Source organism: Phocoena sinus, chromosome 8 (assembly GCF_008692025.1).
Source record: "Phocoena sinus isolate mPhoSin1 chromosome 8, mPhoSin1.pri, whole genome shotgun sequence".
NCBI classification, from domain to species: Eukaryota; Metazoa; Chordata; class Mammalia; order Artiodactyla; family Phocoenidae; genus Phocoena; species Phocoena sinus.
Window position 1 is genome coordinate 56,144,121 of NC_045770.1, and position 71,863 is coordinate 56,215,983.

At 43.1% G+C, this 71,863-nt stretch overlaps 2 protein-coding genes across 2 annotated transcripts; one reads left to right on the plus strand and one right to left on the minus strand.

The window, feature by feature from the left end:
- Positions 1–2,161: 2,161 nt before the first annotated feature.
- Positions 2,162–16,269, minus strand: GVQW3 (GVQW motif containing 3). Its single transcript, XM_032638775.1, has 2 exons — positions 15,189–16,269; positions 2,162–2,229 (listed from the first exon to the last, which is right to left on the minus strand). Exon 1 carries the CDS (start codon positions 16,267–16,269, stop codon positions 15,640–15,642), a length of 630 nt encoding a protein of 209 aa, XP_032494666.1. The 3' UTR covers positions 2,162–2,229; positions 15,189–15,639.
- A 715-nt stretch (positions 16,270–16,984) lies between these two features.
- On the plus strand, positions 16,985–43,192 carry THAP12 (THAP domain containing 12). Its single transcript, XM_032641673.1, has 5 exons — positions 16,985–17,354; positions 30,485–30,605; positions 34,004–34,111; positions 38,466–38,502; positions 40,011–43,192. The coding sequence occupies exons 1-5, from the start codon at positions 17,266–17,268 to the stop codon at positions 41,942–41,944; spliced, it is 2,289 nt and encodes a 762-aa protein (XP_032497564.1). The 5' UTR covers positions 16,985–17,265; the 3' UTR covers positions 41,945–43,192.
- The last annotated feature ends 28,671 nt before the right edge of the window (positions 43,193–71,863 follow it).

The window sequence follows — 71,863 nt, forward strand, 5'->3', positions numbered from 1 at the left end:
TTCCTCCTCCCTGTAGCTATACACTGAGTAAATTGCCAAGCCTTGTGGATTCTCACTGTGCAGTGGGCTTGTTCCCTGCCAGTACACTCTCATCCTGGAGTTAGTTCTTTGGCTCAGGCTATAGTTGTCTTGCCTGAACCATTGTAATTGGTTCCTAATTGACCACCCTATATTTATGGAGAACTGCCCGAATGACAAGTGGTTCAGTAGTTTTATGTTGACACTATACATTTTATCGTTGGATTAAGCCAGACCAAAGGTACTACAATATTTCAGGCCCAGTGGAGTCACTTTTACTGAACGGAGCTCTGGTGTGAAGCTATCAGCTATTTGGAGGGATGGTAAAGACAAAATCCTGGGAAACTCCCTCTGGCTGGTATATTATTCCAGGCACACACAGTATCCTCTTTATGAGGAAACATTGGGAGGAAACATTCTGAAATCTGTACTTTGTTTATACAAGAGTTCGTATATATTTTATGGACACTAAATCATGTAACCAATATTTCCTCTTTGCTAAGGTCACTAGAGAACTCACAGCCAAATTTGCTGGCTACTTTTAACAAGTGCATAGTCCCCCCTTATCCGCTGTTTTGCTTTCTACAGTTTTAGATACCTGTGGTCAACTATGGTCAGAAAATATTCAATGGAAAAGTCTAGAAATAAACAATTCATAAGTTTTTTTAAAGTAATTTAATATTTTATTTATTTTTGTCTGGGTTGGGTCTTTGTTGCTGCGTGCAGGCTTTCTCTAGTTGCGGCAAGCAGGGGCTACTTTTCGTTGCGGTGCGCAGGCTTCTCATTGCAGCGGCTTCTCTTGTTGTGGAGCTCAGGCTCCAGGCACGCGGGCTTCAGTAGTTGCAGTACGGTGGGCTCAGTAGTTGTGGCTCGTGGGCTCTAGGGCACAGGCTCTGTAGTTGTGGCACATGGATTTAGTTGCTCTGCAGCAAGTGGGATCATCCTGGACCAGGGCTCGAACCCGTGTCCCTGCATTGGCAGGTGGATTCTTAACCACTCCGCCACCAGGGAAGCCCAACAACTCATAAGTTTTAAATTGCACACTATTCTGAGTAGCTTGATGAAATCTTGTGCCGCCTGCTCTAGTTCACCCAGGATCCCCAACCATTAATGTCATCCACTCCTTACATCCAACCATCAACATTGTCATGATCTCAATGATCATCTCAATAATCCAGTATCACCTGGAGCAGATGATCCTCATCAATACATCAGAAGGTCAATAGTAGCCTAACAATGCATCACAATGTCAACTTTATTCACCTCACTTCATCTCATCACATAGAGGTTTCATCATCTCACATCATCGTAAGAAGTGGGGTGAGCACAGTACAACAGGATATTTTGACAGAGACCACAGGTACATAATTTTTATTATAGTATATCATTATAATTGTTCTATTTTGTTATTGGTTATTGTTGTTAATCTCTTACTGTGCCTAATTTATTAAAGTTTATCATAAGTATGTATGTATAGGTAAACAGTACATATAGGGTTTAGTATTATCCATGGTTTCAAGCATCCAGTGGGGGTCTTGGAATGTATGCCCTGTGAGTAAGAGGGGGAGACTATTGTATTCAGAATAGTAATAGCCAATATTTATTGAATGCTTGCTCTGAACCAAGCACTGTTCCAAATGCTTTACATGTTAATCTATTTAACCCTCATCTCATTCCAATGAGATAGGACCATTATGATCCCCATTTAAAGATGAGGAAATTGAGGCCCAGAAAGATTACACAACTGGTCAAGGGTTTATAGCTAGTAAGATGGAAAGCTAGAATTTGAATCCAGGCAGTCTTTTTTCCAGAGTCCATACTCTTAACCACTATATGATATTACCTCTTTAAGTTTTATGATATGCATGCCTGTGTTCTAATCATAACCCCTAGCTCTATTAATTTTCTATGCTTATACTGTTGCTTCTGGCCCAGATGTAGTAATAGGGTTTGGACTTACCTCTGGACAAAATATATGAAACAACAGTTTTTAAGACATTGGATATCAGACAACTAAAGATAGTGATTCCTAAGAGACAGGAAATAAGTGAAGTAAGCCCTATGATTGTCCCTGCTTACCTCCTGGAGAGGATTTCCAGGCCATGGTACCAAGAGAGTAAACCGAGGCAGAGCCCAGTAGTTTCCCTGAGTTCAGGAGATGGAGTTAGGAATCTGGGCAGGTCAAGGTGGTGAGTTCACAGGGAAGAATGCCTAAGGGAAGAGAGGTGCACAAAAAGGAAGCTGTGGCTATCTGCTGAGGGTCCCCCTTGAGTCTTCAGCATGCATGTGAGGAAACTACCTGAAGCCAGAAAAAGAACCATCCAAAAGAATTAGAAGGAACAATTCTTGGAGATCACACAGGTCCAGTTCCTGTTCCCAGCATTCAGAGTGGCAAGGCATATTTCACAAGGCATCAGATCGGCTTTGCCACAATAGTGGGGCAAAATTAGCCCTAGGCTAATTTAGTACTTTAGTTCCAACTAACAAAGCTTAAAAGCTCTTTCCAAAAAGCCAGAGGGCCCATATAGAAGGAACCATGATGACAGTGAAAAAATCAGTCACTTTAAACTGACCAAGATAGGTAGAATGGATAGATAAGGACATTAAAATAGTTATAACTATATTCCACATGATCAAGAAGCTAGAGAAAAGAGTGAGCTTGTTAAATAGAGACGTAGGCAATATAAAAAAGACCCAGGGACTTCCCTGGCAGTCCAGTGGTTAAGACTCCGTGCTTCCACTGTAGGGGGCATGGGTTCTATCCCTGGTTGGGGAACTAAGATCCTGCATGCCACATGGCATGGCCAAAAATTTGAAAAAAAAAGACCCAACTTCCACTAGTAACAAACACAGCCAGTGTCCATGTCCTGGTTTCTAAATACCATTCTCCAATAAAAGTAACCAACATTCTTTAGAGAAATGGTTGATTGCAGATCTGGAACAGGGAAAACGCAAGATGATCCTAGAGCATAATGTAATAGTAGAAAGTAAGGAAGTGTTCAGAAAATGAAAGGATGGAGCATGTCAAAGAGACACAGAAATCAACCTGAAAAGGCATCCAATGGCCAAAGCTGGAACAATTTGACCAATAAAATAAATAACATAGTATTGGATTATAATCCAAAATATTAAATAAATATACGTGAGTCCAAACTGATATTAACAAATAAATTGGGGAGAAAAGACAACTATTCCATATAGGAGAATTCTGAATAATATATGCAGATACTCCCCTTCATAGGAGGTAGAAGTTAATCGCTCCCCTCTCCTTGAGTGTGGCCTGAACTCAGTGATTTGCTTCTAAAGAACAGAGTATGGAAAGGGAAGAATAGTAACTTTACAGTAGGAAAATCTAGCAAAACTACCTTAACCAAGTGTTTAAAGATAACATCACCAATGATGTTGTGTGGATATCATGTGCCCTCTAATTTGATGTAATAAGGACCCTTCACCTCTATGTTATTCTTTCCCCAAACCCATAACCCCAGTCGAATCATGAGGAAAACATCAGACAAACCCAAATTAAGGATATTCTATAAAATACATGACCAGTGCTCTTCAAAACTTTCAAAGTCATTAAAGACAAGAAAAGAGTTAGAAACTGTAATGGGTCAGAAGAGAACGGCGACATAACAACTAAGTGAAATGTGATATCTTTAACTGGTTCCTGGAACAGAAAAAAAGACATTAATGGAAAACTGTTGAAATGTGAATAAAATGTGAAGTTTAGTTACTATTAATGTACCAATGTTGATATCAGTTTTGATAAGTGTACTATGGTAATGTAAGAAAATAACATTAGAAGAAACTGAAACTGGATGAGAGGCATATGGAATACTTTGAAAATTTTCTAGGAATCTAAAATTATTCCAAAATTGAAAAGCTACTTAAGAAAACCCAAATCAAAATTCTAGGGATAGAAACTACAATGTTTGATATAAAAAAATACATAAAATGGGATAAAAATAGATTAGATATTTCAGAAGAAAGGATTAGTAATTTGGAGACACAGCAATAAAAGCTACACAAAAAGACACAACAAGGTGGACTTCCCTGGTGGAGCAGTGGTTAAGAATCTGCCTGCCAATGCAGGGGACACGGGTTTGAGCCCTGGTCCGGGAAGATCCCACATGCCACGGAGCAACTAAGCCCGTGCACCACAACTACTGAGCCTGTGCTCTAGAGCCCGTGAGCCACAACTACTGAGCCCACATGCCACAACTACTGAAGCCGGCGTGCCTAGAGCCTGTGCTCCGCAACAATAGAAGCCACCACAATGAGAAGACTGTGCACTGCATCGAAGAGTAGCCCTGCTCGCTGCAACTAGAGAAAGCCCATACACAGCAACAAAGAACCGACACAGACAAAAATAAATAAAATAAATAAATTTAAAAAGACAAATGACCCAAACATAATGGGCAAAAGACTTGAACTGACATTTCTGCAAAGAAGATACACACAAGGGCCAAAAAATACATGAAAAGATGCTCAGCATCATTAGTTATTAGGGACGTGTGAATCAAAACCACAAGATACCACTTCATACTCATTAGGATGGATATAGTAAGAAATGAAAAGTGTTGGAGAGAATGTGGAAAAGTTGAATCCCTCACCTTGTACATTGTTGGTGGGAATGTAAAATGGTGCAGTTGTGGAAAATAGTCTAGTGGTTCCTCAATAAGTTAAACATATAATGCCATATTACCCAGCAATTCCATTCCTAGATATTACTCAGGAAAATTAAAAACAGATGTTTAGGGACTTCTCTGGTGGCGCAGTGGTTATGAATCCTCCTGCCAATGCAGAGGACACGGGTTCAAGCCCTGGTCCAGGAAGATCCCACATGTTGCGGAGCAACTAAGCCCACGCACCACAACTACTGAGCCTGAGCGCCTAGAGCCCGTGCTCCACAACAAGAGAAGCCATGGCAATGAGAAGCCCGTGCACCACAATGAAGAGTAGCCCCCACTTGTTGCAACTAGAGAAAGCCCGCAGGTAGCAACGAAGACCCAAGGCAGTTAAAAATAAATAAATTTATTAGGAAAAAACCAAAAAAGCAAGTGTTTAAACAAAAACTTGTACACACGTTTATAGCAGCACCATTTATAAGAGTCAAAAGGTGGAAACAACCTAAATATCCATCAGATATTTAAACACCAACAGATAAACAAGAAGTGGTATATCAATACAACAGCCTGTTACTCAGCCTTAAAACGTAATGAAGTTCTGATGCACGCTACAACATGGATGAATCTTGAAAACATTATGCTAAGTGAAAAAAGCCAGACACAGTGGTACATATTGCATGATTCCATTTATTTGAAATGTCCAGAATAGGCCAATCCACAGAGACAGGAAGTTGATTAGTGGTTGCCAGGGGCTAGGGGAAAGGGGGCGAATGGGGAGTGACTGTTCAATGGATACAACGTTTCCTTTTGGAGTGTTCTGGAACTAGATAGCAGTGATGATTGCACAACACTGTGAATGTGCTAAATGCCACTGAAATGTACACTTTTAAATGGCTAAAATGGTGAGTTTAATCAGAAGTTTAAAGAAGCAATTTCCATAAGTCTATTCTTTCATTCATCTATCAGACATTTATTGAACAGCTCCAGGGAAGCTTTATTCTGGATGCAGGCAATACAGAGAAATCAGATGTGGTCTTGGCTTTCAAGTTCATGGGTTGGTAGGGGAGGAAAAGCATTCTGCAGACAATTAAGTTCAATTAAGTGTTAGGGTTTCCTTCACTTAAGAATGGGCATTGTATATAAAGCAGAAACTAACACACCATTGTAAAGCAATTATACCCCAATAAAGATGTTAAAAAAAAAAAAAAGAATGGGCATTGTACACTGTGGGGACTGCTTTGCCAAGAAGTGTGGGGTAGAGAATAGCAATGGTAAGGCTGAGGCTTGAGTGCTGAGTATGAGTTTTCTAGGTGGATGGCAGCAAGGATGGATTTGAGACAGCGGGTGTGACTTGAGCAGGCTCAAAAAGCTGGCATCAAAAAGCCTCCGGTTTTCAGCAAACTCCAAACTAAATAGCACGTGTGCAGCAGCGCAGAGGATGTACTTCAGGACAGTGACGTGAGAGGTGGGTGACCACCCTGTCTGGTTGCAGTAGGTGACGCTAAGACATGTTAGGGGAATGACCGGGACTTGACTGCATGTGAGAGTCAAAGGAAGTATGATGCCAAGATTGGGCTACTTTGTTGGTAGTGGAAACTGCCAGTCCCTAAAGTGGGTCTGCAGGACATTCTGTTCTCAGGGGACGTGAAACTAGAATTTACACTCCCCCCCATCTTATGTATTCTACTATTTTTTAATGTTTTTTTTCTTTTTGTATTTATATTTGACACCTACTTCCTTTTTCTTTGGGCTTCCTCTGTTTTCCTGTTTGAAATATGTTACTCTGGAAATGTCATCGCATAGTATAGTGGCATTTACAAGTGAAGTGTAAAGAATTTTCAGAACATCTAGAAACGCAAGTCTAGGGTTTAGGAATATAAGCCCTAACGATGTGATAGCGTTCATGCCTTCAGACACTGTGTCATAAATATAAACACACCCGGAAATTTGAGACAGCATAGAAGAAATAGTTGAGAACTTTATTAGGATTTATGTGCCCAGATTTTTAAAAATGTATATGAGAAATATTAAAAACATAACACACTACTTGGGAAGAACATCTGGAAAAAATGAATGACAGAATGCCAACATTTACTTGTGAATACACAGTCTGGGAGAAGGACCAGGGGGCCTGGACACTCCAGGAAAACTTGGAAAAACCTTTGCACCACCTTCTCTGTCATAAATATGTTCCCCACAAACTGCATGTAAATCAGTTGTTGGTAGATCATATTTATCAAATGCAAGGGTGACCATTATTTTAAAGTTATCTTAAGAATGTACACTTTAGTAAAGGATATTATTACCAATGGAATAATGGAAAAAAACCTCACTGGACCGAGAGAAATTCAAGGTCCTTCATTATTATCCTGGCTCTGCCACCAACTAGATGTGTGATTAGAGAAAATTCACTCAATCTCCCTGGGCCAATTTCCCTATCTAATCTGGGTTGTAACTCTGAATTTTCACTTATTAGATTCTTAAAGCAAGATACAGGGGTACTGGCCCACAGCCTAATATCTAGTTTCTTCTGAAAGGTGATACTGCAGGACAGAACTGAGGGCCCTTTTACATAAGAGGAGCTGGGGATGGCAAGGCCAGCAGGCCAGTTACCAATGCTTTACCAATGCTTTGTGTGTTTTGCCTCTTTATACTCCACTTTCTCATTCCCACAATCACCCTAACTGTGATGATAACAACTTTTGTTCCAAATTCTTTACAAAAGCTTGTTCCTTAGAGCTGTGCTCTGGGAGAAACTGACAGTCTAAGGTAGGAGCCCATTCCCAGTGGTCTCTCCACCTCTGGCCCTTTCCCTACCCCCACAAGGCCGGTACTGCCTAAGGGCAAGGGCTATACCCTCTGTGCCTAGTACAGGCCCAGGCCTAAAGAAGGAATTCAGTAAATGACTATTCACTGGATGTTTTTGAAGGAGCAAGCTGAGGCAGAGAGATGGGTCTGGTGAAATAACTGAATCCTAGGGGTGAACTTTTGGCTGCTTCTTTAAACATTTCTCAACTTCCCAAATTTTCTACAATGGGCAAAAATATATAGAAACCACAAGTATTAAACCCTCTTTTTCCAGGCTTTTAGTCAATGCCCTGGTTTCCCATAAATAACGTAAATTTTGTCCAGTTCTCCGATGTTTGGAACAGAACAAAGGTCACACATCTTTTAAGAGAAACAGCTAGTACAGTTTCCTAGTTCATTTTGCTTAAACAGCAAAGAAACAATGCATTTGTCTTTGTGGACAAATGCCGTCTAGCTCCAAGCAAGGACCCCTGCCAACTGGCTTCAGAAAAGGCCATTTATCAACAGTGTTTAGGCACCACCTTGATTAATCTGCCATACAGGAAGTACAAAGCACATCTGTAAGCATTCTTTTGTCTTCTTAAGCAAAATAGGTTTAGGCCGTATTAACTTGAAAGAGGTAGAAGGCAATGGGTCAGGCCTTCCGCTGATTACTACCATGCTGTAGACTAATTCAGGAACTGTTCGGAAGACTGAAGAAGCACAGGAAATTACTCTCTGTTGAGTACGTACTACATGCCAGATATTGTGCTGGACACCCCATATACATTATTTTAATGTAAGCCTCACATCTAACAATCACTATCTAACATACTATATTTTCACTCATTTATCTTATTTCTTGTCTGTCTCCCCCACTTAAATGTAAGCTCATAAGAAGAAACATTTTTTTTGTCTTGTTCACTGCTGTATCCTCAGTGTCTACAACAGGGTCAGATACATATAAACAATCAATAAATATCTGTTGAATGAACAAAGTGAACATCTCCATGAGACAGGTTTTATTATTCTCCTTTTATGGATGAGTAACCTGAAGTGCTCCAGTGGTGCAAATGAACTGCCCAAAGTCCCATGGCTTGTTAAGGAGCAGGACAAACCCCAGTCTCACTCCTTTGTTCTTTCTATAGACCAAGAGACTTAGACCTTGAAAAACTTTTCCAGCTTGACAAATCTGTAACCTAGATGCCTATAAAACATGTATTTACTTTGGGTACTCATTTGAAAATCTGAAATTTCACCGAGGAGATATATTTGGCATTTTAACGGTAAACATTTTGCTAAAATAACAATGAAAGACACATTTTCCCAACAGAAAAATTTCATCTATGGATAGACAGGAATTATCTACATCATTTCATACCTGAAAATCCTGTGAATAATTACTCTTCAGATATAAATAAAAGCACAGTAATTCTGGACACCAACAAAAACATTTGCAAACCTTCGAGTTTCCTAAGTTACATCATTAAGATGACTATTGACATTCATGTGGTATTCTCAATGTGGAATATCAAATACTCCCATGTACATCCGTGTTGAGTGTCCCAGCATGGGAAGAGGTAGACTCGGCACATTGAAAGCCATTCCTATCCTAAAGAAATTATATGGGAAGCTCAAGGATTCTTCAGAGAATCAGTTGTAATAAAATCCATCTCAAGAATATTCATTTTGTATGAGAGAATGCAAGAATGAGGTTAATTTTACCCAGGAGAATACTTCAAATCCTTTCCATTTGTCAGAATATACTTGATCCATATGTGCTCCTTTACCTCCCTAGGACCACATAACAGGAACATGCCGTTTGTGGTGTCTTCTCATATCACTTGGGATTTTTGTAGGGATTCTGGTCCCCTTCTCCTTTGGGGAAGGTACCTTTCCCTTCTGTCCCACTCCTGCTACCAATACAATAGTATCATACAGTCTCCATGTGGACCCAGCCAGTTAATTGTTCCTGGACCAAACTAATGGTTTGGCCCCATTCTCTCCATTGCCAACTTTTGGTGCTACTGTTTTATTCTGATAATAAAAGTATTAATATTTTAGAAAAATATTTTTGGATTTATGTATATAATTTTGTATGTCACTCTTTTCACTTATAAGTATTTTGCCATGCTGTTTTAACACTTCACAAACATTAATTATAATGACTGCATAATAGTCTACTGTATCATCATAGTGTAATTTACTTAACCAATTTTCTACTGTTGGACTTCTGGATTGTTAAAGCATAAACTCTGCCCACATTTCAGACTATTTCTTTCTTTTTTTTTTTTTTTTTGCGGTACGCGCGCCTCTCACTGTTGTGGCCTCTTCCGTTGCAGAGCACGGGCTCTGGACGCGCAGGCTCAGCGGCCATGGCTCACGGGCCCAGCCCGTGCTCCGCGGCATGTGGGATCTTCCCAGACCAGGGCATGAACCCATGTCCCCTGCATCGGCAGGCGGACTCTCAACCACTGCGTCACCAGGGAAGCCCCAGACTATTTCTTTAGGACAGATTCCCAGAATTAAAATTAGAGGATCAGAAGTTATAAACATTTTTAAAGCTCCTGATAGATATTGCCAAATTGCTTTTCAGAAAGCTGTTGCCAATTTACACTTCCAACATTGCCAGCGTGTTTTTTTACCAATACAGATTGGTCTAAAGAATAATAAAATTTAAGTGGAACATATAGTCCCTAAATTATTAATGCAGCTGGAGAGGCATCATGACCACAGCAGAGAGGCCTGTGGCAAACGTCATACCTTTTTCCAGGTATGCAATTAACAATGAGTTAGTGTGAGCACATGGAACAGAAGTTTTGCAAGAGTGAACAGCAATATAATTAGATTTCAGACTGTCAAATCTAAGGCTTGTGTCTGCTTTGTCTGTTGCTGTACCCTAGCACATAGGACAGTGCCTGGCACATAGAGCCACTCGATAAAAATTTGCTGAATTAACACAGAATCTCCTTTCAGATGCAGTTTTTCAGCAGCTGTAGGATTTAGCCACTCCTGGATTCAAAGGAAACATGACTGGCTGGATTAAACATCCTTGCAAAGGTCTGTTCAATCCTGAGATTCTATTTCAACTTTGGAAAATCAGTTTAAGTGAAGGTGACACAATATGGCACTCTTTAGGAGAAAAACAAGTAAACATATCTAAAAGAACATAGCTTGGTACCAGTTGCCTATATATATATATATATATATATATATATATATATATATAATTTTTTTACAAGCATGCAAAAAATATAATTCAATGAGTTTTGTCACCTCCATAGTAGTCACTTTCATAGGTGATAACAAACTTATTCAAATGCTGTTCATGGTCAAGGCAATTTTGAAATTACCTTCAGTTCATTCTGTTATCACTGGTTGTAACTTGGCACCATTTTCAGTATTGCCAATTTTTTTTGGAAATATTACAAGGTCAAAATATAGGTAGTAGTTTGTGTACTATAATTTTTAGCCGAGAACAGCACAAAACTTATTTTGTGAATCAGAATATGGTCAAGGTAATACAGTCAATCATTCAGCTCTAGTTCACGCTCCTGGCACCATAAAGACTACCTTCAATATTCCACAATTTCTATAGTAGTAAATTGTCAGACATTGCCAGATCAGTTTGGCATTAACAATGTTACTGATGGATCAATCATCTGTCATTTTTTTTTTCATCTGTCATTTTTATATACACATTTTATATACATTAGACCAGGGGTCAGCAAACTATGGTCCATGGACCAAATCTGGCCCACCATCTGGTTTTCTATGAACTTACCGCAAGCTAAGAATTTTTTTTAATATTCTCAGTGGTTTGAAAAAAATATTTTGTGACATGTGAAAACTATATGAAATTTAAATCCCCGTATCCATAAATGAAGTCTCATTAGGACACAGCCATGCTCATCTGTTTCCATATTAGGTATGTCTGGTTTTGCATTAAAATGTTGAGAAATTACAATAGCCACTGTATGGCCCACACAGCCTAAGACATTTCCTTTACAGAAGAAGTTTGCTGACCTCTTCACTAAATGCAAGTGGGACCTAAGAAGTACTGAAGTTTCCCACTACAGATTTTTTTGTTTCTGGATATTAATACTGGGAGAAGGGTGATGCAACTGGGACAGTATTTGCAAGGATCTGATAAGACAGAGACTAGAGAAGATAAATATGAGTGTTGCCTCAAATAGGATGTCAAAGCCTGGCAGGATCTGAGGGGTCTGATCCAACTAAGGAGTTAGAGAACACAGGGTTACATATACAATCCCAGCAGCAAAGAAGACTCTTATTGAGCCACATAGGACCGTGGTGACCAATCCCAAGGAGCCTAGTGAGACTTGCTGGCAATGAGGTCTGTAAATGGCAGGCTGGCTGATCAGTAGATGTGATACAGCGACAGTTCCCAATAGTACCCCACTCCTGTACTAGATATCCTCAAGTCATTTAGCATCCAGATTTATCCGGGCACCTCCAAAGTCTGAACTCTAAGAAATGGATCTGAAAGGAAGACTCTGGAAAGCAGGCCCCATGTACACATTCTTCCCAAACAATAACATTTCAGTGAGAACTCAGAGCCAGGGGCAGAATTCAGACTGCAGAACTACCCACGTTTTTCGAAATCAAAGATTGGTGAATACTTTATTCTTTCTGTTTTTGATCATTACCAGTGGGACCGGTGGAAGGTGGGATGATGGGTGGAGAATGGACTGGATAAACTCAATGATGAAATGATCTGCCCTGGAAAGTGTTTATTCCTCCCAGACTTCCAGCTGTAGTGTATAACATTCCATGTGGATTTTGAACCAGAATGGGGAAGGGGAAGGTCTGAAACCCAGAGAGATTCCTTGACTGCGTGTTTAGCTTGAGAATTATGGTCAAGGTTTGCAGATGGCCAGCTCTCTTCCTGACATCCTACAGAGAGCCAGGCTTCATCTCTTATGGTTAGATGGAGCTTCTCCTGCCAGGGAAAATACAGTTGCTGGGAGAGTGCGATTTGCATATTATATCTCTGAAAAATTTTCATAACTCCTGAGTACTAGAGGTAACCAAATTGCCTCAAGAAACTGGTAATACTGGTTGCCTCTGGGGAGTGGAACCCCTGGTGGCTAAGGGTGAGAGGGAGCTTTTTTGTTCCTTCCCAGTGTGCCCCTTATATATGAAGGCAATCTGGGGCCAGGGATGGAGCAATTTCTTTACTCAAGACTATAGGGCTGGGAATTCCCTGGCGGTCCAGTGGTTAGGGCTCTGTGCTCTCACTGCTGAAGGCCTGGGTTCAGTTCCTAGTTGGGGAACTAAGATCCCACAAGCTGCGTGGCACTGCCAAAAAAAACCCCCACAAAACAAACAAAACAAAAGACTATAGGGCTGAAGTGGGGAGCTGGAAGAGGGATCTAAAAATCAGAAGAGAGAAAAGTTGCAGTTGAGTGGAAAACCATGACCAAAAGGGGAATTCAAGGTAAGCATACCAAAGTGGCCAAAAGCAGCTATTGGAGGGTGTGGTCCAGAACCAGAAAACAAAGCCCAGGGAAACAAGAGCAAGAGCAAACTGGAGAATAAACTGAGTGATATCTGAGAAAAGTCAAGGACAAGGGCCTAGGGCATGATGGGTGGAACCCTGAGATTATAGGATCAAAAAGCTCAAGAGGCCTAGGCAGCAAGGTGCAGGCCGGGCAAAATTCATGTCAGAAATAAGACAGATTTGGCAGGTGGACAGATAAGGGGTACTGTTACATGAGAACTCTCTTGTCTGAGGACAGTCTTTTGAGATGCTCTAAACTGGTGTGTAGAGATTCTGAGCAGCCATGTGTGAACGGTTTGCCCTGCGTGAATATTTTTACTTCCCTCCAAACTTGAGGCTTCCTAGGGTTTATTATCATCTTATTGAATATTTTCTGAGAAGCCTTGCAAATGGGCAATGGGTTCAGGTAGTGCAGTTCAACCTGACTACCGCCCAGGACATGATCTAAGGTAATAAGGTAAGTCCTTTTCATTACAGCTACTTGTAACAATTTGAATTCACCCTCCTGATTACCTGCTTCTGGTTGCTTTGCGTCCAAACCCTGTCTGGGACAACATGGCTTCCAGTATCCTACTCTCCAACATGGTCTTGGTCCAGCACCTTTGGCAGGGTCACTCCAGCCCTGTTTACAGGACAGGGATAAATCCAGAAATAAGTTCTCTCAGGACCTCTGTGTTATCACAGGTTGGAAATAATGCCTGTAGGTACTGTTGTGGGAACCTGGCCTGGGCATAGGGGCATACAATTCTGCAACAATTACCCCCTGGGCTGAGCAAGGATTAATATTGGTTCAGTCACCAAGTGGCCAGCTGTGGCGGCTTTCTTCCAGAAGTGCAGTGTCCCTGTTGCAAAGGCCTTATGGGGAGCCCAGGGCCTTATCCGATGTAGGAAGATGTAATGGTCCTGAGATGGAATGTCTAGAAATTGCTAAGTAGGCAGACGTCTGTGAGCTGTTGCTTGGTTTGAGAGCTTTCCTGAACAATATCTTTTATTTGTGAGATAAGGTCTAAGTTTCAGAGTGCCTCAAAGCTGACAGGTATTAGTGGGAAACTTGTAATTTTTTGAAGGTGATAGTGAAAAGAACTAAAAACAGCTGTGTTGAATAAATGTTGGGCTTCTACTATCAAGCAATACTGTTTACTAACTTACCAGTTAAATAAGAGGAATGTAAGAATCCTTGGGTTAAAACATAGACATTGGCCAATCCTGTGAAATGCTGTTACTAACCATTCCCCCCACCCAACACACACACACACACACACACACACACACACACTCTCCTCCACCAGGCATTCTGAGATGTTTCCAGTCTATGTGGTATTACTTGGAACCCAATTGGGAAAAGTTCCATTCCATAAATCCTGGCAGAGAGCCAGAAAGAGATAAAGGAGTCTCAATTAGGAAAGACTGCTTTTTTGAAGGTTTGATGAGAAACTTAGATAATCAAATAAGTAGGTTATTATATAAACCTATCCACAGACTCAGGGGAAGCAATTTATAAACTACTAGCATAGAGTTGGGGGCGGAGAGAGGAAGCAAGTCATCCCAAATTATTTATCTTCTGTATAACACCATTATCTTCCTCTTTGGCCTTTGCTATTTCAGCCAATAGTGCCCTCATTGTCCTACTGACGGAGGTTCGGAGCCTCATGCTGTTCTGCCCGCCTGGGAAGCATGCCCTCATTTCCTCGCCTCCTTGTCCCATCCTTCCTTACGGATCCAGTCCAGGAACTACCTCATCCATGGAGTCCACCCAGCCCTTGGTGACCTTATTTCATAATATCACACTGTCAATGCTCAGCAGCGTTCTAACACTGCAGGTGCTCAAAAAAAACACCTGACAAGGTTGATATTAGTTACTAGAAACAGGCTGCTCTGTGGGAATCAGCACGTAGGCAGCAGACTCCCTTAATTCAAGGTCTAGAGTGTCACCTCGTCTTCCTCCTCACATATCACAGCCTGGACCATAGTGCTCTGGTTTCTATTTTCCAGGACCAGATCATCCTCCTCCTCCATCAGAGGGGATACACCCAAATGGGGGGGGGGCGGGGTTCCAAAGCACAAGACTAGAATGAAACAAACCCAGCACTTCTGTGAGGGGTAGGTCTGTGAGAAGGTCAGGATGGGTGGCCAACCCCTGAGTTCTGAGGGGCTCCCACTGAGTCATTTGGGAGGGATCGGCCCTTAGCATTGCTCACTATGTCAGTATGCCACTGCCTCCTGTACCATACCTCAGGCCCTGACTGTGAAGCAGGCTGGAACTGTAGGCCTTCTTTGGGGGTCCTCCCAGCAGAGTATGCCTCCCTGGGCACAGAAAAAGAGACTCCAAGAGGTCCTGCTCCCACTTTTCATTCATATGATCCCCTGAGGCAGAATACTGAGAACAAAGGAAGAGGACAGTCACAACAAGCTAAGGTCTGGACAGTGAAGAAAAAACTTGGTAAGGAAAAAAAAAAAAAGAAAAATCAAGCACAAGCAAGTACCAGAAGCCAACAGCCAGAAGTTCTTCAAAGTTGTGGAGAACAGCAAGGAAGATGGCCCAAGAGTCCAGCAAAGAGTAAGTTGCAGGGCCATGACATGTAGAGAGGAGTCGTAAAGAAGCTGAAAATAGATGAGCGGCAAATGAAGGTGCCTAACCTTGAGGCAGCTTTCTAGTTTGGGTTCAGCTACCCCAGATTCCTTTCACCACGGTGTGAAACAATCCTGAGCCGCCCTGCTGGGAAGGCTTGTTGAAGATGAAGTCTGCAGCAGCTGGCTGGCAGGAGGGATTTGGGGATGGGATACAGGCAGAGGCATTTCCCCACCAGCTTCGCACTGGAGATGACTCCATGGTTCAGAATTTGTTACTTTTTCCCTCACACATGAGCTGTTTTTCCTAGTTTCCTTTAAATGATCAGACCGAAAGTCAAGTTTTCGAGGTTTAGGCTCATCCTTCAAAATACCCGATATAACTTTTGCAGATACCTTCCTCATATTCAAGTTTTCTTTCAGAATGAGCCTAACGGTTTCTTTATCTAAATTTAACTCTTCAGCCATCATCCTCACAGTTAATTGCCTATTCGAACAAAGCAAGTCCTTGACCTTCTGGATATTTTCATCCGTCCGGTGGGTGATTGGACGACCACTTCGGGCATCATCTCGAATGTCTTCCCGCCCTTCTTTAAACCTTTTATGCCAGTCGAAAACTCTGGCCCTTGACATGACTTCATCCCCATAAGCTTCTTTTAAAAGATGGTGGGTTTCACTTGCAGACTTGTTCAATTTCACGCAGAATTTGATACTAATCCTTTGTTCTAGATATCGGTCACTCATTTTGGCACTCAAATAACACAGGAACGTTAAAATGCCACGAGTGTGAGGGGAAGACAGAGGGACCAATCTCTATAGGGCTGCAGGTGGAATCATGTCGCTATTCTTGCTCCTCTGAAGCCTCATCAGGGAAGAGTAATTGCTTTTCTGAGTTTCAGCCCCTCGGCTTCCAATCTAGAAGCTAACGGGGCCAAAGAGTAGCTGCAAAGCTGGGGAAAATGAAAGCTCCTAGAACCCACGTCTGCGTCCAACTCCGCGGCACGGAGATCTGCTGGGGGTGTGAAAACCAGTTACTGAGGCCGTCCCTCTCCGCGGCCCTTAAGAGTCTATGGCGATTTCCGCAATAAAAGCCTATGTGGTGTTAATTTAAGCAAGCAAGAAGCGATGCACCGGTGATGTAACGTGCAAGCTCGCCCCAGACCTGCAGAAACCCGCGCACGCGAAACCTACCGGAGCTGCCCCGGAATCCGAGGCTCTAGAGGCCGGGAGACACGCCCGCACGCGCCATTCCCTCCACTCTCGAGGTAGGCCGTGCGCAGGCGCACTGCGGCAGCCTGGGCCAGGCCCCGCCTCCGCCTCCGCCTCGCCACACCCGAGCAGGCGCGCTTCCTTGCGCGTGCCCGCCTGCGGAGAAGTCGGCGGAAAGGCGGGGGCGGGGGAGGAAGGCTGAGGGAAGAGAGGGCACCCACGGGCGCCAGGGTGCATTGTGGGAAGGAGGCGGCAGCGTCCCGGGCGGGCGGGAGGTGCACCAGCGGCGGCGGCGGCGGTAAATCCTCCCGGCCGCTCACAGCACTGTCGAGCCACATCCCCAGCCCGGCCTCGGACCGCGGCGCCCCTCCTGCCCCTCGCGGCTTCTCTCCCGCCCGCCCCTCCCCCCGGCGCGCCGGCCCTAACGAGCCGGCCGGCCGGCCTGGCTCCCCTCCCCGGCCCCAACGGGCGGGCGGGCTGCCCTGAGGAGGCGGGGAGGGGAGGGCTGGGCCGGCCGGCGGGCAGACAACGATGCCGAACTTCTGCGCGGCCCCCAACTGCACGCGGAAGAGCACGCAGTCGGACCTGGCCTTTTTCAGGTTCCCGCGGGATCCAGCCAGGTGAGCGGTGGGCGCGGAGCTGGCAGCCCGGGCCCTCCTCCGCGATGCGCGCTGCCAACCGCCGACCCCGGGCAGGCTCCGGGGCTAAGAGGGGCTGGGGGGGCACAGTTGTCGACCCCAGTCCGGCTCCGAGGTGGGGAGCGGGCCTCTAGCCGTGGGCGGGGTGGCGCTCTAGGGCCTTGGAGCACGTGCGCCCGCGGGGGCTCGGCGCGTAGGGCTCCACCCGAAATTAGAGGCAACTGGGGCGGCGAGGGCGGAGTAAGGTGGGTTCTCGCCCTGATGAGCTCGTGTGACCTCGGACAAGTCTCTGTCCTCTCTGGGCTTTAGTTTCCCCAGCTGTCAAAAGAGGGACTTGGATTCTATGGTTGTGGTCACCGGGACCCTTCTACCCCCGGGACAGTGTTTCTTTTTGGAGTCCGGCCACCTTTGATCTCAAGTCAGGTCACAACTACTGCCTCCTTCGGACTTGTTCATGGTTCATATTCTGGCTCTGACCGTTACTCATTATCTCACTTGGTTAATGTGGGGATAACGGGGGGTGGGGCGGGGGCGGGGTACGCGAGAGGGCATGGGAGTTGGTATTGAAACCTCTTCTCTGAGGTAACCCACACGCTCTGACTTGTATTTAGAGTGGTAGAGTAGGGACTGTGTTTGAAAGGCTGAGGATTTTTTCCTTGGCATCCCTTGTTGATTCATTCATTTCAGATCAACACCTACTGTGTGCTAGGGCACTAACATTAGGGTTACTGGAAATTCACAGTGAACGAGGTAGCGGTGCTGCCTGCAGAAAGCTTACAGTCCATTAAGGAGGCAGATATGTAAGCAAGCGATTATAATATAGCATGCTGTTTATTAGTTCTACAAATATCTATCGAAGGCCTACTAGGTACTAGGCATTATTCTGAGCACTGGGAGGGTACAGATAAATAAATCGAAGTCCCTGCTGTCATGGAGTTTACGTTCTATTGGGGTGAAATAAGTAAATATACCTTGTGTCAGACGGTGATAAATACTATGGAGAAAAAGCAAGTGTTTGTTGGGGGATAGGGTAGGGGAATAGGAATAGCAGGGGAGGCACGATTGCTATTTTAAATAGGATTATCAGAGAAGGCTTCACTAAGAGGGTGTATTTGAGCAAAGACCAGAAGTAGGTTAGGGGGTCAGCCATGGAGGTATCTAGGGGAAGAGCATTTCAGTCTCTGGAAACAGTAAATGCATAGGCAGGGCATGCTTGTTAGAGGTCAACCAGAAGTCTGGTTGGACTGCTAAAGCTGGTTTAAGGAAGGAGGGAGGGGAGAAGATGAGACCAGAAAAATGTGTGTGTGTATGTGGTAGGGGCAAATTGTGTAGGCCATTGTAGGCGGTGGAAAGCACTATGGCATTTATACTGAGTGAAATAGGAAGTCGTGGAAGGGTTTAGAGGGGAGAGACGTATGCTTTAAACAGGATCACTGGGTACTTGTTAAATACATTGTAGGGAGGCAGAGGTGGGAACAGAAAGGCCAGTTAAAGGCAATTGCGATAATCCAGGTTAATAGAGGAGGAGGTGGTAAGTAGTTGCATTTGAGATATATTTTGGAAGGTGAAACCAACACGATTTGTTAATGGTGTAGATGTAGGTTGTAAGAGAAAAACTGAAGTCAAGAATGACTCTAAGATTTTTAATCTGAGCCTTTATTGAGCTATGGAAGACAGGGAGGAGCGGGTTTGGTGGAGGAATATTAAAAGTTTGGTTTAGGACATGTGAAGTTTGAGAGGCCTGATAGATATTCAAGAATAGATGTCTTCATACTATATACATCAATGAACTCAAAATGGTCCATATTTAGATCAATGATCTAAATATTTAAGAGCTAAAACCATAAAAAGATATACAAGTCAGGAATTTAGAGACTTCCAGACTGGAGATTGTAAATATGGGTGTTCTCAATTTATAGAGGGTATTTAAAACCGTGGAACCAGGTAAATAAAGCAGAGTAGGTATGAGGATTGAGCCCTGGGGTGTTCCTAGTGTTTAAAATTCCGGGAGACGAGGAGGAACTAGCTCAAGAGAGTGAGGAAAAGCTGTTGGGTTCTGTGGGAGCAGAGAAGAGGAGCATCTTAATCTGACTGAGCTTCACTCCATTCAGCATTATCTTCCTTTGAGACAAATTGGGGGTATATTTCACTTGTGTAATGAGGACACCACTAGTCAATTCTGGACCACAGGTTGTTCATGTTCATAGGTAGTGGATACTCTTTTCATTATACTTCTTAGTCAGGGAGTATGTCCTTTAGGGGCTTACAGTCTCAGATTTGGAAGGAGTTTTTAGATCTAGTGCAGTATCCTTTGAAGTGTCAGAATTCCCTCAAGAATAGTGGCTTTTAAACCTTTTTTGGGTCTCTGTCCCCTTTGGGAATCTAATGTAAGGACCGTTGAGAAAAGACATCGACACAATTTCATATCAAATTTTTTATGGACCCTTTAGGGATCCTGCGCATTTCTGACAGGTGAGCCTTTGCTAAAACACCCCCAGTGCCAGTTTCTCTGCTTTGTGAGGGGATACTTGAGGATTCTGGACAGCATTGGCTATTGTTTCTTCCATTTATTGAGTGGAAATGTGCCTCCCTATAATTTATGCTTGGGAGGTCCTAGTTTTGTTCTTAGGGTGACAATGAACAAAGCTGTTCCCTGTTTTATTTTTAAATTTTATTTATTTTTGGCCTTGCCGTGCAGCATGCGGGATCTTAGTTCCCCAACTAGGGATCAAACCCGTGCCCCCTAGAGTGGAAGTGTGGAGTTTTAACCACTGGACCGCCAAGGAGGTCCCCGGTGCCCTTTTTATGTAAGAGCCCCTTGAGTATTTCAAGACCAAATTATGAACTTTTCTTAATTTTTTTAAGAAAACATCTTTATTGGGCTTCCCTGGTGGCACAGTGGTTAAGAATACGCCTGCCAGTGCAGGGGACACGGGTTCGAGCCCTGGTCAGGGAAGATCCCACATGCTGCGGAGCAACTAATCTGGTGCGCCACAACTATTGAGCCTGTGCTGTAGATCCCGTGAGCCACAACTACTGAAGCCCACGCCTAGAGCCTGTGCTCCGCAGCAAGAGAAGCCACCACAATGAGAAGCCCGTGCACCGCAATGAAGAGTAGCCCCCACTCTCTGCAACTAGAGAAAGCCCGCGCCCAGCAATGAAGGCCCAATGCAGCCTAAAATAAATAAATAAAATAAGTAAATTTATTAAAAAAAAAATCTTTATTGGGATATTCACATACCGTACAATTCACTCATTTAAAGTGTGCAATTCAGTGGCTTTTGGTATGTTACATTATTAATTTTTAAATTTTTTGATAAAAATATACTGTTGTCCCTTGGTATCTGCAGGGGACTAATTTCAGGACCCCCCCCCCCACCACCGCGGATACCAAAATCCATGGATGCTCAAGTCCCTTATATAAAATGGCAGTAGTGGGCTTCCCTGGTGGCGCAGTGGTTGAGAGTCCGCTTGCCGACGCAGGGGACACGGGTTCGTGCCCCAGTCTGGGAAGATCCCACATGCCGCGGAGCGGCTGGGCCCGTGGGTCATGGCCGCTGAGCCTGCACGTCCGGAGCCTGTGCCCTGCGGCGGGAGAGGCCACAACAGTGAGAGGCCCGCGTACTGCAAAAAAAAAAAAAAAAAAAAATGGCAGTAGTATAACATAAAATTTGCCATTTTAACCATTTTTTAAAAACTATTTTTGAGTGTATAATTCAGTGGCATTAGTTACATTCACTGTGTTCTGCAATCATCACCACTCTATTTCCACAGCTTTTTCATTACCCTGAGCAAAAACTCTAACCATTAAGCAATAACTCCTCATATCCCAGTCAACTTTTCAGTCTCCATGAATTTGTCTGTTTTAGGTACTTTCTACTCATACTATGAGTGGAATCATACAATAATAGTCCTTTTGTGTCTGGCTTATTTTACTTAACAATGTATTAAAGGTCTTAACTTTTTTCTGAACCAAAGGTCAGTACTATAGGATTTCAAATTCTACTGAATTTGACATTTTTTTTCCACTGTGCCCAGAGTTAATTATAATAAAGGAGTACAGTAGTTTCCAGAGTTGTTTATTGAATTAATAACAGTATTCTTAGGGTTAGTGATTATAACTAGTTTTTTTTTTCTGTAAATGCGTTGTAGGGAGGGTTGATAAAAGGTGACATTGCCACCCTACCTATTATTCAAAAGTTAACTCACATTGTTAACTAACAAAAAAGATAAGTATATTTAATGCTATTAAATAGTACATTTCCCATTCATATTTATAAATGCCTTGCACACTTTTAGAAACAGCTATTTAGAGGTAACTTAAAATTCAAGAGTGTAGGGCTTCCGTGGTGGCGCAGTGGTTGGGAGTCCGCCTGCCGATGCAGGGGACACGGGTTCGTGCCCCGGTCCGAGAGGATTCCCACATGCTGCGGAGGGGCTGGGCCCGTGAGCCATGGCCGCTGAGCCTGCGCATCCGGAGCCTGTGCTCCACAACGGGAGAGGTCACAGCAGTGAGAGGCCCGTGTACCGCAAAAAAAAAAAAAAAAAAAAAAATTCAAGAGTGTAATCAATAAACGGCACTATGTGGAATTTCATACTCTAATATCTCATATTGGTTTAGAAAAAGTGGCATTAATGTACTTTTTAAAAAATATAAAATAACAGAATCAACTCACCTTAGGGCAGTGGCAGGGAGATAGATTACCTAAAGTTAAAGTTTAAAAAAAAAAAAAGCCTAAATCATGATTGCCCCAGGATGGCTTGACTAATGCCCAAGATTGGCAGGAACCTGGGGGCAGGTTACAGTGGAACTCATCCCAGACCAGGTAAAGGTAGAGCTAATGAATTGCTCTTATTATTAGAGAGTTGGGCAGTTGAAGGGCTTTCCTTCCTCCTCAGGCAGCTAGTACTGACTCATCCCTGAGCTAGTGAGGTCTTCCAGGTTTCTTTGGTAATTTAATCAAAGTTAATTGAGAGTTGATGTGCTCTAAGATGTAAAATGTAAAACGGTGGTTTCCCAGGCACTTGTGAGGGTCTCCAAGACCCTTTCAAGGAGTCTACAAGGTAAAAACTACTTCATAATAGCACTGATATTATTTGCTTTTTTCAAGCTCATCCTCTCAGGAGTGTACAGTGGAGTTTTTTAGGGGCTACGTAACATTGTGAAGTCACTGCTCAGATAAATTATATTTTGTGTTCTATAAAATTTTCTAACTGTGATTATTCAGATGCAGGTGTTTGGTAGATATTTTCTTGGAAATGAACAAAAATAAGCCTGCCACTTCAAGGAAAGCAACTGACAGCCAAGCATTCAAGGAAAAATTAGAATTTTGGAAAATTTATATTCATCACTTTGAGCTTGACAGCTCTCTAATATTTAGACTTTTCTGATGCGATCAGTGGTGATATTGATAAATGTGACTTTTAATATATTGTATAGTGAAATGTGTTACCATTCCGATGGTCTACCTAACTCAAACTGATAAATTCATGATTTTACAAAGACATGCATGGATAAAAGTTCTATTCAAAGTGCAAGTTAGACTAATGGATTTTAATGAAACAGTGTGAAAAGGCTCATTGGTCTGGTTTCAGATTCCACATTGCAGCTAATCTTTAAGAAACCACCACTTGTGGACTTCCAGTGTCCTATCAAAGAACATCCACAACTATATGGGAAACAGAGGAATATTGTAATAACCTTTTAAACTACATGTCATTGAGGAGTCATTGTCTTTGGTTGAAGTCAACCAGAATAACATTTGGCAACAGATTAAATACAAAAGCAGATGTGAGAATCTAGGTATCTTCTGTTAAGTTAGACATTAAAGAGATTTGCAAAGATGGTGAACAGTGCCATTCTTTTCACTAAACGTTTTTTGTTTTGGAAAAATAGTTATTTTATTAAAATGTTATCTATGTTAACATGTAATGGGATTGCTATTTTTAATGAATTAATAAATATTTTTTAAAATTCTAAGTTTTAGTTTCTATAATTATGAACATTGTTAGGTAAAATGCACATAAACAAAAGTTCTTTAGATAGTTAATAATTTAAGAGGTAAAGGGGTCCTGAGATTACGAAGTTTGAGAATCACTTCTGTAAGGTACAGTCTTAAAGTACTTTCATATGCTCTCATTTAATCCTCCAGACAATGCTGTGAGTTGTAATAATAACAATCATACTTAGAGAATACTTTATTCTGTGTGCCAGGTACTATTCTATGTGTTTTATGTACACTATTTCAATTAACCCTTGCAATAAATTTTGAGATAGTTTGAAACAGGAGGTGAGGGGGCAGGGCACAACCTTTAAAAGAATGACATAGCCATAGGACATGACAAAAACTGGTTAGAACCAACTAGATCCAAGATGGCGGAAGATTCAACTTCCAGTAGACCTTGAGCCTCATTATATGCTCATTGTAATATATTACAATATATTGTAATTGTAATAAATGACACACCCACCAGTGCCATGACAGTTCGGAGGCCAACCATAAAAGGCCCAAAAGTGGGAGGTGGCCTAATTTCTGGAAATCCCAGCCCCCTTCCTGCCCCCCGCCCAAATAGTTGGAATAATCCTCCCACTTATTAGCCTGTGAAATTACCCAGCCCATAAAAACTAACGATGCCATATTTTGAGGTTCTATTGCCTTCTGAGATGGCCCACACTCTGTCTGTGGAGTGTGTTTCCCAAGGCCTCTCGCCTTCTGAGATGGCCCACACTGTAGAGTGTGTTTCTCTCTAAATAAATCCGCTTCTTTTTAAAAATGTATTTAGTTATATTTATTTTTGGCTGCATTGGGTCTTTTGTTGTTGCACATGGGTTTTTCTCTAGTTGCAGCGAGCAGGGACTACTCTTTGTTGTGGTGCGTGGGCTTCTCATTGCAGTGGCTTCTCTTGTTGTGGAGCACAGGCTCTAGGCACACAGGCTTCAGTAGTTGTGGCTTACAGGGCTGTAAAGCACAGGCTCAGTAATTGTGGCGCACGGGCTTAGTTGCTCCGCAGCTTGTGGGATCTTCCTGGACCAGGGCTCGAACCCGTGTCCCCTGCATTGGCAGGTGGGTTCTTAACCACTGCACCACCATGGAAGTCCAGTAAATCTACTTCTTACCTATCACATCATCTTCACATTCTTTTGCGAGGAGGCAAGAACCTTAAATTCAATGGGAACACTTTCAGATGAGCAAAGCAGACACAGAGAGGTTAGCTAACTTATTCAAGGTCCTACAGGAATATCTAAAACCCCAAATGTAGGATAAAGTATGTAATATTATCCAAACTTATTTGACCGTGAAACCTTTTTTTTTTTTTTTTATTGGAACAGTTCTTTGACTAGTGTTCCTTGGAATATGATTTGGAAATTCTGCATAAGTTGAAGACCATTGAAGGAAAATGTTACAAACAAAACTTAAAACTTAAAAAGGAGTGGTCAATGATGGTTGAATAGTACTAAGAGTGAAAGTTGAGGATAGAAAGTGACCATTGGATTTGGCAGGATGAAATTCATAACTTTTAGCTGTCCTGGGTAGCCATGACGAAATCTTGCACCATCCCACTCTGTCCTGCCCAGAATGTGAATCATCCCTTCGTCCAGCACATCCACACTGTATACACTACCCACCCGTTAGTATTGGAAAAACATAGTATATATAGGGTTCGGTACTATACGTGGTTTCAGGCGTCCCCTGAGGGTCTTGGAATATATCCCCACGGATAAGGGGGAGACTACTGTACAGAGAGGTAGAGGAGTTTTACCTATCTGGGTGTGTGTGGGGGGATACATACTCTTCAAATCTGAAAAGTTTTCCTCAATAAGTGACGTTTGAGCTAAGATCTGACGGCTGATGTTTGCAAAGGCTTTGGAAAGGAAGTGAAAAGCAATGAAGAGGATTCGAGGTTGAATAAACAGCATGGGGAACAGCTCTAGGATAAAAGGGATCACAGTGCATTCATGAAACTGAAGTAAGGCATGTGAGGGGGCAGAGTGCAAGGGTGGGTGCGATATGAAGAGGGAACGGTCGACAAGATCTAGATTGTACAGAATCTTATGAGACGTGAGGTTCTTTATCCTAAGGGTAACGGGAAGTCACTAAAGGATCTTAAGCAGGGAAAGATATTCTCAAATTGGCTTTTTAAAAGCATTTTACACTTGGAGAAGGGGTGAGAGAAAGGGAAGACTAGTTTGGAAGTAGATGGATTTGGGGAGTCATTACACTCTGCCAAGGGAAAAAAAAAGTCTACAGAATCTGGAGTACAGGGCACAGAACAGCGACAGGGAGAACTAGGACAGGGAAGACATTGGTTAAAAAAAATAATTGAGAGATAACTAAGTGCGTATATACATCTTAACACATACACAAATACATGTATGAAAAAAACCCCCAAGATCTAGCCACAAGTCTCATAACTACTACTAAAAAAAAAACAGATACATGTATGCATGTAAAAAAGGCTTGTGGTTATATGTAATTTTTATAACTTATTGATGTAAAACATATATATACAGAAGATCACAAATCATAAGTGTATGGCTTGTTAGATTTTCAGAGTAACACGTCCATGAAACTTTTTTAAAAAATGGAATGTTACTAACATCCCAAACTTCCTCTCCCCTGTGGCCCTTTCAGTCATTATCCTACTCTCCCCCTTAGTAGACACTGTTTGACTTCACACACATTAGATTAGTTGGTTATTGAGGAGAAGGGGAAGAGTGATGGGGAGCTGTTTTATTGGTATATGACATACATAGGAAAAAGTGCAAAAATGGTAGTCTAGAACTTGATGAATTTTTACAAAATGAATATACCCAGGTCACATTCGAGATATAGAACATTACAAGCACCTCAGAAGCCTCCTTTGTGCCCACTCCTAGTCATTACCTCTCCCCAAATGTATCCACTGTTCTCACTATCATTACCGTTTTGGGGGTCTCCAAGCCACCCCCATATCCAGAGATTTACAAGGACTCATGGAACTCAGTGTTTAATTGTACTCACAGCTAAGATTTATTACAGCAATGTAATAAGAACACACATCTGGATCATGAGAGGAAAAAGACACAGGTAGAGTATGGAAGGATCCATGTGTAGGCTTCCTTATGCTCTCTCCCTCCCATGAGAGGTCACTCAGATCCCACTTTCCCCACCAATGAAAATGCAACATGTGTGCCATGTTTCTGCCCAGAGAAGCCCGTTAGAGACCCAGTGCCCAAAGTTTTTATTGAGGTCTGGTCATTTAGACACACTCTGCTTAGCATATGCTAAAATTCCAGACTCCCAGAAGGAAGGTAGGTGCTCATTAAAGGTCATACTGTTTGCACAGTCTAGGCGCCATAAGTCACCTTATCAGTTAGAAGTTTTATGTCAGTGTAGGAAACTGTTTACTAGCCAAGTTCCCAGACATCAGCCAAAAGACCAGCCTTAAAAACAAGCCTTTCTGAGGATAGCAGTCTCAGGCCTGCTGTGTTAACTCTTTCTGTACAATCACCATAGATGAGTTTTGCCTACTCTTGAACTTAATATGAAAGGAATCACATAGTATGTACTCCTGGCTTATTGTGCTCAACATTATGTTTGTGAGATCTAGCTAGTTCATGCATTCCCATTGCCATGGTAGTCTATATATAATAGTATACCACAGTTTATCCTTTCCACCCTTGATGGGCCAAGTTGTTTCACCTTCTCATCAACATTTGGTATTATTTCTTTTATATCATAGTCATTCATATGAGTATGTAGTAATATTTACAGTTTTAATTAGTATTTTCCTCATGACTAATGAGATTGAGCTTTTGAAAAAATTGTTTATTATTTTTTTAAAATTTATGTATTTATAGTTTATTTTTGGCTGTGTTGGGTCTTCGTTGCTGCATGAGGACTTTCTTTAGTTGCGGTGAGCAGGGGCTTCTCATTGCGGTGGCTTCTCTTGTTGCGGAGCATGGGCTCTAGGCACGTGGGCTTCAGTAGTTGCGGCACGTGGGTTCAGTAGTTGTGGCTCGCACAATCTAGAGCGCAGGCTCAGTAGTTGTGGCGCGTGGGCTTAGTTGCTTCGCAGCATGTGGGATCTTCCCTGACCAGGGCTTGAACCCGTGTCTCCTGCATTGGCAAGCGGATTCTTAACCACCGCTCCACCAGGGAAGTCCTATTATTATTATTTTTTTTTACTGAGCATTTTTTTTATGTGTATTGACCAGCTTTTTATTGTTAATTGCCTGTTCAAGTCTCTTGCCCATTTTTATATTGGGTTGTCTGATTTATTTGTAGGAGTTCTTCATATATATTTTGGATATGAATTCGTTGTTGGGTCTGTGTATTGCAGATACCTTCTTCCATTTTGTGGGTTGCCGTTTCACTCTTAAGTGACTTCTTTTAATGAAGAAAAGTTATTAACTCTAAAGTAGCCTAATGTATTCATCTTTTCCTCTAGACTTTATGTTTTCTGTTGCCTTTTTAAGAGATCTTTGTGCCAAGGTGATGAAGATGGTCTACTGTGTTATCTTTTAGAAACTTTGTTTTACCTTTTATATTTAGATCTACAGTTCACTTGGAATTTATTTTTTTGTATATGGTGTAACAATACAGGTCAAGATTCATTGTTTTTCATATGGATATCCCATTCAGCACTATTGAAAAAATTTGACTTCACTGCTGTGCAGTGTTACCTTTGTCTTAAGCATCCACAGCTCTCGATTTTGTTCCATTGTTTTATCCTTGTGCCAGTACCAACCACACTGTCCTAATAACCTTTATAATAAGTCTTACTGTCTGGTAGTATGTGTCTTTCAACTTTTTTTCTGCAAGGTTGTCTTGACTATGCTTGGTCCTTTGAATTTCTGTGTAAAGTTTTAGAATGATCTTTGTCATTTCTCTCTGTATCTCTGTCTCTCTCTCTCTGACTCTCACACACACGCACACACACACACAGAGACATGCGCAAAAGAACTTGTTGTGATTGTATTAAATCAGTAAATCGTTTGGAGGAGAATTGATATCTTTTTTTTTCTTGGCTGCTTTGGGTCTTCATTGCTGCACGCGGGCTTTCTGTAGTTGCATCAAGTGGGGGCTACTCTCCGTTGTGGTGCGCGGGCTTCTCATTGGTGGCTTCTCTTGTGAAGCATGGGCTCTAGGCCTGCGGGCTTCAGTAGTTGCAGCACGAGGGCTCAGTAGTTGCAGCACGTGGGCTCTAGAGCGCAGGCTCAGTAGTTGTGGTGCACGGGCTTAGTTGCTCCGCGGCATGTGGGATCTTCCTGGACCAGGGATCGAACCCATGTCCCCTGCATTGGCAGGTGGATTCTTAACCACTGCGCCACCAGGGAAGTCCAGTATCTTTAGGATTCAGTGTACCAATCCATGAACTTGTATATCCCTCCATTTATTTAAGCTATTTAAAAATTTTTTTTCTGTTAGAGGTCTTACACATCTTTCACTAGGTTTATTTCTAGGTATTCGATATGGAACATGTAGGTATAGTTAATTGGCCTCTCTGCTCAACCTTTCTCTCTTTTTTTAAAATATCTTTATTGGAGTATAATTGCTTTACAATGGTGTGTTAGTTTCTGCTTTATAACAAAGTGATGCTCAACCTTTCTTGATTGAATCTGAGTGTTCTTTTTACCAGAAAGCTACTTCAACTTAGTTCAGAAATAATACAGACAGTAGTGTTCTGTGTGGAAGGTCTTCAGAGATTTAAGTATTAAAAAACAAACTTAACTCTAGCAATATGGCAAATTATTTTATGGTAAGAGTTTTTATACCAAATAACTTAGATGTTGAAACATGAAATATTTATAATCATATTGTACAGCTGTGTAAAACTATGATTAAAATATGGACATCTTAGTCATCATTACTGTGTATAGTATTACTTCTTTGTCAAATGAGATGCTAAACAATTTAGGTGTGGTTTTATTTTAGGTTAGGTAATCGACATTTCACCATGGTTTTACATATTGAGAGTGGAGCAAATTAAGTGTTAGAGTATTGTGTGTGTTTAGGGATAAATTCCTAATGTTAAGACATAATAAAATATACTATGATGTAATTATAAAATAAATATGTTTTCAAGTTTGTGACACTATATATTCATGGTGGACTTTTATTCTTAGAAGCTTGAAGAATGAAGGAAAGATCTAGTTGTAACCTTTAACAAATTACTTAACGTTTCTGTGCCTTCGTTTCTTCATCTGCACAAGGGGGATAATAATAATAGTACTCCCTTTGTTTTTGTTTCTTTTTTTAAATCAACTTATATTCAATTTTGTTTTCCTGAAATTTCTACCAGTAGGGCTTATTTTTGCCTTTTTAGGTACATAGAACATTTCTATCCCCTTTGGAAATAATTTAGAATAGTGTCTGGCTCTTAATAAGTGCTTAATAAGCATTGTGATGATGATGATGATGATGAAGAAGGAGAAGAAGAAGCATGATGATGAAGAAGGAGAAGATGATGATGATGTTTTTTTGCAGATATTTAAGCATCAAGAGGACGTGGACTTTGTCTCATTCACTATCTTTAACATTGTCTGTGTACTAGATTGTGTAGACACAATCCATGCATTCATGGAGCTTGCAATCTAGTTTGTACATCATTGTAGATAATCATGTTTATAATAAAGCAGATGAATACAGCCATCATGCTTCCATAATCAACTAGTTATTTATAGAACATCTACTTACTAATTTTCTACAATGACCATGTCTTTTCATGTGCTTGTTTAAGTTGAAATCCTGAGGGGAATGTTAAGCCATTGGCCTCATGGTTGTGCAGTGTTTTGCTGGTATTGCTGATGATTGAGTCCTCTCTGATGCTAGGATGTCCTGGGAGTTGAAAGATTCAGGTTTAAGTTCTAGTTTTGCTGCTGATTTTGTACATGACTCTGAGTGAGTTACTTCTTAACCTTGTCTTTAATTGAACGTACTAAATGATTTCTAAGATTTCTTCCAGCTCTCATTTTGTTATTAATCAGCTTCTCCAAATTATGTTATGTTCTTTGGTTATAGGGGAGCAGGAATCCATTGTCCATAATAGATATTTACCTTAAAACTGAATGCTGAAATTTACGTGTTGAGCTCATATTCCATTATTGTATTTTGGTTTTACTTTTATAGATGCCAGAAGTGGGTGGAGAACTGTAGGAGAGCAGACTTAGAAGATAAAACACCCGATCAACTAAATAAACATTATCGATTGTGTGCCAAACACTTTGAGACTTCTATGATCTGTAGAACTGTAAGTAACTAGAGGGCTTGTTTTTTTTTGTTTCGTATTCTCTCACTTACTATTTGGTTGGAATGTAAATCTTTATATATTAATGTTGGAGAGTATCCTTACAGCCTGCCACTTTTTTTTTTAAGATGAAGACAAATTTGGAGCTTAATAGTATCTATTTTGTTCTTAAAAACCTGTTTTTATTTTCTAAACCCTTCTGTTTCTGATGCCCCATTCCTACTCACCAGAGGTAGCCACTTTTAAACTTCTTTTGTAGCCTTCAGAAAATTTTAGATGAGTATAAATGTGTATATTTAAAGTAAAGTTGGCATTTTTATTTGGATCAGCTTCTCTAGAGCTTTTTTATGAGTGAAATCTTCATCAAGGAATAGAGCTCTTTGTTTTCAAAGTTTTGTATGTACTGTTAGAACCAGCCCTTAATTTTTATTTGCTGGACACAACAGGAAGCAAATCATGCAATTAATGTGAAAAAACGTTTCCGTCAGTAATTTGCAATTTCATATCAAAACCTGACTCTCTCAGCCTTGCTACCGTTAACTGTGATTTTGGCCAAGTCACTTCCCCTCTCTGAGCCCCAATTTCTAATGAAGAAATTAGATCAGATAATTCTTGAGGTCTAAGACTTTTAACCCTCTGTGATTTTGTTATTGCTATGATTCATAAAAGGCACAAATAGGACAGATTTGATTGAAATGAAGCAGACTTGAAACACTTAACTAGTTAGGAAGACAGTTTTGTTAAACAAATAATATATTCTTGTTTAGGTATTAAAACATGTATCATCTCAGTTATTGGGATAGACATAAACTTGATTTGAAGGTACACTATATATTGTTATGCAGCAATTTATTTTGATATTTTTTTCAGATACATTTTGCAGAGGCATCAGAAAACTAAAGAATGATTGGGTTATTTTATTTCTCAAAATTAATTGAAGCAGATACTTGTGAAGTCATTGGGAGGTGAGCCAATTCCGGTTCAACAGTTTAATCACAAATATTTGAGGGATATTTTTGCCTTGCTTTGTTAAGAGGGTAATAATGATCAAAATAAGAGATTTCATATGTTTAAAAGGCAAACTTTATGTTCTTGACATTAAGTAAAAATATCCCAAATTAAATACACAAGCCGTATGCATTTTTACATTTTTATTTTATTAATAAATATGGTCTCTTAATTAGTTAATTCCAATAAGACTAATGTGAGAAATATAAAATATAGTTCACTCATATTCTTGTTTATAGTTAGAGGATAGAGCAGAACTACTTTTGCTTTTTAAATTTCCACATAATTCTTTAATCTTGGATCAATTAGTGCAAATGTGAGACATTTTCTTTCTACACATGTAGAAGATATTGCTGTTAAATCTGGATTATCTAATACTTATACCCAGATGTTTTAAGAGTTTTGACTTCATTAGTTTGGCATTTAAGATCTCCTCAGTAAACATTTGTGGCTAGTTCAACGAGAGCCAGATATTATCTTTGATGCTAGAGTAAGATCATTACTTTGTGCTCAAACTTTAAATCAGCAGTTAAAGATTAAATCTTGATACTGAATAAAAATTATCATGCACACGAATTGAATATAACCCTTATTGGCATGTGTACTTATAAATAGATGTAAAAAATTGCATGTTTTTTATTCATATATTGTTTTCTGGTCTATAATATCTTTCCTTGGTAGCAAATTAATTTTATTTGAATTTTTAAAGTCTTTACAATGTTTTATCCCTCCTCTCTTTATTTAATTGGTAAAATATCAAGAATTTACTGTGTATGTGGATATCTTTGCTTTTTGAGATGTTTGCTAAGTAGGAAAGATGAGACACTTGGGGTATGGTATAGTTTTTGTTCCCTTCACTGATTGTGTCCAAAATCAATCCCTGATTCAAACTCCATAGTAGACTCAGGATATTTGGCCCAACACTAGAAGCTGAACATCCTTAAGGAATAGATTTTCTTCTTTGTGTTTTCTATGAGGCTTAGGATTGAACTAGAAAATATTGACTGTAAATAGAAATTCTTCCCAAATGTGTTTAACAACTCTTCAGATGAAACCTAAGATAGTGTGTTCTCTTTAATTATATATTTTTCCATCATATTTTCCTAACCTTTCCTTGGGTGCAAAAACATAGGAATTGTTATTTTTGTTTGGCATATACTTTGAATACACTTTATTAGTCATCTTTGAGACAATCACTGCTCCTACAAAAGCTTTTTAAACTGAAGTGTATTTTGTTTTCATCAGTGCAAATTTGGGAATAAATTTCAGTGCAAATTTGGGAAGAAATTAAAGGCACTGTTTCTTTGGACTAGCTACGGAAATGTAGTAGCAGCTATTTATCTGTTACTCTACCTCTTAATAAACTTCTTGTCCCTACCTGACCTCCTCTGGTCTGGCTGTGGAAGACTGTCACCATCTAAGTATGCATCCAGCTTCTAGCCAGGTTGGATTAGGTTAAGAGGAATTAAGATAGAGAATGGTCATCCTTCAATGATAAGAACATTAGAATTAGAAGGGAATTTAGAAATACCTAGTTCAGTGTTTGCAGAAGTGTGATTATGTATATCACTTGTGGTATATGAGTGATTTCAGGTGGCACATGAACTAATTTTTGTTTTAGAAGTTTTGTAATATGTGTTAAAAGTATAACTAGCTCATCAAATCATTATTGTATAGTTTTTATTGCTTAAGATAATGTTAACTAAAAAAGTGAGTGGATTATGAAAAAGTATAGATGGTTGTGTAACTGAAATGGCAAACATTATGATCATTAGTATGTGAATAACTTCATTTTGGGAAATACTGATCCAATTCAGTACCTGAGTTTTATTCAGAAGAGGAAACTGAGTCCAGAAAGGGAAAGGATTTAGTCAGGGTCTGAGGGTGAGTCACTGGTAGAATTTGGACTAGCCCCTAAGTCTCCTGTGTCCTAGTCCAATATTATTTCATGGTACCTTGATGCTTCTCAGTAATAGTAGCAAAGGTGTAGTGAACAGCAGGTAAAGGAGGGAAGAATTATTATAAAACATACAGGCGGATAGATTATTTGAGAAACTTTTGTGCCTGCTGTGTTTTGTGGGCTCATAGAAGAACAGAAAAGTAGCTGGGAGATTGAATCAGAAAAATATATGTAAAGTGCAAATACATTTTATTTTTTATGCCTACCATCAATTCAGTTCCTTCATTTATAGTGGTAAGATTGCCAGAAGGGCAAATGCAAAAAGAGTTAGAAATAATAAGTGGATCTGGACTGACATCATCCATTCTACAAGTCTCTACACTTTAGAATTAGAGTTGAAGGAGTACTGGGGAAATCATTAACACTAGAATTTTATTTATGTGTGATACATTCTTAAGGACCGTCTCTGAATTAACACATTTTTCTTTTTCAGAGCCCTTATAGGACAGTTCTTCGAGATAATGCAATACCAACAATATTTGATCTTACCAGCCATTTGAATAATCCACACAGTAGACACAGAAAACGAATAAAAGAATTGGTATGTCAGTGTGCTTCCAGATTTCCTATCCTCTATAATATTATGAAATCAAATATAGATGCATTCATGTAAAAATGGAACCAAGTTACTATCTACTCCAGAGGTAGCATTATGGGAAATTAATGCTATGGTTATTGTTGAAGTAGTGTGGACATAAGGTGATTAGTTTGTTTTAGTATTTACGTTGGAAAATCTTCTTCAAATGTAGCCAATTGATACTCGTTGACTTGAGCCAAAGTATGCTGTTAATTACAGGCTCCTAACTCATTCTCTTCCAGGGAAGAAGAAAAAAAAACCCACCTTTTCTTTTGTAGTAAAGAAAATGGGGCTGAGGTATATTTCCAGAATTAAGCACAAAGGGATAAGTGAAAGTTAAGACATGGGTAGTTTTACTAGAAATAAAGATTCTATCACTATTAAGTACTGACTGACAGGGTTTACAAAAAGCTTTTAAATCTCTGTATGTGGCATCTTTGTGGCATCTTTTTACAAACCTTTGATATCCTTGAAACCTGTCTGTTTTTTGTTGACCTCAAATGAACAGAATTAAATTACTCAGACTCCTCAGACCATTGCTTTTTGTCATCATTGCCACCAGGAAGCCCCTTGTTTGTTTATTTTCTTTCCTTCTTCCATTATTACCATTTCCTTTCCTCCCCTCCCTTTTGTATCCATGCTAGTGCACTTAATATGTCATTTCAGTTCACCGACTATGTGCTTTTTTAAGATAACTGTCCAATTTTCCTCATTTTCTTCTCTGTTTACCTTTCATATTTAGATCTGTGATCCATTTTAATTTGTATGTGTGGTGTCCAGTAGAGACCTAATTTTATTTTTCTCTTAATAGAAATCAAGTTTTCCCAACATGGTCTGTTAATCCGTCTGGTGTAAGGTGCCACCTCTGTCGTATACCAAGTTTACATACATGCAAGGCTGTTTCTGGGAACTCTGTTATGTTCCATTGGAAGATTTGTTTGTTTACAGCTATACCACACTTTTTAAAATTACCATCGCTTTATATTATATCTTATTTTCAAAAAGGATGATTTCTTAATTCTTCTTTTCAAAATTGGCTTAGCTATTTGTAGACCTTTATTTGTCCATGTGAATTTGAGAATCCTTTTGTCATGTTCTAGAAATTCTGTTGAGATTTTCATTATAAGTACTTTGAATTAATATTTTTCCAATGTTAATTAGTCTTATACATAAACTGAAAAAAAAACCCCAATAGAATAGCTATCAAGTAGTAGCAATCATTGACAAAACTACTGGTTCTTTGAAAAGACTTAAAACACTTTCAGGAGTTCAAAAAGTAAAAAATTTGAAAAAAATTCAGGGTTTTTGTTGCAGTTCTTTTTTTTTTTTTTTTTTTTTTTGGCGGCACTTGGGCCTCTCACTGTTGTGGCCTCTCCTGTTGCGGAGCACAGGCTCTGGGTGTGCAGGCTCAGCAGCCATGGCTCACGGGCCTAGCCGCTCTGCGGCATGTGGGATCCTCCCAGACCGGGGCATGAACCCGTGTCCCCTGCATCGGCAGGTGGACCCTCAACCACTGTGCCACCAGGGAAGCCCTGTTGCAGTTCTTTAGAAGAGAACGTGTACATCCTTCCTTAGATTAATTTTTTTAATTTAATTTAATTTTTATACAGCAGGTTCTTATTAGTTATCTGTTTTATACATAGTAGTGTATATATGTCAATCCTAATCTCCCAATTACCTTAGATTAATTACTTCCTAAATACCTTATGGTTTTTGTTGATATAGAGAATGTATTTCTGGTTGAGAGATTGTTTCCACCAATTTTGAAGATCCCTTTTTATTAATTCTAATAGTCTACTGAGTTTTCTATGTAGTTGATTGTATCATCTACAAATAAGGACAAATTTGCCTCTTCTTTCAGTTCTTCCAATTTTAATTTTTTCTGTAGCCTGTCTTATTGTTTAGTCAAGATCATCTCTAGTACTGTATTGAGTAGTCCCAGTAATGTCACTGCTGGTACACTTGCCTTATTCCATTAAGTATGATAGTTTTGTTGGTATTGTTAGATAATTTTTATCAAGTTAAAGAAATTCCCTTCATTTCCTTCTAGTCCTCACATTCACAGTTTTTATCATAACTTGTTGAACTTATCAATACTTTCATTGCATCTGTTGAGTTCTCATTTTTTTTTGTTCTTTAATGCTGTGAATAACATTGATGGATTTTCTGTTGTTGAACCATCTTTGCATTCCTATGATGAACGCTAATTGATTGCAGTATATCTCCCTTCATTTTCATACACTGTTTGATTCAGTTGGTCAGTATTTTATCTTCGGTTTTGCATTTATAAGTGTTGGCCTATAATTTCTTTTCATGTATTCCTTTTATCCAGTTATGATATCAAGGTTCTGTTAGCCTCATAAAATAATTTAGATAGCTTTTCTTTTTTTCCTCTCCTAATTTTTCCAGAAAAACTTGTATAAGGTAGCTATTGTCTGCTCTTGAAAGTTAGGTTGAACTTGGTAGAACCATCAGAGAGCTTTGGGTGGATGAGGGAATATTTTGATTACCATTTCTGTTTGTTTATTAGTAGTTTCTCTTTCTTCTTGTGTTCTATATGTTTCCAAAAGTTTATGAACTTCATCTAGGATTTTAGGACGCTTGCCTTTCTCTGCTCCTAAAATTACTTTAGTAGTCTTTTCGAAGAAACAGTAGTGAGTTTTATCACTGATTGCCTTACTTATGAGCTGTTTTATTGGTTTCTTCTTGATTTGAAGGATTTACTTTTTGGCTCTTTTTTAACTTCTTGAATGTTTAACTCATTTATGTGTATTCAAAGCTATAAATGTCTAAATATATTTTAGCTATATCCTACAATTTTAGACATGTAGTGCTTTTATTGTTCATCTGTGTTTTGTAATTTCCCCTATTTCTTTAGTATAAGATTATTTTTGTTCTTAGTTTCTAGACATGGGTTTATTTTTTAAAACTTTTTTCCCCCAAATGTTGTTAACTGATGCATAGAGGGTATGTATAGTCTATGTGATATTCTCTCTAGTTTTTTTGCATCCATTATTGGTATTGAAGTCTGATGCCAGCCTGACTCTTGTTCCTTTTTAGGTGATTGCGTTTTTCTTCTTCACAGCCTTCAGCATTTTTCTTTATATTTGATATTTCAATTTTCACTAAACTGTATCTAGATGGGAGGTTTTTTTCTTACCCAGATGTACATCTTAAAGTTCTGAGAAATCTTCAGTTTTTATTTCTTCATGCATTTCTTCTCCTCTATTTATTTGTTTTTTTCTGGGATTTCTTATAGTTGAATGCTGACACTACACAACAGTCTTCCACCTCAGCTTTTTTCTTAGTCATATGAACCAGGGGTGAAGAGCTCAACCACTTCCCATCCTGTAGCTGCCATTTCCCTGCTCTGCCCCTCAAGGAACCTCAGATATCTTACAGCAGGCACACTCTAACAGATATGCCATCCTTGTAACTCCACAGCCCATAGGATAAGGAGGGAATGTTCCAGATTGGCTAACCTGCTGACATTCTTGTTATCAATATCATGTCCTGTGCTACCCAGCAGGTACCTTGATGTCTCCAGCTGTCACTGGTACTGCTGCTTTCATGCCCCACAATAGTAATGGGATGGGTTATGATCTAAGAATTCTAGTGGGTTAGAGGGAGAGAAAAGGACATAATTGAAAAGTTCTTCCTCAGTCTAACCCTGTATATGCCACTTGGCTCTCTATGCTATATGTATCCATTTTTCTTCCATATTGGCACTGTCACTTTCTGCTTCCCAGAGGTTTCTCATAGCTTTTGTATTAGGTTCTGGGATCCAGCAACTCCCTTTTACATGGCAATCCCTGGGATTAGATTGGGCGGGGGGCATGGTTTATGGCCCCTTGGATTTGACCTCAAATGCCATCATATACTTTCATGCCTTTTATCAATATTAGCCAATACACACTTGTAACCCCAAATTATGATGATATAGGTATAAAAGTAAGTTAAATGATGTATTCTTTACCCTCTAGTATTTTATTATAAACTTGGAGTCGTTAACAAATTATTGTTTCAGTTTTCCTGTCATCTGTCTGTTTGAAGAATGTGTTCTTTATGAAGAATTCATGCTCTTAAAAGAGCTAAATTTGGGACTTCCCTGTTGGTCCAGTGGTTAAGACCCCACGCTTCCACTGCAGGGGGCACGGGTTTGATTTGATCCCTGGTTAGGGAACTAAGATCCCGCATGCCAAAAAAAAAAAAAAAAAAAAGAATTAAATTTGACTCATAATATGCTTTTTACCTGTGAGTCTGTGATGATAATACTAGAGTTCAGTTTTCTCAAAGATATTTTTTTCTTGTCATTTAGAGTGAAGATGAAATCAGGACACTGAAACAGAAAAAAAGTAAGTGATAGTGTTAATGACTCAACTTCTGAATGCCTTTTTAAAAGGCCTTGACCTGGTAAGGACAAATAAATATGTTTTATGTCCAAAAACCTACTGTGAGAATGATGTAAGAGTGTGATAGGCATTGTCCTGTGGTCTGAATTGTCTGTGAGATAAAGTCTTAGTTTGTCTTTATTGAGTGCCACTATGGCATGCACTTGGCCTTCTCTCTCTCCACTAGGTGCTCCCAGTGTGGTAAGGATGGCAGGCACACAGGCAGAGTGTCCTAGTGTAGGGAAAGAAAGGAGCAGAATCTCTGTCCACCCAGTGTGTGGTGCATACTAAGTTCTTGGTAAATATTTAAGGAATAAATGCTGTTGAGACACTTGGGCTTACAGAGAGTAGGAGTCACAATAGCTGTTCTCCAGGTACTGATACCTGAGCTGTGTCACTAAAGAATGAGGACTGGAAGGTTTTTCTGTTCTTGTCAGTTATTACTATTACTCTTCCTTTCCTATCTCCTCCTCCTCCTACTATTATTATTAACATAACTTTTTTTATTGAGTGCTTACTGTGTGCCACGTCATTATTATAAGTGCTTTACTTATATTAATTCATGTAATTCTCATAGTAGCCCTGAGGAAAGTACTGTTATTTTCCCCCTTTATAGGTGATGAGACATGGACTCAGGCAAAGAAAGGAGGGAAAGATAGTCTGTGCAGTGCCTTGAAACAGGATGCCAGATTTGGGAAACCACACACCTTTTGTTGTTGGAGCGTCTAATAACCCATGATGGTTAAAAAATAAACCTAAAGGGACTACAGGGGCCAGGACTTTCAGGGTTGTGTGTATGACTATGGTCAGGACCCTTATTAACCTCAGGGCCGCAGTTTTCCCTTCCAAATATGAAGAGATTAGGCTAAGATTTCTAATATTCTAATATAGCCCTAAAAATTGCATGAACATGCTTTATATTGTATTATCTCATCTCCCATATAAAAGCGTAGATTAATGGTTTGATAGAAACAATGTCAGCATGTACCTTGGAGCTAGAGAAGCTTGGATTTGAATTTCACCTCCATCTGTGACCTTGGACAATTATTTATTGTCCTCATTTGTCAAATGGGGTTGATACCACGTGCCTGTACAGGGAGCAGTGTGCCACGTATAAAATGCCAATGCAGTGCCTCAGTACATATTAGTTCTCTTCCCCTTCCTTTTTGGGAGGACGTGGGCTATCTTTTATTACTCTGTATATATGATGTGCCTTATTAAGTTTATAAGAAATTGTTCCTCTCATGATAGCATTGACATACAGGGTTAAAATATATCCGTTCACAGTGTTTGTCTCCTCCACTAGAGTGTATCTTAACCTGTGTATCCTAGTCTGTGGTCCAGTAGATACCCAATGAGTGTTGAATGAATGCATTTGTGGGTTTTAAATATTTAACCAATCAAAAATGTAATTTTTTTGTTTGTATGATTCCTTATGAGCCTGTTTATAAAATTAATTCTTTGTTTTCCAGTTGATGAAACTTCTGAACAGGAACCAAAACATAAGGAAATAAACAACAGCAATGCTCAGAACCCCAGTGCAGAAGAAGGGGGTGAAGAGCAGGATGAAGACATTTTACCTTTAACCCTTGAAGAGAAGGAAAACAAAGAATACTTAAAATCTTTATTTGAAATTTTGATTCTTATGGGAAAACAGAACATACCTCTGGATGGACATGAAGCTGATGAAATCCCAGAAGGTCTCTTTACTCCTGATAACTTTCAAGCACTGCTGGAGTGCCGAATCAATTCTGGTGAAGAGGTTCTGAGAAAGCGCTTTGAGACAACAGCAGTTAACACATTGTTCTGTTCAAAAACACAGCAGAAACAGATGCTAGAGATCTGTGAGAGCTGCATTCGGGAAGAAACCCTCAGGGAAGTGAGAGACTCTCACTTCTTTTCCATCGTCACTGACGATGTGGTGGACATAGCAGGGGAAGAGCACCTGCCTGTGTTGGTGAGGTTTGTTGACGAAGCTCACAACCTGAGAGAGGAATTTGTGGGCTTCCTGCCTTATGAAGCTGATGCAGAAATTTTGGCTGTGAAATTTCACACTACGATAACTGAGAAGTGGGGATTAAACATGGAGTACTGTCGTGGCCAGGCTTACATTGTGTCCAGTGGATTTTCTTCCAAAATGAAAGTTGTTGCTTCTAGACTTTTAGAGAAATATCCCCAAGCTATCTACACACTCTGCTCTTCCTGTGCCTTAAATATGTGGTTGGCAAAATCAGTGCCTGTTATGGGAGTATCTGTCGCGTTAGGAACAATTGAGGAAGTTTGTTCTTTTTTCCATCGATCACCACAACTGCTTTTAGAACTTGACAATGTAATTTCTGTCCTATTTCAGAACAATGAAGAAAGGGGCAAAGAACTGAAGGAAATTTGCCATTCTCAGTGGACAGGCAGGCATGATGCTTTTGAAATCTTAGTGGACCTCCTACAAGCACTTGTTTTATGTTTAGATGGTATAAATAGTGACACAAATGTTAGATGGAATAACTGTATAGCTGGCCGAGCATTTGTACTCTGTAGTGCAGTAACAGATTTTGATTTCATCGTTACCATTGTTGTTCTTAAAAATGTTCTATCTTTTACAAGAGCCTTTGGGAAAAATCTTCAGGGGCAAACTTCTGATGTCTTCTTTGCAGCCAGTAGTTTGACTGCAGTGCTGCATTCACTAAATGAAGTGATGGAAAATATCGAAGTTTATCATGAATTTTGGTTTGAGGAAGCCACAAATTTGGCAGGCAAACTTGATATTCAGATGAAACTCCCAGGGAAATTTCGCAGAGCTCAGCACAGTAACCTGGAATCTCAGCTAACCTCTGAGAGTTACTATAAAGAAACTCTGAGTGTTCCAACAGTGGAACACATTATTCAGGAACTGAAAGATATCTTCTCAGAACAACACCTCAAAGCTCTTAAATGCTTATCTCTGGTACCCTCTGTCATGGGACAGCTCAAATTCAATACATCAGAGGAGCATCACGCTGACATGTACAGAAGTGATTTACCTAATCCTGACACACTCTCTGCTGAGCTACATTGTTGGAGAATCAAGTGGAAACACAGAGGGAAAGATATAGAGCTCCCATCCACTATTTATGAAGCCCTTCATCTGCCAGACATCAAGTTTTTTCCTAATGTTTATGCATTGCTGAAGGTCCTGTGTATTCTTCCTGTGATGAAGGTTGAGAATGAACGCTATGAAAATGGGCGAAAGCGTCTCAAAGCATACCTGAGGAACACTTTGACAGACCAAAGGTCAAGTAACTTGGCTTTGCTTAACATAAATTTTGATATAAAACACGATTTGGATTTAATGGTGGATACATATATCAAACTCTATACAAGTAAGTCAGAGCTTCCTACAGATAATTCAGAAACCATTGAAAATACCTAAGAGACTTTTAACATAGGCTTTCTCTTATATTTGATATTTGAAAAAATCTGTAAGAAATTTGAAAATATCTTACAGAAAAGTTGTAAGGTGTACGTAGGCCACTTAATCACTGAATATCTTGACCTGTAGGCCTCCCATTGAGTACATTAGTCATTGATAATCTGCCTGTTTAAATGGCCCATTTGAAGGCCCACGCTTTGGAGACCTAACTGTTCTTCCAGAAGATAGCATTGAAAGTACCATGTTACACTCTGTGTGATCTCTGCTAATGGCACTTTGAAATTGTATTAGTTAAGTCATTTTAGATATAACATTTGTCACTGTGGATCCAGTTGTCAGGTACTTAGTTATCATTTCTTTGAAGAAATAAATTTTGAGGAGGTATGGGAGGAAGGAATACATTTTATAAAACATTACAGTGAAGCTCATGACTGACCTTTGAATAGTAGGAACTTTAAGTATGCTGTTAAAAATCTGTAAGCGACCGTTCAAATGATCAGACTGTAAGAGAAACGTGTGAGCTCACCAAACAGGGATTTCAGTGTAGATTTTGCCTTTATCAAATGAAGTTGAAGGAACAAGTTATAGTTAAAGTTTGAATGGAAGAGCCTGCCATTGTTGTTCCACATCTGATTGTTGCTGTTTACATTCCTTTATTGAGCCTACATCTTCATAAGCTTTTTGACAGGTATATGTTGAACACTTCTGTTTCATGGTCAAGACAGGATCAGAGACCATGGATACTGACAACTGATTTGTCTGTTTTCTTCTGTCTTTTTCCATGACTATATCTACTGCCTCATCTTGATTTACAAACAAAACCTAGAAAACCTACAAAAATAAGTGTTTTGTGGTTTATCTAGGAATAATATAGAAAATATTGCTGTTATTTTTGGTGAAGAAAATCAATTTTGTATAGTTTATTTCAACCTAAATAAAATGTGAATTTTGTTTAAAGTTCAGGTACATTGTTTTTGATGGGGACAAAACAGATTCTTGTGGTAAATTCTCTTTTCAAAAATATTTCTCACCTTCACAATTGAAGATCAGGTCTTTTTTTTTTTTTCTTTTTGGTGTATGGTTTACTACTTGGGGGAATAAAAAAAGCCATTTTAATTGTGAAATTATTAAATGTAAGATTTATCTAACGTTTTAAGTATTATATGCTGTATGACCCCTGATATAAATTGTTAGTGTTTGCATAATTGTTGCTGGCTAAAATGTAAATGAATGAATATTGCAAAGATGTCATTGCATTATTTTATGTTGGGATAAGTTAGTGTTATTTGAGTTTCAGAAAACAGGATGGGGGTATATTTGCGGAGTGCTGGGTCTTACTGATAGCAGTGCATTTCCCTGTTGTGGACAAACCTGGCAGATGTGTCAAATCAGGACACATTTCCCATGCAGGCTGTAAAAAAGATAACAGAGTTTATCTTATATCCAGAGCTCTGAGAGGTGCCTCTGTCCTTGACAGAAAGAACTGAGGGGTTCATGATGGCAGGATGACAGAAAAAGAGACACAGAGCTGGCCTTTTAATAGCTACATACAGTTCTTAGGACACTTAATAGTGGTGTGACCTTGGCAGGTTATATAATCTGGGTATATTTCCTCAACTATAAAACCACACTTAAGCTTGTGCTATGAGGGTTAGGTAATTTATTATCAATTATCTATTACTACTTAATTGGTGCCTCAAAACCTAGTGGCTTAGAAAAAAAGTTTACAGTTTTGTGGTTTAGTTGAGTGGTTCTTTTGCTGGTCTCATCTGGACTCTGCATTCAGCTGGTAGATTGGCTGGGGGCCTAGATGGGACAGCTGGGCCTGTCATGTGGTCTTTCATCTTGGGCTTATGGCACGGTGGTCTCAGAGTACCAAGAAGGCAAAGGCAATAGCTTCAAAGCCTGGGCTCAAGAACTCACAGAACGTCACTTTCACTACATCTTTTGGTCAAAGCAATTCAGGAGGCTGGCCCAGAAGGGGTAAGGATAATAGACTCCTTGTCTTGATGGGCGGAGCTATAAAATAGGGCCCTGTTTTCAGTCTACTGTACTAATTTATCCAAAACATTCATGCTGCAAGCATTGGTTAAGCTTTAAAGGTGCCCACCACTTGTTTTTATAATCTCTGTATGTTCTCAAAGTTAATTTGAGAATTTATTGAAAGCTTGAAAACCCTAATTGGTTAAGAAGCATCTTCACAAACCCTGGTCTTTGAAGATAGATTGAGTCAATGGTAGTCTCCCCATAGATGAAACAGAGATTATCGTTTTTGCAAGATTAGATAGTTAGAAAGAGGTTGATGTAGTGACTGTTTATTCCTCAAATATTAGTTGAATGCTTACTGTGTGCCAGGCTTCTTTCTGGGTTAAGTGCTGGCAATAACATGCACTTTCTTACAGAGCTTACAGCCTAGGGTTGGCCCATAGGACTACAGTTGTACTTATTTATAACCACACACACACAAACACACATACCTTACAGTTAAGTGGATCAGATTATTGAAATGAAAAGAAAATAACACATTAGGGTATCTATAAAAGCCTTGTGCGATTTAAAAAAAAATTCTGGGGACTTCCCTGGTGGTCCAGTGGTTAAGAGTCTGCCCTCCCAATGCAGGGGGCCCGGGTTTGATCCCTGGTCGGGGAATTAGATTCCACGTGCCACAACTAAAGATCTCACACATGGCAATGAAGACCCGGCGTGCAGCAACTAAGACCCGGCACAGCCAAATAAATAAATATTTAAAAATTTCTATATCATATCTAAACAGTTTTCAAAAGATACTAGGAAATACATTCAAGATTTAATATATATAATTGGAGGAATTTTTGCTTTTGACATATCCACTCTCATTTTTGGGGAAAAAAAGCTGAAGCCTGACATAGGATTTGTCACCTGTAAATTGATGAGAACAAATGCGTTATTAGTAATTTTATGTAATTTTTATTTAATTCTTAACAATGGCCCCTTGAAGTAAATAGTAGTTGATTGAGTTGAAAGAGACCCCCCACTGCCCACTCCTCTTGTGGCCATTTCCTCTGCAGTAACTTTGTTGGATCTGGTTTTTGTTTCATATTAGGGACAGCCACTTTTTAAGTGCTATTTAAAGTGAGTAATTCATAAAACAGGAAAATTGTACTTGCAGGGTTTATTAATATTTATACGATACTCTAGAGCTTACAAAGCACCTTGATTGTATCATTCAAGTTCTAAGAAAAATTCAGGCAAGAATTATCCCCATTTTTCAGTTGAGAAGTTCAAGCTCACAGTGGTAAATGAATTGCCCCGAATTAGAGCTATTGAGTGCCAGAGCCAGGTACTTCAATCCAATCCTTCAATCTTAAAAATGATTATGAAAGCCACTTCATTCTTAAGGTCTGTAAGAGAAATATTTGCTTTAGGAATAGGCTGCTTTTATGTTCTTGCTTTATGCATTGCCAACTTTCAGCACAGCATCTCTAAAATGTGCTCATTATAGTCAGCGTGGGTTCCTTGCAAAACAAAAAAACAAGCCTGAAACTTCTGAGACTTCGCAAACTAGGTGTAGAAATGCTGCCACCTTTGTTTGGCTGCCAAGACACTACCACAAAGGGCTGTAGATCCAGGTCCATTTACTTCACTAGAGTGGCTGCAGCTGTCTTCTTGCTGTAATCAAATGCTCCTCTGTAGCCAGCTTTTTGTGGCCAGAAAAAGCAAAGTAATTTTTAGTACAGATTAGCATAAAAATCTCTACTAGATCAGTTTCAGGAAACAATTACTAGCTCAGAAACAAGTGTGATCTATAGGTTGGCTAAAATGGCAGTTAATTTCCAGACCTTTTAAAATGCCCCTTATTTCTCACCTGTGAATACTATATAAATAGAATACACTACCTGCCACTGTATTTGGTTTCATAAATTATTCGGACAGGGTGAACAACAGACTTCAAAATTAAGTAGAGGTAGTAAATCTGCCCTTTTTAATGAGTTTGAATTTACAGTAGTAGTTTAAACATCTGGAAGTTTAAAGTCTTAATTCATTCCAAATGTTCAACAAGGATATACTGCAAAGAGGATATTGTAATTGAGGGATAAAGAAAACTACTGTTGACTCAATCTGAAGCCTTTTCTAATTTTCTCTATATACGTTAATCACATAAAACTTGAGAGGCTGACAGTTCAAAAAGAGAAGAGATGGACCAAAATATCCAAGTTGGCATGCTTGTAGAAAAATAACTTTTAAAAGAGGTCATAGTTATAACAACGATGAAGTTTAAATGCTGTTAATTAACATGTCTAGGATATGGCCAGATAGTGCTGCTGTGTTGTATGTTCTGTTCTTGTGGATATGAGGTGTGGTTTTCTTTTGTTATTATTTAAACTGGACTTAGAAGAGTCAAACCTTTTGACTTATAAATTGTAATTTTTTTCTTTTTTTTTTTTTTGGCCGCAGCATGTGGGATCTTAGTTCCCCTGCCAGGGAATAAACCCGTGCCCCCTGCAGTGAAAGCACGGAGTCTTAACCACTGGACCGCCAGGGAAGTCCCACTAAATTATAATTTTGATTAATGCATTTTGTAATCCAAGAATCTGGTCTGCTGCCAGCTTGGTCTAGCATAAGACCAAGTATTCGTTTAGTGCACACTTATTGAGTGCCTACTGGATGCTTGTTAGGTGTTGGTTTGCGTTTCTTAGAGCAGAGTTGCGGCAGCAGGAGGAGTGTTCATCATTGTCTGGTAGCAGCTGCTGCTAGGGAAGAGTGCTCGCTGTATTCCAGTGCTGTGCTCAAGCACTTTACCTGAATTATCTCATTTAAACTTTTCCACCCTATGAAAAAGGTAATATTATCCATATTTTTTTCAGGTGAAAACCTAACAATTAGAAGGCCACACAGCTAGTGAAAGGTGGAACCGTGATTCTAACATGATGTAGAGATTTGCAAATCTAATTCCTTGTTTCATTTGCTTTTCATTCTTATTTCAAATATTGTATTGAATGCCTGTGGTGCTTAATCTAAATTTTGCCTCAGGCATGAGGCTAGGGTCATGGATACAAAGATGAATGAGATGAATCCCATGCCATGGATGCAAAGGTAAGACTGAGCCCGTACCCTCAGTGAGCTCAGTCACATGGGGGAGCCAGACATGCAAGCCAGGAGCTGCCAGGATCAGGGCTAAGGGTAGGGTAATCCTATCACTGATCATCCCAACCGGGACACTTTTGATAGTGTAAGGGTACGATTATTAGTTATGCCAGAATAACAGATAAAGCAGGACTGTCTGGAACAAACCAGGACGTGTGGTCACCCTAGCTGGCGGAAAACCCACAGTGTGAAGGGAGGGCCCTGAGTGACTAGAGGAGGTGATGCCCTAGCTAGACCTAGAAAAGTGTGAGACATGCTCTTGTCTCCAGTCATCACCTGCTAGTTAAGGCTTTCAAGATACCTGATTAAGTTGTGATACTTCTTCCTTAAACCAGTATTATACATATTAAATTAAAATCTGCATGGTAGAGTTTAGAGCAGTAGAGTTACACAGATGACGCTTCATTTTACAGAGAACTAGACAGGACAGCTTGCTCAGGATCACACCACTCGGTGGTGGCAGAGGCCAGGGGAGAATCAAAGTGTCCCAACAGTGCTGTGCTCTGTCCTACCACACAGACGAAACTGAAGATGGAAAGCCTGAAAGAATCATTTCTTGGCAGGTGAGCAGTGTCCACCCTTCAAACTTATTAATGTAAACAGTAATCCCATAAGTATGTCAGCTTTATAGGAGAGAGGTTTATTAAACAGGCCAGGGTCTGGGGTTAGTTCTTGGCACACTGCTGTCTTGCATACCGTAAAATTTTGGTTTTAAAAATATTTGATACTGCTACATCTTATTTGGCAAATTCCTATTCTTGGTATGATTATTTTTCTTTGGAAGGATACATGTGGTTAGAGTGTGGGTTTTCAAAGCCTTTTTCCTAAAAAATGAGATGTTGAAAGCTTTCCTTATAATTGTGCCTTGTGGGATTTGGACTTCCTTTTATTAATAGCAGCTACTATGTACTGAGCACTTACTATGCTCCAAGCGTCATATTAGGTACTTTGTGTGAATCATTTTATTTAGGCTCACAGTAACCTGAGGCAGTAGGTGTTACTATCCTCATTTTATGGATCTGAAAGTGACTTGTAAAAGGCCCTGCAGCTGTGGAGTGGCAGTCAACCCGGCCGACTATTGCTGGTAGAGCAGGCTGCCCCTCAGAGTGGAAATCCTCACCTTTAAAGAAAAATCTGTGTGAAAAGACTGGGGTGGGAGGAGGTACACCAAAATACTAATGTTTGTCTCTAGGTAGGTGGTGGGAGTATGGGGGATTAAAATTTTTCCTTATTTTCTACAATGTATTGATTTTTCTCATTTTCAGGAGGATTGTATAGCATTCCGAAATGGAAAACTCAAGATTAGTTACATGAAAATATTTTTCTTCCAAAAGATTTGTTGCTACTTTTCCAGTTCCATTTAACACACATCATGCCAAGCATTATTCCAAGTGTTTGGGCTACAAAGATAAGTCATTGGCCCTGATGGCAAGTTGTTAGGCTGCTGATTCTTCAAGGCCCAGCTCAAGTGTCTGTCGCCAGTGCATCCCCATCACCTGTGCCCAGTTGCTTCTCACCACCTTTGCTGTTACCACCTCAGTTCAAACCACTATCACTTCTCACTTTGTCTTTTTCTCCAAGTCTGTTTTCCATGTAACAGGCAGAGTTATCATGAACCTCCTTTTCTCAGACCCTTCCAGTGGTCTTAGGCCAGAATCCAAACTCCGACCATGACCCTAAGGCCCTACGCAATCTAGTCCATGCCTACCCCTGGCCACATCTAGTCTGATTCTTGTTCACTCTGCCCAGCTACTACGGTCTTTTTTGTTTCTCCCACTCACCAGGCACATTGAGAGAAGCTTGTTCATGACCTTCACACTTGCTGTGCCATGACAGCTGTTAGCCCAATTAGTTCCTAGCTCATTTTTCACAACATTCAGATCTTTGCTTAAACATTATCTCCAAAGAGCAGCTTTCTCTGATGATGCTTTTGAAACTAGCTTATCTTTTCTAAAAATAAGTTGACTTCCTGCACTAGTATATAAGTTCTACAAGGGCCGGGACCTTGTAATGTTTGCTGTGGTTGTATCCCATTGCCTTTAATAGTGCCTGGCAGGTAGCTGGTGCTCCATATTTGTTGAATGAATGGACAAATGATGTGTTCCAGGACGAATGGGAAATTCAGAGTGGCTGGAAGATTGAGGGAAGGGGAAAGCAACTGAAGATAAAGATGTAAAGGCAGTTAGGGGCCAATCCATGAAAACCCTTGAAATTCCCACTCAGGAGTTGGCCATCACCCTCTGGTCAGGGGAATCTTGCAAGAAATGCTGAACCTCAACCCCTTGTCTGTGTGAACTGGCCATAGGAATAGAGCCTTTCAAAGGTGAGGTGTGTGGTGAAGTCTGGCCTGCAGTTTCTGGGCATGTTTAGAAAATGAGAGAACATGGTTGAACTAAAAAAGCAAACCCCACATTGGTCACTGTTAATCATAATTAGTAATGTCCGTGATTTGTATAATCTTCCAAAGTGTTCCAGGTCTTGAGACGTGTTCCCTTTGGTACCCCCAGGCCCTGCCACAATAACAACCTTGGAATGTGACTCACCACCCTCCCCTGCCATATAATACCCTTCTATTTATCACCTGTCTTACCCCTTCCTTTCCATGTCAAGTAATTTCTGCCTTGTTTTTTTCTTCTCTTCCTTCCCTTCTCAAACCACAGCCCATATAATTTTCATTGCCCTCTTTAGAACCTTCTTGTGTCTCAGCTCCAGCCTTTTTATAGGGAAGCGGAGCAGACCTGAAACAGTGTGGAGAGGGAGATGTACATTGTTAATTTACCTCCATTACATCGTGGCGTTTTCCTCTGGACTGCAGTTCCTTTTCCAGCTTTGCAGTCCCCCTGGAAGATAGATGACTAAACACAAAGGTGGTTGCTGGTGCTTTAAAGTCATTGGTAATCTCAGTGCTCATTTGAGGTTAGCGTCGCTACCCATAGCATGAGATTTGTCAGTGTGCTTAAATAATAGAATTAAAGTATTGATTTCTGCTGTGCTTCATGTAAAGCTGCTTATACTTAGGGAGGAATTTAATATTTATTGAGTGCCTCCTGTATGCCAGGCACTGTGTGAGATGCTTTATGCGTATATTCTCATTTAAGACTCATATTTTGATGAGGTTGATATATTATCCCCATGAGAGAACTGAATTTCAAAGAAATTATTTGCCCGCAGTCACACAGTCCATGTCTGTCTAAAGCCAGAGCCTGTGTCCTTGCATACACTGCACAGCCAGCCCCAACCCTGCCACAGCACTTGAAAGTGCAGAAAGGGTCTTCACAGGCATTGTCATTTCAGTCTTCATAACAACCTGTAGGGTTGGCAGGGTCGTCCCCAACTGACTTGTGAAAATGCAGCCCTATTGCTCTCTGGTTTGGAGTCTGGGGCTTGGGCAGGGTCCTGTGCTCGTCACTGTGCTGGATGCAGGATTCGAATCCAGCTCTAGAAGAGTTAGATCATTGGTGGGCAATGCTGGAGGGGCCAGACCACAACCCCTGTGACATCATGAGAGCAGGGATGCGGGTGCTCGTTCTCTGAGGGAGGCCTGGAGGAGCTGCTGTCCTTTTCCTGCTTGTGAGAGTGGATGCAGGCCTGCCCGGGAGCTGGAAGCATCGGAGTGAGAGAAGGTTGGACAAGCCAGCAGTAAGGAACAGGGGAAAGAGCAGAGGTTTGGTGTGAGGAGACCCAGTCTGAAGGCTGCTACTTGGGAGTTGTGGGGCCTTAGGCAAACCACTTCACCACTCTGAGCACAGATACCACGGCGTTTATTGTACAGTCATGGTCAAACCTCACCACAGCATGGAATAATACTTTCTCCAAGGGAAAGTCTCTGCTAACCTGACTGCTAACCAGCTGGTTATGGTTAACTATCCCAGAACAAGTTTGAGTACTGATACGAAGGACCTGGAGACTCACTTCTCTTCCCTGCCCTTGAGAGAGAGGCTAGGCAAGTTGCTGCCCCTCTCTGGGCCTCAGTCTTGTCATCTGTAAAGCAAGGATACTAGTATCACCCATGATTAAGGAGAAAGTGTTTAGTCAGCTATATGTTCTATCACGTCCCTGAAATGCTCTGAAAGAAAAAAAGTCTGTAGATGAAATTAGAAAGGGTGAGCTTCATGCCAAAGGACCTGGAAAGACTTCTCAGAGGAGTGGGGTATGAGCTAGGTTACAAAGGCTGGATAGGGGTCAGCAGGGAAGGAGGCAGGGTTTTGGTGGAACGGCTGGCGTAGAGGACCAGGCAACATCCCAGTACAGGAAGGGCTACTGCTCTGTCTTTCCTTCCCGTCCGACTCCATCAGCATCTCCCACATTCACAGCTCCTGCCCTCAATTCTCAATTCTAAGAGGCTATTAGTTATGAGACACAATTTTAATTAAATAGCAGCTTTGGGGAGAATAAAAAATTTTCTATGTAAACAAATATTGGTTTTAGTTGCATCTCAATTTCCAAACTATTAAATTGTGGGGAGAAAATGTATCTTAGAATTGAGAAGATACAGAAGATGTCACTTTAGAATGAATACTACCAGAAAAGTTTGTCATGTGGACCTTGAGACTGATGTTCGTGTTCTTGTTCTGCGACATACCAGCTTTGTTATTCTGGGCAAGTTGCCTGATTTTCCTAAGCATCAGTTCATGTTTTAAATGGTCTATAAATTGCCTGGGCATAGGAGGTGAGCAGTTAAGGTTGTTTGAATCTGAATGTTGATTCATTTTGGAAAGAGGTCTACAGAACATATTTTGTCTGAAATCAGAGGTTGCTATATTAAAAAAAAAAAAACTATACATATTATCATTTTAGAATAGCACAACAGAGCAGTAGTTTTCAACCAGAGGCGATTTTACCCCCCAAGTGACATTTGGCAGTGTTGGGAGGCATTTTTGGTTGTCACCACTATGGTGGTAGTGGTGGTGGGGAAGCTACTGGCGTGTAGTGTGTAGAGCCTAGAGATGCTGCTAAACATCCTACATCGCACAGAATAGGCCCCCAGAACAAAGGATTTTCTGGCCCCAAATGTCCATAGCACAAGGCTGAGAAACCCTGACATAGAGATTAAGAATGGGGATTATGGAGCCCGCCTATCTGGATTTGAACCCTAGCTCTGCCACCTGCTAGAGCTGTGTATCCTTGGGTCAGTTACTTGTCCTCTGTCATCTGGGAAAGAATAGTAAGTTTCTGCCACAGAGGGTGCTTGTGAGGGTTACCGGGACTTAATGTTGGTAGAGCATTTCGAATGGAGACTGGCTTCCATGAGGCACCTAGTGAGTATCCGCTTTTATTTTAAGTAATTGAATAAACGCTAGAGTTTGTGAAAATACCTTGCCTGGTACCAGGACCTCAGATAAGTTACTTAACTCCTTGTGCCTCAGCTTCTCCATCTGTTAAAAAATGTTGTGGAGGTCAGATGAAATTAAGCGTATGACAGCACGATGGAATCTGGAAAATCTTACAAATACACTTGTATCATTATTATTGCCTCAGACTCCAGTAAGAGAATGTTCTGGGGCTGAAGTAATAAACTCTCCTGGGCCAGGCTGTAACTCAGCAGAAGGGACAGCCAGAGAGAGGAGGTGCTCAGAGCAGAATATTGCAGGCCCAGCAGTGGATTGCATCTTAAGTACATCCTCAGCTGTGAATCCCGGAAGTTGCCTTTATTGCACTGTTATGTGCAAGCTGCGCCCCAGCTTTACATACCACTTTCCCCAGAGGAGTACTTGGCGAATCGGCATACATGCCTGCTCTGCAGGCTCTAAACTTAGGGAAAAACAACAGCTCAGATGGAAAGAGTGCCCTGAAAGCCCCTGGGCAGGGATCTGTTCCTGTTCCTCCTCTGTCTTCTCTGGTCCCAGTTTTTTCAGCTCTCAGATGAAGGAACTGGATTGCTGGCCTGGACTCCAAGGCTTGTTGGAGCCCTGGCTCTACCCACACAGGATTGAGTCAGGATTATTATTATCTTTAACAATTATATCTGTAAACAGTAATCTAGCAGGAACTGTGTCAAGCAATTTACATAAATAAACTGATATAATTCTCAGAACAGCCTTGGGAAGCATTGACCTTATTGCTGATGCTGTCACTGAGGCTCAGAGACGTTAAGCAACTTGCCTGAGAACACATAGAGCCAGATCCACATCACTCTTGACCAATACCCAGTATCACAAGGCAGAATGTGCAGAGAGCCTGGCGAACACTAGGCACTTAATATTTGTTCATTGTGTTGAATGAATGAATGCCCAAGGGTAAATCACAAAGTAGCTTGTCCCTCATCCAGCTCTGTCCATCCCTGCCTCTCACAACCTCATCCCTTCTCCTTGCCTGGGCTACCAGTGCCTGCTCTCTCTTGCCGAGAGCTTGGCACCCTCTCGGCAGCAAGTAAAACTGTTCTTTAAGGGACCTTCAGTGACAACTGAAGAGATTAGCCTTTTTCACTACTCCGTCTGGTGAGCCTGCTCTGTGCCAAGCACTGAGTGGGGCTTGGGGACCTAGAGGTGAGTCATCCCCAGCACCTGATCTGAGGGGAATCTACATCTGCGGAAGGTGGGTGGGGGTGAGAGGGGAGACTGACGAGAAAACCAGCTGGTCACAAGCCGAATGATCAAAGCAGCCCTTGAAGGGAAAGGCTCAGGGAAGCCTTCCCTGGGGCTGAGGCTGCTTTTGAAATTTGCCTACCTGTACTTGGCACAGACTGGGCCACAGCTGCCTTCTCCCATCCGTCCCAATTTATCCTTCATTCAGTGTCCTGACACCACACAATGGAAAATGAAGAAGCAGTCTCTAGCAGCTCAGAATCCACACTGGGGAAAAAGGGAGAGAGAAACTGCTGCAAAAACCCTACTATGTGCCAGATACTTTCATCTACTTTGTTTAACTTAATATTCATAAGTAGTCAACAAGGTAGACATGCTCATTGTGGAGTGAGGGGAAAATAGGGTTCAAAGAGGTTAGGCAGTTTGCTGAAGGTTCCAGAGGAAATTGCTCATGAGGAAGCTTGCTTAAAGATAAGCAGGTGAATTGGCCTCTCCATTTTGGATCCCTGTGCCGGTCTACTCTCATAGGGCCCCCTAGAGGCATAGTGTTGGGGTGTCTAGCGGGCTGCAGAGTTGGGTGGGGAGTGAGGAAAGCTCAGTTTCTACAGACCCCCACAGGTTCTCTGTTCAAAACAACTCAGGGGATGCCCACCTCCTAGGGAGTGCCCATGCAGACAAGGGCAGGAACACATAATGTGGCAAGACATCCCCAGATCCACATCCAAAGGTGGGCATTTTTCTTGGTGGGGCTTTGGATAGGGATGAGGGCCCAGGGGAGAGGCTTGGGAGAGAGGGACCTCTCCCTTCTTCCTGGGACTGCCCAAGAACAGGCCAACAAGCTGCTTTGGGGCAATCAGTCAGATCTACAGAGCTGAAGTTCTGCCGGCGCCATCCATGATGAACAGATTTGTGGACACAGGTATAACATTAACCCACTCATTAACCCAATCACAGTCACCTACAGCAGTCTAACCCTCCACCCATCCAGCCCTCTGTCCCTTTCTCCTCCCTCCCTCAGGCATTCCTCTATTGCACTCAGTAATTTCTTTCTTTCTTTCAGCAAGGGTCTGGGACACTTGTCAGGCATCTCTAGGATTTTGCCAGGATCCAAGAAGTCTTCGTCATGGTGCAGAAAGCATGAGACCCAAGCCTCGACAGATGAGCTGGAACTTTGGCAGGAAGAAGTGGGTTAAAACAAAGAGCAGTCCAGATGGAAGGGATGGTGTGAGCAAAGGCAGAGAAGCTGTAAAATCTGTGAGAAGTGTAAGCATAATTTATCATCCGCATTGGCAGAACAGCGTTTCCCAAGAATATGTGACCACAGAGCATCTCATGAGATCAGTCACCTGAGGAATGCCCTTAAGGAAGTTCTTTGGTACCTTATGTGTGTGTGAGTGTGTGTGTGTGTGTGTGTGTGTGTGTGTGTGTGTGTGAGAGAGAGAGAGAGAGGGAGAGAGGGAGAGAGGGGGAGGGAGGAGGGAGGGAGAGGGAATATAGTGAGGGTGAAGGCATTTGTGCTTGCTCTTAGAGGTCTAGTCACAGAATAGTAGACCCCAGAGATGCTCTGTGGAAACGTGGTACCACAATAAGCGTAGGAAGTGCCACATATAGTGTCTTCCTTGGGAGTCACAAGGCACAGCAGCATATTAAAGGCCACACACACCCCCACACCCCTGCCCCAAGTCCTGCGCAAAGACACTTTAACTTTGCTTAGCCCTGTATGGACCGAACTTATTTCACCACAGGTCCGTTTATTTCAGGGAACATTTTTGTTTGGGGGACTAGGGGACTAATTCTGTTTTTAAGTTAATGTGTGTTTACAGTATGCATACATTTCAAACTGAGCAATGGGGTATGCTTTGCAAAGCTTTCCTCCCACACTTGCTCCCTTGGACTCCCAGTTTCCTCCTTCCAGAGGAAGTTATCTGTGGCTCTTCTGTATTTTCCTAGGGAATTCTAGGTTACACAGGATGTGTTCCTTTCAAAATGTAGTTGGAGACAACTGATGAGCACATTTCTTCTGCAGGCATGTTCCATCCTAGGGATATGTCATGTGTGTTTAGCCATTCTTCTACTGATGGACATGGAGATCATTTCTAATCTTTTATTAATCTGAACCAGGGGTTGGCAAACTGTGGCCTGCTGACTAAATCTGGCCCACTGCCTATTCTTGTAGCAATGAGCCCGTATGGTCCTCAAACCTAAAATGGTTACTATCTAGTCCATTATTGTTCTAAAAAATACTGCAACGAATATCCTTATCCATTATTGCAAACACGTGCAAGTAGATCTCATAAATAGCATCCTATTTCATCTAAGCCAATCTGAGGGCCATAGCTCAAAAAGCACATTTCACTGTTATTTTTAGTTGATTTTTCTTTTGTTTTGAGTGAGGTTAAGCATCTTTTCACAGGTATAAATGTTTACTTTTCTCTTTTTTGTAGGTTTTACTTCTTTCCAATTGGATAAAAAAATATGAACAAAGGTATTTTTCCTATCACTTTATAAAATGTTAAGGGAATTAGCATTCTGGCTTGTGTATGTTTTCTCCATTTGTCATTTGTCTGACTCTATGATTTTTTTTCATGTTGAAATGCTTACTCAACAGTGACGTGAAGGTGGGTTTGGATGCTGACAACAAAGGGGGTGCAGGTCCTGGGCCAGGCAGGCTGTTCTTGTTTTTGAGCCCCTACCTTCTTCTAGGCCCTGGGAATCCAGTGGTGAAGGAGATAGGCAGAGGCTCTGCCATGGCGGCAGTGATGGGCAGTAGGGCAGTGTTCAGCGAGAATGTCACAGGGGCACCTCTGCAGCTGGACCTGATGAATGAGGAGGGACTACCCAGGGTCCAAGCTGCAGGGGGAGAGTTCTGAGCAGTGACTCATACAAGCCTAAACCTCAGAGAGATGGAGGTTTCAGAGTCAGGTTTCTGGAGCCCAATCTGTCCTTGGGTGGTGATGAGGCACCTGGCACAGCCATTCCTGGGTTGGGGTGGAGGGGGCAAGGATAGAGTCTAAGGGGTCTCCTCGAGTCCCTGAGTGGACAGAAAGCTGCTCCACTAGGCCCTGCTCTAGGCAGGGATTTTCTCTCTCTGTACAAGGGAAGAAAGAGACTCTCGGGCCTGAAGCCATCCAGCCAGTGGAGACTTCAACTGAGGTCTGAGTGGTTAGGACTGGCCAGGGTGGCGGTGAAGTGTGTTGTTCTAAGAGCAGCAGAGGATGGGGACACAGTGCTGACCTCTCCTGGAGTGACGGCCTCTTCCTGCCTCTCCACAGCCCTGGCCCTGTGAACACCTCTCCAGAGAATCAAAGACCAGGTGGCAGCCTGGGAGGGGAGGAGGGGCCCTGAAGGGAGATGTGACTGGAGGGCGGGCCGAGACCAGACCCTCGAGCCTTGAATGCCAGGCTCAGGCAGTTGGCGATTGTTGGAGGTGATGGGGCCCAGGGAGCCTGGGAACTGCTCTGCTCCCCTGCCTGGAGCCCTGCCCCAGGGCTCCTTGCAGGTGATGACAGGATGAGGTGGGGAGCTGTGGGGAGAGCCAAGAGCTCACAAAGGTTCTGCTGTGCTTGTCCAGGGCCTCCACCAGGGCCGGCTTGCTTGCTTGCTTGCTTGGAGGGAAGGATATGATTTAGAAAGGTGATTGCCGGGGGCTCAGGGCCAGGCCTGCTGGCTGCCAGCCAAGCACAGCACCCTTACTCCAAGCTCCGCATCTTGGGGCCTCCTCATTTCCCTTTACTTTGGTGCTCCTTATTAGACCCAAGTAGGATTCCACAGCCTTGAACTGAGGACTTACTAAACACAAGGAGCAAGTGCTTACCTGAGGACCTGGGAGGCGGGGGTGTGCAGGGTGTGGGGGAAGGGTAGGAGTACAGCACTGGCCCAGTGGGCACTTCATGGAGAAAGAAATGCATGAAGGCTGCCCTTCACTGAGCACCATATGCCAAACACTGGGTGTTTATAGTGTTCATATTTAATCCTCTCAACTACCCAGCAAGGTAGTTATTAATATCTCCATTTTACAGATGAGAAAAGAGAGTCCTAGAAAGGCTACGTGACTTGCCAGGGTCACATAGTGAGTCAGTGGTAGGGCCAGAATTCTAACTCAGGTCGGCCCTGCCTGCCTGTGAATCTAATTTCCGCTTAACCCCTACCCTGCTTTGTGCAAGAAATGATCCTGTGTCTCACATGTGTCTGGCAAAGAGTAAGGGGGGGTGTCCCATAAATGTTGACTTTATCATGCACTCTCTCTGCTAGAGCTTGTGAACCTCACAGCAGCCCTTCAGGATCAGTAATGTTTCTCTCAATTTAATGATGCAAGCTCAGAGAAGCTGAGCAACTTCCTCAAGGTCACACAGCTTACAGCAGAAGATGGGGAACTTGGGGGAAATTCAAAAGAAGGGGGTGTAGAGTGGAGCAAGCTAGCCCAAGGAATGACAGGGAATTTTCAAGAAGCTCAGGGTGCCCACTGAAGACTGAGAGTGTCCCTGGAAGCTACAGATTTGAGGGTGGAGTAGTGGGGTTGTTCATTCAGCCCTGACCCTCGATGGGCTCTCACCCATCAGAAGAGCAGCACTCAAAGAGCTGGGCTCAGGGCACCTGCCTGGCCCCATGTATTCCCTGTGTGACCTTTAACAAGAAAGGACCTTCATCAGGACTATTTCCTTTTTGTCAGATGAGCACAGCTGGACTAGGTCTTTGATTCTCTCTCTTTTTTTTTTTGCAGTACGCGGGCCTCTCACTGTTGTGGCCTCTCCCGTTGTGGAGCACAGGCTCCGGGTGCGCAGGCTCAGCGGCCATGGCTCACGGGCCCAGCCGCTCCGCGGCATGTGGGATCCTCCCAGACCGGGGCACAAACCCGTGCTCCCTGCATCGGCAGGTGGACTCTCAACCACTGCGCCACCAGGGAAGCCCTGATTCTCTTTTTTAAAGTGGCACCTTTCTTAAAAATAACCTTATGCTAAACCTTAATATTCTTTCATCCATTCGAGAAATATTTATTGAGACCTTCCAGGTGCCTGGAACATATGGTTAACAGGATTTTCTTCCTGATTTGAGGCACTGACCTAAGGTAGAAAAATTAAGGGTAGCTACTCCTCCGCTCAGGGTAGGAATCAGCCATCTGGGCTGCCAAGGGTCCACGTCCTCATCTGGGAGCGCACCCACCACAGAACTGACCTGAGAGGCTCAATGTCTGTGCTGACAGGACCCTTAGAGATATTCCCATGCTCACAACTGTCCATTTCACAGATTAGGTGACGGAGGCCCAAAATGTAGACCAGACCTCAGGTCCCCAGTCAAAGAGGCTTTGTGGAGGCAGGCGTGTCTAAGAGGAAACAGAAGCAGGAAAAAGGCATAGCCTAAGCAAAGCCCTGGAGGAGGAGGGAAAGAAGCCGTCTTGCAGAGGCCAAGCCCTCCCACCCCCTTCCCTCCCATACCTGGCAGAGCCTTCTGAACAACCAGGCCCCCACCCCCCTACCCACCCCTGCCATCCTCTGCCCAGAGCCAGGGTGTCAGCTTGGATTTGGTGACAGTAGCCCCAAAGGAGGTGTTGGATCGCTGAAGCCCTCCATTGTAGAAGCTCTGGCATCTTCCATGAGCCCAGCCTCGCCTAACTGTCCTCCTGCCAAGCTGGAGAGCGGCTGGCTCCTGGGAGGGACCCACTCCAAGCAGGTAACTTGATCCTCTGCAGCCCAGCAGCAGCCTATCTCTGGCCTCCAGAGCTGGAACCCTGAAGAGTTTATGGCAACATGGCAGGACCTGTGAGCCTCTTTCAGGGTCAGGAAAGGAGACTACCAGGAGCCCCAGAGCCCAGAGGGGTGGCGAGAATATGGAGCTGACAGGCCAGAGACCCAGGTTCTAGCCCCAGCTCTTCACTGATTTTCTGTGTGACTTTGGGTAAACCACCTCCTCTCTCTGGGCCTCAGTGTTCACATAAAGGAGTCTGATAGAAGGGTGGTTTCCAAAAGCCTGCAGATGCACTGATGGGCCAGGGTCTCTAACAAAAGTCTCCTTGGTCTGCAGCATCCCTTTCAGGTAAACGTCTTGCTACGCTGTGCTGGCTGATCAGGGTGCCTGCTGGCTCTGAGTCCCACCACCTGGCCACCTGCCCCCTCAAGCAGTAGGGGGAGGAGGGGCTGGTGGTTGCTGTCTTGGTACTCAGCCTCTCTCAGCTCTGGTGGAACATTCCAAATTCAGTGGAACTACGTTGGGTGTGGCTTCCCTTTCCCGCAAGATAACCAGAATGAAACAGGGTTTTTCTCAAGAACCGTGATAAAGCTTAAGAACAAGCTAGATATAGACTCCTAAATTGACAAAACCGATGAATGAGTAATACAGTAATATAAAGTTTTGTTTCTCCCCTGGAATTTGTTTTACTGTCATACATGCAAACTATGCTATTGTAAATTTACCACTGCCCCTTTTTAGAAGGACTGACCTTTATTGAGATTATGCCTTTCCCATTTTATAGCATTAAAATGTCTTTTAAGATGAATAATGGTGTGATAGTACATGATATTCTTTTTATTTTTATTTATTGTTTTGGTTAATATTTATTTATGGCTGCATCAGGTCTTCATTGCGGTGCACAGGCTTCTCTCTAGTCATGGCACGCAGGCTCTGTAGGTTTGGCACATGGGCTTAGTTGCCCCACAGCATGTGGGATCTTACTTCCCCAACCATGGATCGAACCCGCATCCCCTGCATTGGAAGGTGGATTGTTAAACACTGGACCACCAGGGAAATCCCCATGATAGTTCTTTGAGTAAACTTTTTACAAATTCTAACATATAGAGTAGTCACACTCACAAGTGTCCAGACTGATGCATTTCCACTAAGTGAACAAACTCTGTAACCACCACCCAGATTAAGAAACAGAAGGTTGTGGTAATTCTTTTTTTTAATTTTCTTTACCGAGCAAAATAAAATGTTGGCAACTTTACCCTGGTCTCCCTCCTCTTTATTTAAAATTTAATCACCTGTAAGACTTAAAATTTGGCTAGATGATCTCATGTCCCGTGCAGTGTGAGCACTCTGTGGTTCTACCTGAGTCCCTAGAACTGGCGTCTTTGGAGATGCTCCAACCAGAGGGAAGCAGGCCTGGCCTGGGGTTCCACCGCCCAGTCCTAGGGGACAGGGAGGATCTGGACAAATGTCCCTCCAGATGTGGGACTCAGCACCGCTGGCTGCTGGAAGCCAGGGCCAGGGGACGGTGAGGAGGAGTGGCTTTGGGCAGGAGATGCCAGGGATGAATCATTCCTCCCATCCAGGCCTCTCTCTAGCTGCTTTTCATTAGCTATAACTCTTCCCTTCCACCCACCCGCCCTCCTGGACACCTAAGAATCCCCAGGGGCTCTTTTGTGCACCGTCATTGCCACCTCCTCTGTCCCCAGACCCAGAAAATCATTCTCTACCTCTTTTTTTCTCTTTATTGATCTATGGGGAAATCCTGGCATCTTTCTGAAAGGTTAAGAAATTTGTTAAAATCATACAGCAGGCTGGGAGTCCAGGAGGCCATATTCGCTCCACTGAGCACATTTATCAAGGACTTGCGTTGTACTAAAAACACAGGTGAAAGTGATTCTAAGGAAGAAGATCCTTTCTGTTCAATTAATTATTATTCTGTTCAGTAAGTATGTCCCCAGGCCTCACTAGGTGCTGACCATTCATGCACACAGCAAGTATGTATTGAGCAGCTTCTCTGTGTCACTTGGCTGAAGTCACTGTCCTTAGGGAGTTCACAGCCTGGTGGGACAGACAAAATATCTACAGCTGAAGACAGGCAGTGATCACAGTAATGACAATGGGTTAAGGGATTGAGGGAGAAGGAAGAATCCATGAGGTTGCAGGGGCCACAGGAGGCTTCAGGAAGGCGTGGTATTTGAATTTGCCCTCGACAGATGAATTGTATTCCACCTACTCAGCTTAGCTCCCCTGAGTCCCCCAGAATGTTCCTCTCCTGCTCGCATTTCAGAGTTGGTCAGTGTTAGGCTAAGCCTTCTGCTGAAAATGTGACTGCCCTCCTGCCACTAGTGACCTTGGCTTAGGGGCTTTTTGTAACTCACTCAATGTTTAAAAACTTTAGTTGTACATGCACAGAGTTTAGAAAGTCTATAAGGCTTGTAATGGAAAATAGTAGTCCCCCATTCAACACATACACACACACAGACAGACCACTTCTCACTCTGCAGAGGCAATTGCTTTCAGTTCTGAATTATTTCCTCATAATGCTACTTCTTGATTTCTTTTTAGTTTTAAGTACCTTTCTCCCACCCACCCACCACCTTTCTCCTTGCTCTCTCCACACCCACATGTCCATTTTGTGTTCCCTGTCATCCTCCCAGTATAATTACATCACAAGTGTGGTTGGAACGGTATTCACTCTTCGCATTATTAGGCAATATAAATGCTGTTGACAAGTGAGCCATGTAATACACGCTGATTACTTTTCCTTTCCTGCATAACAATTACAGTTATGTAATCCCCTCTCGATATGCTTAAATTCTTTGGATAGTCTACCAATTTCATCTTCTGGAGTCTTTCAACCTGCTCCAGTCAGGATTAGTTACTTTCTACCTCACTACCATTGGCCTGGGGATTCCTCTGCCTCCTGCTTTGTGGCATCTTCTCTTCCTTCGATGCCATGTCCTCCTGTTTCTTGGTTTACTCACTCATTTCTGTTGAAGCACATTCTCCAGTAGCTTCCTGACAAAATGTGCAAAGAGACCTTACGTGACTAAATATGTCTTTATCTGCACCCTTGATGATTATTTGGCTGGGATGGAAATAATTTCCCTCAGAATTTTGAAGGCATATTGTCTCCTAGTTCCCACCTTACTATTGAGAAATCCAATGTCAGTGTGATTCTTAAAGCTTTGTTTGAAGCCTGCTTATTTTTTCTTCTATCTGGAAGCTTTTGTGATGTTTTTGTTCTCAGGGTTCTGTAATTTTGATGTCTTGGTGTCAGTCTCCTTTCATCAATTGTGCTAAATCCTCAACGGGGCATTTCAATCTGAAACTGATGTATTTCAATTCTAGGGCATTTTCTCTAATCCATCTTTCTAAAATTCCTGTTATTCAGATGTTGAGTTCCCTTGACTAGCCCTCAAACTATCATGTCTTTTCTGTTTTCCATCTCTTAGCCTTTTTGCTCTATTTTCTCAAATTTATATTCCAACCACTTTGTATTTTTTTAGTTTTTCATTTTCTGCTGTTGAAGTTTTCCAAGAGTTCTTCTTTTTTTTTTTCCCTGTCGCATCCCATTCTTGTTCATGGATGCAGTATCTTATCTCTTAGGACGTTAATGACAGTTTTCTCTTTTAAGTCTTCTGCTTTTTGCATAGTCCCTATCTTTCACGTTCATTTTTTTTCCCCCTGATGTTTGTTTTAACCTCATTTGTTTTCTTATAAATTTATTTATTTATTTTTGGCTGCGTTGGGTCATTGTTGCTTGCGCGGGCTTTCTCTAGTTGCGGTCAGCGGGGGCCACTCTTTGCTGCGGTGCATGGGCCTCTCACTGCGGTGGCTTCTCCTGTTGCAGAGCACAGGCTCTAGGCATGAGGGCTTCAGCAGTTGTGGCTCGCGGGCTCTAGAGCACAGGCTCAGTAGTTGTGGCACATGGGTTTAGTTGCTCCGTGGCATGTGGGATCCTCCCGGACGAGGGCTCGAACCTGTGTCCCCTACATTGGCAGGCGGATTCTTAACCGCTGCACCACGTGGGAAGTCCCTTAACCTCTTTCTTATTAGAGGCTTCCCTCAAATGTTTATTCATCCTTTGCTGTCTTCTTATATTTAAGAATGGGACACTAAAAGACTTGATACATGATGGTCATGACTGGGGCTGTGTACAGGGATCTGTTGGGCCATTCCATGTCTTTTTTTGTTGAGCTGGTCAAGAGAAAATCTCTTCCAATCTCCTGCCTGGAGGGTACTCTCCTGGCAGCCAGAGTTTGGATAGCCTAATGGAGAAAGAAGGCTAGAGGCCTCAATATTGAGTACAAAGTGTTCACTTTATTCCTGTTGTCAGAGTGCCCCCAGAATAGAGATCCTCTGTTAACCTCTTCTGAGAATAGACCTTCAGTATTCGACCAGGTGGGGAGGGTATCTGGGGTCTGATTGCTTCTTAAATATATTTTCAAACAGTTTTCCTGTTTTTAAGCCTCCCTACCCACCCAATTTCCAGAAATACCTGGGACAGCCAATTCCTAAACTATATGGGGGTTTCACAGTGTAAACTGGGCTGCTCCTCAACTTTCTTTATTGCCTGTTTAGGATTCAGTCAGTTACCATTCTTTGTTGGCTGTGTCTGGTTTCCAATATTTTGATAAATCCCTTTACTGTTGTTTTAGTTGGTTTCAGGAAAGACCACAGTGTGTGTTCAACTTGTTATCTTTATCCCATTTCAATTTTTAAATGAACAGCAACATATTTCAAAGCAGGAATTCTCTGCTTCCAATTTACAGAAGTAAATAGAGTGTAACCAGAATATGGAAGAGGGCCTGCAGGGGCCTTCCCCACCAGTTCTTTACCTGTTAAGATCTTTCCCGGCTTAAAAAAAAAAAAAAAAAAAAAAAAAAATCTTTCCTGGCTTTAAAAGCCCAGGTCAAAAGCCACTCTTTGTGATGCCTTTCTCAGTCTCCCAAGCTTTTATCTTGTTTTACCCAAGTTGGACTTACTGAGTGATAGACATTACAGAACCTTAGAGCCATTTTTCCACTTAAACCTTTATACTTTATAGCTATAGAGGCTCAGAGAGGTGGATCCATAGATCAAGATCCCATGACTAATGAGTGACAGGACTGAACTCCTGTCTCCACTACCCAGGCCCTCTGACATTATCCCTAACTCAGGGGCTCCTCAAAGGAGGGGCTCACATTCTGGTGAAAAAAAAATAGGCACATGTACTGCAAAGTTAGCCCCAGGCACAGAAAAGGAGTACTGAATAGGGATAAAGAAATTGAGTGGTGTGCAGTCCAGAGGAAGGAGGGCTTCATCCCAAGTGACTGAATCAGGGTGGGCTTTACATAGGAGGTGGCATCTGAGCTCATCACCACCACCTCAGGCTGGCTTCTCTCCTTGCCTAGAGGATTGGCAGCGACAGCGAATAATAATGATGGTGGTGGTTTAGCGTGCAAAGCATTTTTACACAGATCTCTTTGATATTACAGAACTCTGTGGGCTGAATGTTATTTCCATTTTCGGCAAGAGGAAAATGAAGGCACAGAGAGGTTAATCACCAGCTCCTGGTAACCCAGCAGAAAATGTTGGTTTCAGGATTCAAATCCATCCCTTCCAATTCTAGGTTCCCTGCTTCTCCCACCCTGTTCACTCTTGCTTCATCCTGGCCATCAGTTGAGGGGAGCCTTCCTATTCCGAAATATCTCTTCACCATTGTTTCACAATGTGTGTGTATGACCCGCCTGACTGTTTTTAAAAGCCGGTTATTGGGTCCCACCCTAGACATACCTAATCAGTAGAAGATGGGGCCCTGGAACCCGCATTTTAACAACTGTCCCTGTGATTCTTGTGCTCACCTAAGAGTGAACCGCCCTGGGCCCACAGTGATGCTGAACAGCGCAGTGGGCAGAGCGGGGACCCTGGAATCAGCACTGCCCTTCTTGTCTCTGTCTAGGGACCACCTCTGTTTCCCGCCTTCTAAGTGGGCGAGTCACGCGAGACTCCGAGGGCCGACGTGCCGCGGGCTGCCCGCCCCAGTAGCACAGGCACACTCCACACCTCCCTCCCTCCCCAGGCTCCTTCCCACCTTCATCCACTTCGTCCCGCCCCAAGTGGAAGGAAACAGCTGGGGGCTCTTTGCTTCCAGGCTGCGGTCGCCTCTAATCGACTACTGAGTTTGGGGTCTCGGGGTCCCCATTCCGCATGCGCCGGCCCCCCGCCGGGACCCGAGGGCACGGCGCTCCCCGCCGGCCCGGGCAGCCGAGGCCGCCTCCCTCCGCCCACCCCTGCAGCAGCCCATAAATATTCCGTGGGTCCGGAGGGGGCGGAAACGGACTTTCCAGCTCCCCTTTTGGCCCTGGCCCACCTTCCCCCGCGTGAACCATGGGAGGAGAAGCCTGGACTCGAGTCTTCGCCTCTCCGGCCCGCGAAGCCTGAGGGGCGCATGTGCGACCTGGGACTGGGCAGCGGATTAGCTCCCACGCCCCAGCTCGCCGGTGCTGCCCAAGTGCGGGACCTGGGCAGCGGAGGCAAACAGACGCACCATGGAAATCTGCAGGAGGGCTCTGCCCTCGACAGGCTTCCTGGGGATATTTAAGATAAGCTCTGAAAGGTGAACGCATGCGATGGACAGAGGGAATAGAATATGCAAAGGCCAAGAGGGCGGCAGTTGGGGAAATTACAGGTATATTGTGTTCATGAAGTATTGAGTTAAGGTGAAATGTCACAAGGCAGGGCTGGAGAGAGTGGCAGGGACCAATCCAAGCAGGGCCTTGTAAGCAGTGTGGGGCAAGCACTGTAGGATTCTAAGCAGGACCTGGGCTTCGGCCAGCTTTTTTGCTTTTAAGAAAGACCACTCTGGGGCTTCCCTGGTGGTGCAGTGGTTGAGAGTCCACCTACTGTTGCAGGGGACACGGGTTCGTGCCCCGGTCCGGGAAGATCCCACATGCCACGGAGCGGTTAGGCCCGTGAGCCATGGCTGCTGAGCCTGTGCGTCCGGAGCCTGTGCTCCGCAACGGGAGAGGCCACAGCAGTGAGAGGCCTGCGTACTGAGGAAGAAAAAAAAAAAAAAAAGGAAAGAAAGACCACTCTGGCTTGGTGTGGGAGGTGGAATAGAGGGGTTGCAGGACATGAGTGAGGAATCTGTAGACAGAGGTCATGGTGCCTGGCCAAAGTAGCTACAGTGGGAATGGAAAAAAGGGGATGGGGAATTCTGAGTGTTATGGGTAGGACTCAGTGATAGACTGGATGAGATGATGGGTGGATGGCCCAGCCTTTCCCAAGTAGGAAGCAAGGGGGAGCAGGGTTCCTCCTCCCACAGTGTGTCCCTCCTTCTCTATCCATCCAGCTTGGATCCAAGGCCTCATTCAGTGCCTGACCCCTCCACCTCCAGGAAGCATTCCCTGCTCCTTTATGGATTTCAGAACGTCAGAACTTGTGTTTGGTTAAATGCTGTCTTGCATTGTTCTAGAATTAATTTGTGTGCATCAGCCTTCAAGGGAGCTCAGCATAGTGTTTAAGATCACATTAGAATCCTAGCAGTCCTGCTCTGTAACCTGGGAAAGTCATTTATTCTCTCTGAGCCTTGCTTTCTTCATCCATACAGTGGGGCTAATAATCCCTCCCTTGAAGGATTCTATGTGCCAGGCATATGGTGTGTGCTCAGTGAGCGGGCTTTTCTTTCCACTAAAGTTGGTCAGCCTGGAAAACCAAACAAAGGTCTCTAGAGTATCTCCTGAAACTTCTTTTCTGGAGCTTTTGGATAGAAGTGACAGAGTGGGGTAATAGAAAGATTTTAAGGCTGGGATTGGAAGGCACGAGGCCCTGCTTGGACTTCCCATGTGACTTCAGGCAAGTCAGGGCCCCCTTACCCACCTTGGACAACAGGGAGTGGGTAAGATGACACCTGGAGTCCCCGCTGCTGCCCCTCGGTCATCCAGTTTCCAGTGGAGTTCCATAGCTCCCAGAAAGCCCTGAGCACTGAGGGCTTAGCGGTGCTCATTCCCAGGCTGCCATGACCTCCCCCCAGCCTGTGGGTCTGGCTTCCCCCTACAGCCATCCTAATGGGGAAGCAAAAGCATCCCCCTCCTACAGACCTCTAGATACCAGAGCTGGGGCTGGTCCTCCAGCAGGGTTTGGGGTCTAGTGGGATTGGGCCTGGGTTTCCTTGGGAGACCAAGGCACCTGGAACACAAGCCCAGAGCTGCAGTTCCAAGAGGACAAACTAGCAAGGGCCTGGCTTGGAGCAGCTGCAGCAGGTACCAGGGCATGGGAGGTAGGCATCTTGGGAACAGCAGGATGAGACTTATGTGAGCAAAGCCATGGGATTTGGGTAGGTCCCAGCTGAAGGAGCCATAGCAGTGGTGTTATCACACCCTTCTCTTTGCCCAAATGAAAATTAAGTGAGCCACCGTGGTCATGCAGCGGGCTACTGGCAGGAACAAAGTGGTAAAGCCTTCTGTGTTCAACACAGGTGAACTGAGTCACTGTAATGGGATAAGGCATGGGAAAGCATCTAGTCCAATGGCACTGAGTAGATGCTTAATAAATGCTACTTAATTGAACACCAGACCCTATGCTGGGAAGCAATGGGTCACACCCACTCTCTGTTTCATCAAGGAGCTCAGAGCCTGGGAAGACCAAAAGATGTACACAGAAACATTCCTGGCTTATGCAGAGATAAAGGGCAGCCCAGGGACTGGCAGGGGGTACCCAGAAGAAGACAGGCTTGAATCTCTGCTGTGGGGCAGGCTTGGGGCTCAGTGGTGAACTTGGGATAAAAAGCATGTTAAGGAAGGCTTCACCGAGGCGGTGACATCTGCAGTGGTCTTTGATGGCTATGCACGAGTTTTCTAAGCCAAGAAGTCAGAGAAGTATATTTTAAGCAAAGGCAAGAACATATGCAAAGCCATGGGGGAGGGGAAAATATGAAGTGTTTAGGGAGCTGGTGAGTGTTTTGCTGTTTAGGAAATGAGGCGGTAGTAGTCAGGAGGGGCAGGAATGGGAAGGGCCTTGAATGTTAGGCTGAGTGTGCACGGAACCCCAGGGCAATGGGGAGCCATGAAATGTTTCTGAGCAAGAGAACGATGTGGTCAGAATCCATTAGAGAAGGGAACATTCTGTGCTTGGTAAGACACCTGGAGAGGCCTGGGGGAAGGGGAACTGGGGCAGAGGGCCCATTAGGAATCCCTGCCTATGCTTCAGTCCCCTGGGACTTGTTTAGGTCAGAGCCAGGCTCCTGGGACTGGTGGCCTCTTCCCACATGGACAGTAGGTGGCGCTGCATCCCTGTGCATCCAGCCTCATGGGCGGTGCTACCTGCTCCTCACCTAGGCGGTGAGACCCCTAGCCCTGCTTGGGCCCTATTTCTTCTGATGGGGCCCCGTGAAAGGGTGGGGTGGGGCTGGGCTTTACTCCCCCTCCTCCAAGAGTAAAGAGGACCACTTGCTTTGCTTTACAGAACCACAGGACCTGTGAGCAGGGAGGGCCTCCAGGGCCCTCTGGTCCATTTCACAGGTAGGGTAACTAAGGTCCAAAGAGGGAGGGGCTTGCTGGAGCCCCTGAGTGGGTTAGTAGCTCCGGGGTTGTTCCTGTGTGCCAGCCGCGGGAAGTATTCCTGTCCCTTCCTCTTCCTGCATCTCTCACCAGTTCGCCTCCGCCTTGCCATCCCCACTGCCTCTTTTCCACTCAGTCCTCGACCATCTGCCTGGCCTGGATCACTGTCCCAGTCTCCTCACAGGTCCCTGCACAGTGGTCTCTTCCGTGCCTGCCTGTGCCCCTCCCCACCCCACGCAGCCCGCACCCATCCAAGGATTCTTCTCACACACAGATCCAACATTCACCCACCCTGTCTCGTGGGGCTTCTGAGACGTGGAGGTTTAGGTACCCCTCCTGGGCTCCCGTGGCTGTGACTGCACCGTGTGACTGGGCGCCCCTGTGCCCGGCTCCTCTGCCGGGTGACCCAGAGGGCCTCCGGGCGGGGACCCCCAGCTGGAGTTCAGTGCAGCGTCTCCGGGTGACTGAACGACCAATAGGAACGCTCTGGGAGGAGCGTTACCAGGTCAGCGCGCGCTGCGAGCCAGGCGCCATGCTAGGCGCTTTTGCACGCTCACAGCCTCTCTGTCCACACCACAAGCCGGATGGGTCAGAGGCTGCAGTTATTATCCCGGTTTTACAGAACAGGAAACAGAAGTGCAGAAGGTCAGGCAGTGAGTAAGTGGAACAGGGCTCAGCAGGCTGCGGGCAGGGCAAGGCCTCGGTCCACAGCTGAAGGGTAGCAGGAGCCACAAGTACCCAGTGGTCTGAGTAAGGCTAGTGTGGGGCTATCAGGCGGCCACTCAGGGTGCCTGGGGTGGACGGTACTCAAAAGTGAGCTCCCTTCCTGTCTTGGCGCTTGGGGAGCCCCCTGCCGTTCTGAGTCAGGCAAGGACCTAAGGCCTGAGTACCAGACGTGTTCACGTGGCGGCTATGAGGCAGAGATCAGTGGCCAAGGCCGGGGAAGAGGCTGACCTGGTTGGTGATCCAGGGAGGGGCAGGCAGCTCATGGTCTGAGATCAGGCCAGGCCAAAACACCAAGATTTTCCAAGGAGCCCTGTGGTGAGAAGGCCAGATGCCAGGAAGCCGGAGGTAAGGCTGCCCACAGAAGACAGGCGGGCAGGACGGGCAGGACGTGGTAACGAGCTGCAAATATTTGCTGCAGAGAATCCCAGGGCTGGGGATGGGCAAAAGGAGGGGCTCACAGAGTGTCTCAGGCTTCTGGGTCACAGTATCAATGATGGGAGTGTCCTCAGCTTGCTGTGCGACCTTGGCTTGGTCTAGGTACCAAGTGAGGAAAATTCTAGCCTGGAGTCCGCCTGGGGACCCCTGTGTCCGGTGCCCAGTCTTGAAGCCATGCAGAAGTCGGAGATAGAAGGGCCCTCGGTGTCTAATCCTGGGCCCTGTGTTGTCTGAAGGAGAAACTGAGGTGTAGAGAGGGACTGTGCCTGCCCAGTCCCACAAGGCAGGCCCAGAACCCAGGTCTCCCGATTCCCAGTCTGGTTTGGTGATGACTCTAAGCACATTCCCTCCTGTTCTTCTAAGACTTGTGCTCAGATTCTTTGGGGGAACCTTCTGGGGATCATTTGGTACAGCCCCTGTGGCTGGACTTAATCCTTACTCTCTAGGAGATAGTGTTCAGAATGCCTTCCTGGCCTAAATCCACTCCAGACAGTGCTGGAGAACTTCCTTGAGGCTACCCCTGCCCTCTCTAGCTGCAGTCAGGCTGCTTGGGGATGTGTTTGAGCAGTTGCTGGTGAGGAGAGGGGTGTCTGCCTAGCTCAGGCTGACACATGCCCACCCGATGGCATCGCTCAGCTTGGTGAGGTCATCCGCTCTCTGGGAAATTTGCTCCCGGGGCCTCCCATGGGGTCCCACTCAAGTCTTCTCCCAGGCTCAGCAAGGGGCCCTGCCACTTCTAGAAGGCAACTCTTCCCCTGGGTCATCAATCTCAGGGTGGGGCACCTCTTCCAGCCATCCAGTTCTGGATGACAGGGTTTCTGGTCACTGCTCCCCAGCTGTGGGCTGCAGAGAGAATCCTTGCTGGTTTCCTGGGGGGGAATGTCTGATCAGCCACTGGGATGATGCCACCAGCTCCCCTTGGGGGACTTGAGGGGAAAAGCATCATCCCCCCTCAAGTGAGGAAATCAGGCGAGTCTCAACATGCCCCAGAGCCTCTGCTTCTGGCCTCCTGGCTCTTCCTCAGGCCCTGCCTCATCCCTGAAACATCCTCTCCCTTCCTGGGGAAGGGCACACTGAAGGTGCTTGCCCTGATGGTCAGGGGAGAGGGGACAAGCAGTTACCGAGCTCCTGCTCGTGCTTGGTGTGAAGGCCTTCTCTGGTAGTCCTTGCAGCCACTCTATGTGGTATGGGTGTCACCACTCCCAATGACCAGCTGAGACCCCAAATTTCCAAGCCACTAAGCGGGGGAACCAGGACTTGAATTAAGTCTCTCCAAATCCTTACAGAATCAGAAGCTGTCTCCATTCGTGTATAGGGAAAGACCATTATTGCTGTTTCTTAAAATGATTGGAACTAGTGAGAATAAATATATATTTCAGCTAGCACCTAGTAGGGGCTCAAGAAGTATTTGTTGAGGGAAGGAGTGAGTGAATGAACTAGCTCTCAGGGATGAGGGGCTGGATGAGAGGACCTGCCCTTAATGGTGTTCAGTCCCCACTCAGGGAGGGGGCTGCCCCTTGGGACCCTGAGAGCAGAACCACCTTTGTCCCTCACATCTGGCTGGGGTGTCATTTCCTCTCTCTCGCCCTCCACCATTGAGGGGTAAGCAAAGCAAGTCTGAGAACCAGGATTTGAGTGGGGACTGAATTAACAGTGGGGTTTCCCCTCTGTGGGCTCCCGTATCTTGCCCTCTCGTGTGGCTCTCCTACCTCGGTGCCCTCACTCAGCTGGGAATATACCCCTGGGGGCCCCTCCTCTCCCATAGTCTCGACCTATTCCAGGAAGCCTCTTTGTTCCCAAGCCTGGACTGGGCTTTGCTCGCTGCTCCCCAGCCTTGTGAATTGTTGTCACAAAAGTTCCATGTTGTCATTGACTAGTTATGTGGC

What these genes read in the sequence shown, in the direction of transcription:
- GVQW3 (XM_032638775.1), bottom strand. Translation starts at nt 16,269, where the DNA reads ATGAGTGACCGATATCTAGAACAAAGGATTAGTATCAAATTCTGCGTG.
- THAP12 (XM_032641673.1), top strand. Translation starts at nt 17,266, where the DNA reads ATGCCGAACTTCTGCGCGGCCCCCAACTGCACGCGGAAGAGCACGCAG. An exon ending in GAAAACGAATAAAAGAATTG is followed by an intron (nt 34,112 to 38,465) that starts GTATGTCAGTGT and finishes CTTGTCATTTAG; the next exon opens with AGTGAAGATGAAATCAGGAC. An exon ending in GACACTGAAACAGAAAAAAA is followed by an intron (nt 38,503 to 40,010) that starts GTAAGTGATAGT and finishes TTTGTTTTCCAG; the next exon opens with TTGATGAAACTTCTGAACAG.